This window comes from Zea mays, chromosome 7, assembly GCF_902167145.1.
Source record: "Zea mays cultivar B73 chromosome 7, Zm-B73-REFERENCE-NAM-5.0, whole genome shotgun sequence".
NCBI lineage: Eukaryota > Viridiplantae > Streptophyta > Magnoliopsida > Poales > Poaceae > Zea > Zea mays.
The window spans coordinates 178484167-178555024 of NC_050102.1; the positions used below are offsets into that span (position 1 = coordinate 178484167).

At 49.1% G+C, this 70858-nt stretch overlaps 2 protein-coding genes across 4 annotated transcripts; one reads left to right on the forward strand and one right to left on the reverse strand.

Annotated features, from left to right (window-relative positions):
* Positions 1 to 24884: 24884 nt before the first annotated feature.
* LOC100384760 (uncharacterized) lies at positions 24885 to 27459 on the reverse strand. Its single transcript, NM_001177218.1, has 9 exons — positions 26764 to 27459; positions 26581 to 26649; positions 26390 to 26472; positions 26239 to 26294; positions 26014 to 26138; positions 25881 to 25926; positions 25466 to 25765; positions 25254 to 25377; positions 24885 to 25179 (listed from the first exon to the last, which is right to left on the reverse strand). Exons 1-7 carry the CDS (start codon positions 27115 to 27117, stop codon positions 25467 to 25469), a joined length of 1032 nt encoding a protein of 343 aa, NP_001170689.1. The 5' UTR covers positions 27118 to 27459; the 3' UTR covers positions 24885 to 25179; positions 25254 to 25377; position 25466.
* Positions 27460 to 33270: 5811 nt separating this feature from the next.
* Positions 33271 to 38422, forward strand: LOC100216981 (Stomatal closure-related actin-binding protein 1). 3 transcript variants are annotated; one of them, XM_008652767.4, is made up of 13 exons: positions 33271 to 33453; positions 34426 to 34732; positions 35005 to 35133; positions 35306 to 35398; positions 35858 to 35998; positions 36491 to 36559; positions 36690 to 36773; positions 36935 to 37115; positions 37202 to 37318; positions 37414 to 37472; positions 37565 to 37699; positions 37825 to 37974; positions 38084 to 38422. In XM_008652767.4, exons 2-13 carry the CDS (start codon positions 34445 to 34447, stop codon positions 38120 to 38122), a joined length of 1485 nt encoding a protein of 494 aa, XP_008650989.1. In that variant the 5' UTR covers positions 33271 to 33453; positions 34426 to 34444; the 3' UTR covers positions 38123 to 38422. The 3 variants fall into 3 exon arrangements, with proteins under 3 accessions (XP_008650989.1, NP_001136832.1, XP_008650988.1); NM_001143360.1 differs by having other exon boundaries at positions 33355 to 33453; positions 34422 to 34732; positions 38084 to 38382; XM_008652766.4 differs by lacking the exon at positions 33271 to 33453 and adding an exon at positions 33496 to 34309 and having other exon boundaries at positions 34422 to 34732.
* Positions 38423 to 70858: the final 32436 nt, after the last annotated feature.

Genomic DNA, 70858 nt, shown 5'->3' on the forward strand with positions numbered 1-70858 from the left:
TCTAAAGACAGTGACACCTACATCAGTGAATAGACAGTTGTAGCCCATTTGACATAATTGAGATACGGAAAGCAAATTGTAATCTAATGAATCAACAAGAAAAACATTGGAAATGGAATGGTCAGGAGATATAGCAATTTTACCCAAACCTTTGACCAAACCTTGGTTTCCATCCCCGAATGTGATAGCTCGTTGGGGATCTTGGTTTTTCTCGTAGGAGGAGAACATCTTCTTCTCCCCCGTCATGTGGTTTGTGCACCCGCTGTCGATGATCCAGCTTGAGCCCCCGGATGCATAAACCTACAAAACAAGTTTAGTTCTTGATTTTAGGTACCCAAACGGTTTTGGGTCCTTTGGCATTAGACACAAGAACTTTGGGTACCCAAACACAAGTCTTAGAGCCCTTGTGTTTGCCCCCAACAAACTTGGCAACTACCTTGCCGGATTTGTTAGTTAAAACATAAGATGCATCAAAAGTTTTAAATGAAATGCTATGATCATTTGATGCATTAGGAGTTTTCTTTCTAGGCAACTTAGCACGGGTTGGTTGCCTAGAGCTAGATGTCTCACCCTTATACATAAAAGCATGGTTAGGACCAGAGTGAGACTTCCTAGAATGAATTCTCCTAATTTTGCTCTCAGGATAACCGACAGGGTACAAAATGTAACCCTCGTTATCCTGAGGCATGGGAGCCTTGCCCTTAACAAAGTTAGACAAATTTTTAGGAGGGGCATTAAGTTTGACATTGTCTTTCCTTTGGAAGCCAATGCCATCCTTGATGCCAGGGCGTCTCCCATTATAGAGCATACTTCTAGCAAATTTAAACTTTTCATTTTCTAAGTTATGCTCGGCAATTTTAGCATCTAATTTTGCTATATGATCATTTTGTTGTTTAATTAAGACCATGTGATCATGAATAGCATCAATATCAATATCTCTACATCTAGTACAAATAGAAACATGCTCAACGGTAGATGTAGAGGGTTTGCAAGATTTTAATTCTACAACCTTAGCATGTAGTATATCATTTTCATTTCTAAGGTTAGAAATAGTAACATTGCAAACATCAAAATCTTTAGCCTTAGCAATTAATCTTTCATTTTCAATCCTAAGGCTAGTGAGAGAATCATTCAATTCCTTAATCTTAGCATGCAAATCAACATTATCATTTCTAAGATTGGGAATTGAAACATCACAAACATGTGATTCAACCTTAGCAATTAATCTAGCATTATCATTTCTAAGGTTGTCAATAGTCTCATGGCAAGTGCTTAGCTCACCAGACAATTTTTCACATTTTTCAACTTGTAGAGCATACACATTTTTTACCTTAACATGCTTTTTGTTCTCCTTAATAAGGAAGTCCTCTTGAGAGTCCAAGAGATCATCCTTCTCATGAATAGCACTAATCAATTCATTTAATTTTTCCTTTTGTTGCATGTTTAGGTCGGCAAAAAGAGTACGCAAATTATCTTCCTCATCACTAGCATTATCATCACTAGAGGACTCATATTTAGTGGAGGATTTGGATTTAACCTTCTTCCTTTTGCCGTCCTTGGCCATGAGGCACTTGTGGCCGACGTTGGGGAACAGAAGACCCTTGGTGATGGCGATGTTGGCGGCGTCCTCGTCGGAGGAGGAGTCGGTGGAGCTCTCGTCGGAGTCCCACTCGCGGCACACGTGGGCATCGCCGCCCTTCTTCTTGTAGTGTCTCTTCTTCCCCTTTCTTCTCTCCTTCTTGTCGTCGCCCCTGTCACTATCACTAGATAATGGACATTTAGCAATAAAATGACCGGGCTTACCACACTTGTAGCATACTTTCTTGGAGCGGGGCTTGTAGTCTTTCCCCCTCCTTTGCTTGAGGATTTAACGGAAGCTCTTGATGATGAGCGCCATCTCCTCGTTGTCGAGCTTGGAGGCGTCGATGGGTGTTCGACTTGGAGTAGCCTCCTCCTTCTTTTCTTCTGTCGCCTTGAATGCGACCGGTTGTGCTTCGGGCGTGGAGGAGGTGCCTTGCTCGATGATTTTCTTTGAGCCTTTAATCATTAGCTCAAAGCTCACAAATTTTCCTATAACTTCCTCGGGAGACATTATCTTATATCTAGGATCACCTCGAATTAATTGAACTTGTGTAGGGTTAAGAAATACGAGGGATCTAAGAATAACCTTGACCATCTCATGGTCATCCCATTTTTTGATCCCGAGGTTGCGCACTTGGTTCACCAAGGTCTTCAAGCGGTTGTACATTGCTTGTGGATCCTCCCCTTGGTGAAGCATGAAGCGACCGAGCTCCCCCTCGATCGTCTCTCGCTTGGTGATCTTTGTCACCTCGTCTCCCTCGTGCGCGGTCTTGAGTACGTCCCAAATTTCCTTCGCACTTTTAAGCCCTTGCACCTTATTATACTCCTCTCGACTTAGAGAGGCGAGGAGTATAGTGGTGGCTTGGGAGTTAAAGTGGTGAATTTGGGCCACCTCGTCCGAGTCATAGTCTTCATCCCCTACGGATGGTACCTGTACACCAAACTCAATAACATTCCATATGCTTGTGTGGAGTGAGGTTAGATGGTGCCTCATTTTGTCACTCCACATATTATAATCTTCACCGTCAAAAACCGGTGGTTTGCCTAATGGAACAGAGAGTAAAGGAGTATGCTTTGATATGTGGGGGTAGCGTAGGGGGATCTTACTATACTTCTTGCGCTCTTGGCGCTTAGAAGTTACGGACGGCGCATCGGAGTCGGAGGTCGATGGTGATGAAGAGTCGGTCTCGTAGTAGACCACTTTCCTCATCCTCTTGTGCTTGTCGCCTCTCCGATGTGACTTGTGGGAAGAAGATTTCTTCTCCTTCCCCTTCCCTTTGTTGGAGGAGTCCTTCTTCTTCTCCTTCCTCTTGGTGCGGGACTCTTCCGATGAAGTGCTCCCGTGGCTCGTAGTGGGCTTGTCGCCGGTCTCCATCTCTCTCTTGGTGTGATCTCCCGACATCACTTCGAGCGGTTAGGCTCTAATGAAGCATCGGGCTCCGATACCAATTGAAAGTCGCCTAGAGGGGGGGTGAATAGGGCGAAACTGAAATTTACAGAATTAATCACAACTACAAGCCGGGTTAGTGTTAGAAATAATAATGAGTCCGAGAGAGAGGGCGCAAAACAAATCGCAAGCGAATGAAGAGTGTGACACGCGGATTTGTTTTACCGAGGTTCGGTTCTCGCAAACCTACTCCCCGTTGAGGAGGCCACAAAGGCCGGGTCTCTTTCAACCCTTACCCTCTCTCAAACGGTCCCTCAGACCGAGTGAGCTTCTCTTCTCAAATTAAAACCGGGAACAAAACTTCCCCGCAAGGACCACCACACAATTGGTGTCTCTTGCCTCAGTTACAATGGAGTTTTGATTACAAGAACAAGTGAGAAAGAAAGAAGCAATCCAAGCGCAAGAGCTCAAAAGAACATAACAAATCTCTCTCGCTAATCACTAAAGCCTTGTGTGGAATTGGAGAGGATTTGATCACTTGAGTGTGTCTAGAATTGAATGCCTAGCTCTTGTAAGTGGTTGAGAAGTGGAAAACTTGGATGACTTGAATGTGGGGTGGTTGGGGGTATCTATAGCCCCAACCACCAAACTAGCCGTTTGGGTGGAGGTTGTCTGTCGTATGGTGCACCGGACAGTCCGGTGCACACCGGACATGTCCGGTGTGCCAGCCACGTCACCCGAACGTTAGGGTTCCGATCGTTGAAGCTCTGACGCTGGGCCCGCCTGGATGTCTGGTGGCGCACCGGACATGAACTGTAGGGTGTCCGGTGCGCCAGCATGGGCGTGTCTGCCCTCTGCGCGCGCTGGCGCGCATTTAATGCGCTGCAGGTAGCCGTTGGCGCCTGAAGTAGCTATTGCCCCGCAGTTACACCGGACAGTCCGGTGTACACCGGACATGTCCGGTGAATTATAGCGGAGCAGCCATTACGAATTCCCGAGGCTGCCGAGTTCAGAACCGCGTCCTCTTGGAGCACCGGACACTGTCCGGTGTACACCAGACAGTCCGGTGAATTATAGCGCGCCAGCTCTGAAAATTCCCGAAGGTGAAGAGTTTGCAGTCGATCTTCCCTGGTGCACAGGACAGTGTCCGGTGGTGCACCGGACAGTCCGGTGCGCCCGACCAGGATGCCTTCGGTTGTCCCTTGCTCCTTTGTTTGAACCCTTTCTCTTGATCTTTTTATTGGCTTATTGTGAACCTTTGGTACCTGTAGATCTTATAGACTTGGGCAAACTAGTTAGTCCAATTATTTGTGTTGGGCAATTCAACCACCAAAATTAGTTTAGGAAATAGGTGTAAGCCTAATTCCCTTTCAGTCCCAACGGACGAGGGTTGCACTCAACCCCTCTCAAGCAGTCCAAAGACCCACTTCAATACCACGATGTTTTGCTTTGTTTAACTATATCCCGCTTGCGAGGAATCTCCACAACTTAGAGCCTCTCGCCCTTACAATTTGATTATCACAAAGAAGCACAGAAGTAAGGTTGGGATGAGCAACACACACAAGACACAAAATCAGAGCAACAATACACACACAAGTCTCAACACGAGCTCTCAACACAGCTCGAAGAGTTCTCTACTCAAATGGAGCTCTAGTTGCTATCATAAAGAATCAAATGCGCGAATATGACGTCTTGGTGCTTAGGAATACTCAAGGGATGCTTGGGTGTCGTCCTCCATGCGCCTAGGGGTCCCTTTTATAGCCCCAAGGCAGCTAGGAGCCGTTGAGAGCAATCCAGGAAGGCAATTCTTGCCTTCTGTCGACTGGCGTACCGGACAGTCCGGTGCACCACCGGACACTGTCCGGTGCGGATTTCTTTCCTATTCTGGCGTAGCCGATCGTTGGAGACTTGGAGCCGTTGGCGCACTGGACACTGTCCGGTGCACACCGGACAGTCCGGTGTTCCCATCCGACCGTTGGCTCGGCCACGCGTCACGCGTGGATTGCGTGGCCGATCGTTGGCGCGCCCGACCGTTGGCTCACCGGACAGTCCGGTGACTCACCGGACAGTCCGGTGAATTATAGCCGTACGCTGTTGACTTGGTTCCCGAGAGCGGCGACTTCGCTGCAGCCGACTCACCGGACACTGTCCGGTGCACCACCGGACAGTCCGGTGATTTATAACTGTACGCCGCCGTCGAGACCCGAGAGCAGCCATTTCACTAGAGCCAGCCTGGCGCACCGGACACTGTCCGGTGCACCCAGACCGAGCAGAGTCTTGGCTGCTCGAGCCAAGACATATCCAATTGTATTTTCTCTGATTCTAGCACTTAGACAAATATGTTAGTACACAAAAACCAATGTACTAAGTCTAGAATCATACCTTTGTATTGATTTGCACTTTGTCCACCATTTGGCATAGTTAAACACTTAAGCACTTGTGTTGGACACTAAATCACCAAAATACTTAGAAATGGCCCAAGGGCACATTTCCCTTTCAATCTCCCCATTTTTGGTGATTTATGCCAACACAACAAAAAGCAACTAAAAGAAGTGCAATATTAATGCAATTTCAAACAAGAAATGATTTTGATTCAAATTTGGCATATTTGGATCAGTCTTTGCCACCACTTGGTTTGTTTTTGCCAATCAAACTCAATTTCCTATCTCTAAGTCAAATTCTCTTGAAGAGACATAAAGAGAGGTATTCCGAGAGAAATTGATCAAAGATTCAAAAACTCCCCCTTTTTCCCATAATCAAACATTCTCCCCACAAGAGACAGACTTTTAGCACTAAGAGACAATAAGAGTATTTTGACAAAACAAAACTCTACTCTACTATTTTCAAAATTCTCAAGTGGTAGCTAATCCATTTCTTGCTTTGGCCTTATTTTCTCCCCCTTTGGCATCAAGCACCAAAACGGGATCAATCTTGGCCCTTAAACCCCATTGCCTCACCAAAATCTTCAACTAAGAGTAAAAAGGCAATAAGAATATGAAGACGAACTTGGAGTGAGTTACCCTCTCATCGGAGTGCAGTGGAAGTCTTACATGGTCCAAGTTCATCGTTTCCCTTTCAATCCACCTTTGAGACTAAATCAAGCAAGCTCAAACATACGGTTAGTCTCAAAAGGTCAAGTTGTAGCACATCTCCCCCTAAATATGTGCACCACTCACACATGGACTTTTGAGGTCCGGGGAGAGTTTGTACAACTTGAGCACCATAAATAAACAAAATGCATAAGGGAACATGATCAAAGCATAATACACATGTATGCTACACATCAATCCAAGTTCCGCGAATCTAAGACATTTAGCTCACTACGCAGCCTGCAAAAGGTCTTCTCATCTAAAGGCTTGGTAAAGATATCGGCTAGCTGGTTCTTGGTGCTAATATAAAACACTTTGAAAGTCGCCTAGAGGGGGGGGTGAATAGGGCGAAACTGAAATTCTCAAAAATAATCACAACTACAAGCCGGGTTAGCGTTAGAAATATAATCGAGTCCGCGAGAGAGGGCGCAAAACAAATTGCAAGCGAATAATGAAATGAGACACGCGGATTTGTTTTACCGAGGTTCGGTTCTCTCAAACCTACTCCCCGTTGAGGAGGCCACAAAGGCCGGGTCTCTTTCAACCCTTACCCTCTCTCAAACGGTCCCACGGACCGAGTGAGCTTCTCTTTCTCAAATCACTTGGGAATCAAACTTCCCGCAAGGACCACCACACGATTGGTGTCTCTTGCCACAATTACAAGTGAGTGTTTGATCACAAGAAAGAATGCCAAAGAAAAAGAAGCGATCCAAGCGCAAGAGCTCAAATGAACACTACAAATCACTCTCTCTAGTCACTAGGGCTTTGTGTGGAGTTGGGAGAGGATTTGATCTCTTTTTGGTGTGCTTTGCAATGAATGCTAGCTCTTGTATAGTGGTTGGAAGCTGGAAAACTTGGATGCAATGAATGGTGGGGTGGTTGGGGTATTTATAGCCCCAACCACCAAACTTGACCGTTGGTGGAGCTGTCTGTCGTATGGTGCACCGGACAGTCCGGTGCGACAACCACGTCACCAAATAGCCGTTGGATCGACCGTTGGGGTTCTGTCTTCGGGGCCCTCCTTGATGTCCGGTGGCGCACCGGACATGCACTGTAGAGTGTCCGGTGCGCCTGCTCCCGCGTGCCTGACGACTGCGCGCTCCTGGCGCGCATTAAATGCACCCGCAGGTGACCGTTGGCGCGAAGTAGCCGTTGCCCCGAGGTTGCACCGGACAGTCCGGTGCACACCGGACATGTCCGATGAATTATAGCGGAGCGGCTGGAGTGAAAACCCGAGGCTGGCGAGTTCCTGAGCCGCGTCTTTCTTCGGAGCACCGGACACTGTCCGGTGTACACCGGACAGTCCGGTGAATTTTAACGCGCTGACTGTGGATTTTCCCGAGGGCGACGAGTTTGAGCTGAAGTCCTCTGGTGCACCGGACACTGTCCGGTGGCACACCGGACAATCCGGTGCACCAGACCAGAGGAGCCTTTGGTTCTTCTTTTGCCCTTTTGTTGAACCCAACACTTGGTCTTTTTATTGGCTAAGTGTGAACCTTTGCACCTGTATAACTTATATACTAGAGCAAACTAGTTAGTCCAAAGATTTGTGTTGGGCAATTCAACCACCAAAATTATTTAGAAACTAGGTGTAAGCCTAATTCCCTTTCAATCTCCCCCTTTTTGGTGATTGATGCCAACACAAACCAAAGCAAATATAAACGTGCATAATTGAACTAGTTTGCATAACGTAAGTGCAAAGGTTGCTTGGAATTGAGCCAATAAATACTTACATGATGTGTATGGATTGTTTCTTTATTTTTAACATATTGGACCACATTTGCACCACATGTTTTGTTTTTGCAAATCCTTTTGTAAATTCTTTTCAAAGTCCTTTTGCAGGATAGCCAAAGGTAAATGAATAAGAATTTTGAGAAGCATTTTCAAGATTTGAAATTTTCTCCTTTTGTTTGAAATGCTTTTCCTTTGACTAAACAAAACTCCCCCTCTCAAATAAATTCTCCTCTTAGTGTTCAAGAGGGTTTTAGGACAACAATTTTGAAAATACTACTTGCTCCCCCTTTAGAACACAAAGAGATACCAATTTTGAAATTTTCCATCCAATTGAAAATCATATTTTAAAATTAGGGTGGTGGTGCGGTCCTTTTGCTTTGGGCTCATATTTTCTCCCCCTTTGGCATGAATCGCCAAAAACGGATACTTTGAGTGAGATATAAGCCCTTTTGTTGACTATTTTCTCCCCTTTGTCAAATAAAACATATGAGTGAAGATTATACCAAAGACGGAGAGTGGAGCGGAGTGACGGCGAAGGATGAGTAGTAGAGTGGAGTGGAAGCCTTGTCTTCGCCGAAGACTCCAATTCCCTTTCAATATACCTATGACTTGGTTTGAAATACACTTGAAAACACATTAGTCATAGCATATATAAAAGAGACATGATCAAAGGTATACTTATGAGCTATGTGTGCAAATTAGCAAAAGAAATTCCTAGAATCAAGAATATTGAGCTCATGCCTAAGTTTGGTAAAAGTTTGTTCATCAAGAGGCTTGGTAAAGATATCGGCTAATTGATCTTTAGTGTTAATGTATGAAATCTCGATATCCCCCTTTTGTTGGTGATCCCTAAGAAAATGATACCGAATGGCTATGTGTTTAGTGCGGCTATGCTCAACGAGATTATCCGCCATGCGGATTGCACTCTCATTATCACATAGAAGAGGAACTTTGGTTAGTTTGTAACCGTAGTCCCGCAGGGTTTGCCTCATCCAAAGCAATTGCGCGCAACAATGGCCTGCGGCAATGTACTCGGCTTCGACGGTAGAAAGAGCGACCGAATTTTGCTTCTTTGAAGCCCAAGACACCAAGGATCTTCCCAAGAACTGGCAAGTCCCCGATGTGCTCTTCCTATTAATCTTACACCCTGCCCAATCGGCATCCGAATAACCAATCAAATCAAATGTGGATCCCCGAGGGTACCAAAGCCCAAACTTAGGTGTGAAAGCCAAATATCTCAAGATTCGTTTTACGGCCGTAAGGTGTGATTCCTTAGGGTCGGCTTGGAATCTTGCACACATGCAAACGGAAAGCATAATGTCCGGTCGAGATGCACATAAATAGAGCAATGAACCAATCATCGACCGGTATACCTTTTGATCCACGGACTTACCTCCTGTGTCGAGGTCGAGATGCCCATTTGTTCCCATGGGAGTTTTGATGGGCTTGGCATCCTTCATTCCAAACTTGCTTAGAATGTCTTGAGTGTACTTTGTTTGGCTAATGAAAGTGCCCTCTTGGAGTTGCTTGACTTGAAATCCTAAGAAATATTTCAACTCCCCCATCATCGACATCTCGAATTTCTTTGTCATGATCCTACTAAATTCTTCACATGTAGATTCGTTAGTAGACCCAAATATAATATCATCAACATAAATTTGGCATACAAACAAATCATTGTCAAGAGTTTTAGTGAATAAAGTAGGATCGGCTTTGCCGACTTCGAAGCCATTAGCAATAAGGAAATCTCTAAGGCATTCATACCATGCTCTTGGGGCTTGCTTGAGCCCATAAAGCGCCTTAGAGAGCCTATAGACATGATTAGGATACTCACTGTCTTCAAAGCCGGGAGGTTGCTCAACATAGACCTCCTCCTTGATTGGTCCATTGAGGAAGTCACTCTTCACGTCCATTTGATAAAGCTTGAAGCCATGGTAAGTAGCATAGGCTAATAATATGTGAATTGACTCAAGCCTAGCTACGGGTGCATAGGTTTCACCGAAATCCAAACCTTCGACTTGTGAATACCCCTTGGCCACGAGTCGAGCTTTGTTCCTTGTCACCACACCATGCTCGTCCTGCTTGTTGCGGAAGACCCACTTGGTTCCTACAACATTTTGGTTAGGACGTGGAACTAAGTGCCATACCTCGTTCCTTGTGAAATTGTTGAGCTCCTCTTGCATCGCCATTACCCAATCCGCATCTTGGAGTGCTTCCTCTACCCTGTGTGGCTCAATAGAGGAAACAAAAGAGTAATGCTCACAAAAATGTGCAACCCGAGATCGAGTAGTTACCCCCTTATGAATGTCGCCGAGGATGGTGTCGACGGGGTGATCTCGTTGGATTGCTTGGTGGACTCTTGGGTGTGGTGGCCTTGGTTCTTCATCCTCCTTGTCTTCATCATTTGCATCTCCCCCTTGATCGTTGCCGTCATTTTGAGGTGGCTCATCTTCTTGATCTTCTTGTTCAACATCTTGAGCCTCATCCTCAATTTGAGTTGGTGGAGATGCTTGCGTGGAGGAGGATGGTTGATCTTGTGCATGTGGAGGCTCTTCGGATTCCTTAGGACACACATCCCCAATGGACATGTTCCTTAGCGCTATGCATGGAGCCTGTTCTTCACCTATCTCATCAAGATCAACTTGCTCTACTTGAGAGCCGTTAGTCTCATCAAACACAACGTCACAAGAAACTTCAACAAGTCCTGAGGACTTGTTAAAGACTCTATATGCCCTTGTGTTTGAGTCATATCCTAGTAAAAAGCCTTCCACAGTTTTAGGAGCAAATTTAGATTTTCTACCTCTCTTAACAAGAATAAAGCATTTGCTACCAAAAACTCTAAAGTATGAAATATTGGGCTTTTTACCGGTTAGGAGTTCATAGGATGTCTTCTTGAGGATTCGGTGAAGATATAACCAGTTGATGGCGTAGCAGGCGGTGTTGACCGCCTCGGCCCAAAACCGATCCGGTGTCTTGTACTCATCAAGCATGGTTCTTGCCATGTCCAATAGAGTTCGATTCTTCCTCTCCACTACACCATTTTGTTGTGGAGTGTAGGGAGAAGAGAACTCATGCTTGATGCCCTCCTCCTCAAGGAAGCCTTGTATTTGAGAGTTCTTAAACTCCGTCCCATTGTCGCTTCTAATTTTCTTGATCCTTAAGCTGAACTCATTTTGAGCCCGTCTCAAGAATCCCTTTAAGGTCTCTTGGGTATGAGATTTGTCCTGCAAAAAGAACACCCAAGTGAAGCGAGAATAATCATCCACAATAACTAGTCAGTACTTACTCCCGCCGATGCTTATGTAAGCGATCGGGCCGAATAAATCCATGTGTAGAAGCTCCAGTGGCCTGTCACTAGTCATGATATTCTTGTGTGGATGATGAGTGCCAACTTGCTTCCCGGCTTGGCATGCGCTTCAAATCCTGTCTTTCTCAAAATGAACATTGGTTAGTCCTAAAATGTGTTCTCCCTTTAGAAGCTTGTGAAGATTCTTCATTCCAACATGGGCTAGTCGGCGGTGCCAGAGCCAACCCAAGTTAGTCTTAGCAACCAAGCAAGTGTCGAGTTCAGCTCTATCAAAATCTACCAAGTATAGCTGACCCTCTAACACTCCCTTAAATGCTATTGAATCATCACTTCTTCTAAAGACAGTAACACCTATATCAGTAAATAGACAGTTGTAGCCCATTTGACATAATTGGGATACGGAAAGCAAATTGTAATCTAAAGAATCTACAAGAAAAACATTGGAAATAGTATGGTCAGGTGATATAGCAATTTTACCCAATCCTTTGACCAAACCTTGATTTCCATCCCCGAATGTGATAGCTCGTTGGGGATCTTGGTTTTTCTCATATGAGGAGAACATCTTTTTCTCCCCTGTCATGTGGTTTGTGCACCCGCTGTCGAGTATCCAACTTGAGCCCCCGGATGCATAAACCTACAAAACAATTTTAGTTCTTGACTTTAGGTACCCAAACGGTTTTGGGTCCTTTGGCATTAGAAACAAGAACTTTGGGTACCCAAACACAAGTCTTGGAGCCCTTGTGTTTGCCCCCAACAAACTTGGCAACTACCTTGCCGGATTTGTTAGTAAGCACATAAGAAGCATCAAAAGTTTTAAATGAAATAGCATGATCATTTGATGCATTAGGAATCTTCTTTCTAGGCAACTTGGCATGGGTTGATTGCCTAGAGCTAGATGTCTCACCCTTATACATAAAAGCATGATTAGGGCCAGAGTGAGACTTCCTAGAATGAATTTTCCTAATTTTGCTCTCAGGATAGCCGGCAGGGTACAAAATGTAACCCTCGTTATCCTGAGGCATGGGAGCCTTGCCCTTAACAAAGTTAGATAAGTTCTTTGGAGGGGCATTAAGTTTGACATTGTCTCCCCTTTGGAAGCCAATGCCATCCTTGATGCCAGGGCGTCTCCCATTATAGAGCATACTTCTAGCAAATTTAAACTTTTCATTTTCTAAGTTATGCTCAGCAATTTTGGCATCTAATAATGCTATATGATCATTTTGTTGTTTAATTAAAGCCATGTGATCATGAATAGCATTGGTATCAACATCTCTACATCTAGTACAAATAGAAACATGCTCAACATTAGATGTAGAGGGTTTGCAAGATTTTAATTCAACAACCTTAGCATGTAACAAATCATTTTTAGTTCTAAGGTCGGAAATAGTAGCTTTGCAAACATCAAAATCCTTAGCCTTAGCAAGCAATTTTTCATTTTCAATTTTAAGGCTAGCAAGAGAATCATTCAATTCCTTAATCTTAGCAAGCAAATCATCATTATCATTTCTAAGATTGGGAATTGAAGTATCACAAACATGAGAATCAACCTTAGCAATTAATCTAGCATTTTCATTTCTAAGGTTGTCAATAGTGTCATGGCATGTGCTTAGCTCACTAGATAATTTGTTACATTTTTCTACCTCTAGAGCATAAGCATTTTTAACCTTAACATGTTTCTTATTTTCCTTGATTAGGAAGTCCTCTTGGGAGTCCAAGAGATCATCCTTTTCATGGATGGCACTAATTAGCTCATTTAATTTTTCCTTTTGTTTCATGTTAAGGTTGGCAAAAAGGATACGCAAATTATCTTCCTCACCACTAGCATTATCATCACTGGAAGATTCATATTTAGTGGAGGAGTTAGATTTAACCTTCTTCCTTTTGCCGTCCTTTGCCATGCGGCACTTGTGGCCGACGTTGGGGAAGAGAAGTCCCTTGGTGACGGTGATGTTGGCGGCGTCCTCGTCGGAGGAGGACTCGGTGGAGCTCTCGTCGGAATCCCACTCGCGGCACACGTGGGCATCGCCGCCCCTCTTCTTGTGGTACCTCTTCTTTTCTCTTCTTTTGCCCTTCTTGTTGTTATCCCTGTCACTGTCACTCGATAATGGACATTTAGCAATAAAGTGACCGGGCTTACCACACTTGTAGCAAACCTTCTTGGAACGGGATTTGTAATCCTTCCCCTTCCGTTGCTTGAGGATTTGCCGAAAGCTTTTGATGATTAAGGCCATCTCCTCATTGTCGAGCTTGGAGGCGTCAATTGGTTGTCTACTTGGTGTAGACTCCTCCTTCTTCTCCTCCGTCGCCTTAAATGCCACCGGTTGGGCCTCGGACGTGGAGGGCTCATCAAGCTCGTTGATCTTCTTTGAGCCTTTAATCATACATTCAAAGCTCACAAAATTCCCGATAACTTCCTCGGGTGTCATTAGTGGGTATCTAGGATTGCCACGAATTAATTGAACTTGAGTGGGGTTAAGGAAAATGAGAGCTCTTAGAATAACCTTAACCACCTCGTGGTCGTCCCACTTTTTGCTCCCGAGGTTGCGCACTTGGTTCACCAAGGTTTTGAGCCGGTTGTACATATCTTGTGGCTCCTCCCCTTGGCGAAGACGGAAGCGACCGAGCTCCCCCTCGATCGTTTCCCGCTTGGTGATCTTGGTGAGTTCATCACCCTCGTGTGCGGTCTTGAGTAGGTCCCAAATCTCTTTTGCATTCTTCAACCCTTGCACTTTGTTGTATTCCTCCTTGCTTAGAGAGGCGAGGAGAATAGTTGTGGCTTGGGAGTTGAAGTGCTCGATTTGGGCTACCTCATCCTCATCATAGTCTTCATCCCCTACGGATGGTACCTGTACACCAAACTCAACAACATCCCATATACTTTTGTGGAGTGAGGTTAGATGAAATCGCATTAAATCACTCCACATAGCATAATCTTCACCATCAAACGTTGGTGGTTTGCCTAATGGGACGGAAAGTAAAGGTGTATGTTTAGGAATGCGAGGGTAGCGTAGGGGAATCTTACTATACTTCTTACGCTCTTGGCGCTTAGAAGTGACGGACGCCGCGTCGGAGCCGGAGGTGGATGTTGATGAAGAATCGGTCTCGTAGTAGACCACCTTCCTCATCCTTTTCTTCTTGTCCCCACTTCGATGCGGCTTGTGGGAAGAAGATTTTTCCTTCTTCTCTTTGTGATGTGAAGAAGACATTTTCTCCTTCCTTTTGGAGGAGTCCTTCTTCTTTTCCTTCCTCTTGGTGCGGGACTCTTCCGATGAAGTGCTCCCTTGGCTCGTAGTGGGCTTGTCGCCGGTCTCCATCTCCCTCTTGGTGTGCTCTCCCGACATCACTTCGAGCGGTTAGGCTCTAATGAAGCACCGGGTTCTGATACCAATTGAAAGTCGCCTAGAGGGGGGGTGAATAGGGCGAAACTGAAATTCTCAAAAATAATCACAACTACAAGCCGGGTTAGCGTTAGAAATATAATCGAGTCCGCGAGAGAGGGCGCAAAACAAATCGCAAGCGAATAATGAAATGAGACACGCGGATTTGTTTTACCGAGGTTCAGTTCTCTCAAACCTACTCCCCGTTGAGGAGGCCACAAAGGCCGGGTCTCTTTCAACCCTTACCCTCTCTCAAACGGTCCCACGGACCGAGTGAGCTTCTCTTTCTCAAATCACTTGGGAATCAAACTTCCCGCAAGGACCACCACACGATTGGTGTCTCTTACCACAATTACAAGTGAGTGTTTGATCACAAGAAAGAATGCCAAAGAAAAAGAAGCGATCCAAGCGCAAGAGCTCAAATGAACACTACAAATCACTCTCTCTAGTCACTAGGGCTTTGTGTGGAGTTGGGAGAGGATTTGATCTCTTTTTGGTGTGCTTTGCAATGAATGCTAGCTCTTGTATAGTGGTTGGAAGCTGGAAAACTTGGATGCAATGAATGGTGGGGTGGTTGGGGTATTTATAGCCCCAACCACCAAACTTGACCGTTGGTGGAGCTGTCTGTCGTATGGTGCACCGGACAGTCCGGTGCACACCGGACATGTCCGGTGCGACAGCCACGTCACCAAATAGCCGTTGGATCGACCGTTGGGGTTCTGTCTTCGGGGCCCTCCTTGATGTCCGGTGGCGCACCGGACATGCACTGTAGAGTGTCCGGTGCGCCTGCTCCCGCGTGCCTGACGACTGCGCGCTCCTGGCGCGCATTAAATGCACCCGCAGGTGACCGTTGGCGCGAAGTAGCCGTTGCCCCGAGGTTGCACCGGACAGTCCGGTGCACACCGGACATGTCCGGTGAATTATAGCGAAGCGGCTGGAGTGAAAACCCGAGGCTGGCGAGTTCCTGAGCCGCGTCTTTCTTCGGAGCACCGGACAGTCCGGTGAATTTTAACGCGCTGACTCTGGATTTTCCCGAGGGCGACGAGTTTGAGCTGAAGTCCTCTGGTGCACCGGACACTGTTCGGTGGCACACCGGACAGTCCGGTGCGCCAGACCAGAGGAGCCTTTGGTTCTTCTTTTGCCCTTTTGTTGAACCCAACACTTGGTCTTTTTATTGGCTAAGTGTGAACCTTTTGCACCTGTATAACTTATATACTAGAGCAAACTAGTTAGTCCAAAGATTTGTGTTGGGCAATTCAACCACCAAAATTATTTAGAAACTAGGTGTAAGCCTAATTCCCTTTCAATCTCCCCCTTTTTGGTGATTGATGCCAACACAAACCAAAGCAAATATAAACGTGCATAATTGAACTAGTTTGCATAACGTAAGTGCAAAGGTTGCTTGGAATTGAGCCAATAAATACTTACATGATGTGTATGGATTGTTTCTTTATTTTTAACATATTGGACCACATTTGCACCACATGTTTTGTTTTTGTAAATCCTTTTGTAAATTCTTTTCAAAGTCCTTTTGCAGGATAGCCAAAGGTAAATGAATAAGAATTTTGAGAAGCATTTTCAAGATTTGAAATTTTCTCCTTTTGTTTGAAATGCTTTTCCTTTGACTAAACAAAACTCCCCCTCTCAAATAAATTCTCCTCTTAGTGTTCAAGAGGGTTTTAGGACAACAATTTTGAAAATACTACTTGCTCCCCCTTTAGAACACAAAGAGATACCAATTTTGAAATTTTCCATCCAATTGAAAATCATATTTTAAAATTAGGGTGGTGGTGCGGTCCTTTTGCTTTGGGCTCATATTTTCTCCCCCTTTGGCATGAATCGCCAAAAACGGATACTTTGAGTGAGATATAAGCCCTTTTGTTGACTATTTTCTCCCCTTTGTCAAATAAAACATATGAGTGAAGATTATACCAAAGACGGAGAGTGGAGCGGAGTGACGGCGAAGGATGAGTAGTAGAGTGGAGTGGAAGCCTTGTCTTCGCCGAAGACTCCAATTCCCTTTCAATATACCTATGACTTGGTTTGAAATACACTTGAAAACACATTAGTCATAGCATATATAAAAGAGACATGATCAAAGGTATACTTATGAGCTATGTGTGCAAATTAGCAAAAGAAATTCCTAGAATCAAGAATATTGAGCTCATGCCTAAGTTTGGTAAAAGTTTGTTCATCAAGAGGCTTGGTAAAGATATCGGCTAATTGATCTTTAGTGTTAATGTATGAAATCTCGATATCCCCCTTTTGTTGGTGATCCCTAAGAAAATGATACCGAATGGCTATGTGTTTAGTGCGGCTATGCTCAACGAGATTATCCGCCATGCGGATTGCACTCTCATTATCACATAGAAGAGGAACTTTGGTTAGTTTGTAACCGTAGTCCCGCAGGGTTTGCCTCATCCAAAGCAATTACGCGCAACAATGGCCTGCGGCAATGTACTCGGCTTCGGCGGTAGAAAGAGCGACCGAATTTTGCTTCTTTGAAGCCCAAGACACCAAGGATCTTCCCAAGAGCGACCGAATTGGAGTCTTTGCGGGCTTGGCGTCCTTCATCCCAAACCGCTTGAGCAAGTCTTGCGTATACTTGGTTTGGGAGATGAAAGTGCCGTCCTTGAGTCGCTTCACTTGGAACCCAAGGAAGTAGTTCAACTCGCCTGTCAATGACATCTCAAATTTTTGAGTCATCACCCTGCTAAACTCTTCACAAGACTTTTGGTTAGTAGAACCAAATATTATGTCATCGACATAAATTTGGCACACAAATAGATCACCGTCACAAGTCTTTGTGAAAAGAGTTGGATCGGCTTTCCCAACCTTGAAAGCATTAGCAATTAAAAAGTCTCTAAGGCATTCATACCAAGCTCTTGGGGCTTGCTTAAGTCCATAGAGCGCCTTAGAGAGCTTACACACGTGGTCGGGGTACCGTTCATCCTCGAAGCCAGGGGGTTGCTCCACGTACACCTCCTCCTTGATTGGCCCATTGAGGAAGGCACTCTTAACATCCATTTGGTACAACCTGAAAGAATGGTGAGCGGCATAGGCTAACAAAATACGAATCGACTCTAGCCTAGCCACAGGAGCAAAAGTCTCCTCAAAGTCCAAACCTGCGACTTGGGCATAACCTTTTGCCACAAGTCGAGCCTTGTTCTTCGTCACCATCCCGTGCTCGTCCTGTTTGTTGCGGAACACCCACTTGGTTCCCACAACATTTTGCTTGGAACGTGGTACCAGTGTCCAAACTTCATTACGCTTGAAGTTGTTGAGCTCTTCCTGCATGGCCAACACCCAGTCCGGATCTAGCAAGGCCTCTTCTACCCTGAAAGGCTTAATAGAAGAGACAAAGGAGTAATGCTCACAGAAATTAGCTAATCTAGAGCGAGTGGTTACTCCCTTGCTAATGTCACCCAAAATCTGGTCGACGGGATGGTTCCTTTGAATTCATCGCTCGAACTTGAGTTGGAGGGGCCTGTGGTGCTTCTTCCTCTTCAACTTGGACATTCTGTGCTCCCCCTTGATCACACGCCTCCACTTGAGGTACCTGTTCATCATCTTGGGTTGGGGGGTGCACCGTTGTTGAGGAAGAAGGCTGATCTTGCTCCTTGAGTTCCTGCGGTCGCACGTCTCCAATCGCCATGGTACGAATTGCGTCCGTTGGAACATCATCCTCATCTACATCATCAAGCTCAACTTGCTCTCTTGGAGAGCCATTAGTCTCATCAAATACAACATCGCTAGAGACTTCAACCAAACCCGATGATTTGTTGAAGACTCTATACGCCTTTGTATTTGAGTCATAACCTAACAAAAACCCTTCTACAGCTTTGGGAGCAAATTTTGAATTTCTACATTTCTTCACCAGAATGTAGCATTTACTCCCAAAAACTCGAAAATAAGAAACGTTGGGTTTGTTACCGGTTAGAAACTCGTATGATGTCTTCTTGAGGAGGCGATGGAGATAGACTCGGTTTATGGCGTGGCAAGCCGTGTTCACAGCTTCCGACCAAAACCGCTCGGGCGTCTTGAATTCTCCAAGCATCGTCCTCGCCATGTCTATGAGCGTCCTGTTCTTTCTCTCTACTACGCCATTTTGCTGTGGTGTGTAGGGAGCGGAGAACTCGTGCTTGATTCCTTCCTCCTCAAGGTATTCCTCTACTTGAAGGTTCTTGAACTCGGACCCGTTGTCGCTTCTTATCTTCTTCACCTTGAGCTCAAACTTATTTTGAGCTCTCCTTAGGAAGCGCTTGACGGTCCCTTGGGTTTCAGTTTTGTCCTGCAAAAAGAATACCCAAGCGAAGCGGGAAAAATCATCAACAATTACTACACCATACTTACTTCCCCCGATGCTGAGGTAGGCGACGGGTCCGAAGAGGTCCATATGTAGCAGCTCCAGGGGTCTTGATGTAGTCATCACGTTCTTGATGTGATGAGCACTTCCCACTTATTTACCTGCTTGACAAGCTGCACAAGGTCTATCTTTTTCGAAATGCACATTTGTTAGACCTAACACATGTTCTCCCTTTAGAAGTTTGTGAAGGTTCTTCATCCCCACATGTGCTAGACGGCGATGCCACAGCCAGCCCATGCTAGTCTTAGCGATTAAGCATGCATCTAGACCGGCCTTCTCCTTTGCAAAATCAACTAAATAGAGTTTGTCGTCTAGTACACCCTTAAAAGCTAATGAACCATCACTCCTTCTAAAGACAGACACATCTACATTTGTGAATAAGCAATTATATCCCATATTACACAATTGACTAACCGACAAAAGATTATAACCTAGCGACTCTACTAAAATACTTTGGAGATAGAGTGCTCATTTGAGATGGCAATCTTGCCTAAGCCTTTAACCTTGCATTGATTCCCGTCACCGAATATGATTGAATCTTGGGAATCTTTATTCTTGACGTAGGAGGTGAACATCTTCTTCTCCCCCGTCATGTGGTTTGTGCATCCGCTGTCGATAATCCAGCTTGATCCCCCGGATGCATAAACCTGCAAGGCAAATTAGGCTTGGGTCTTAGGTACCCAACTCTTGTTGGGTCCTACAAGGTTAGTGACAATAGTCTTAGGAACCCAAATGCAAGTTTTGTCTCCCTTGCATTTTGCCCCTAATTTCCTAGCAACCACTTTCTTATCCTTTCTACAAATAGCAAAGGAAACATGGTAAATTGTAGAATGTTCATTACTCACTTTCCTAGGTACATGAACAACATTTCTTCTAGGCATATGATGAACAACATTTTTCCTAGGCAAATTTCTATCATGCATAATATAAGAACTTGAAGCAATCATGGCATGAGAATCAAAAGCATCATAACTTTTATGAATATTCCTAGTATATCTCCTATCATGGTACATGAAAGCATGGTTCTTTTGAGCACTATTAGCCATAGGGGCCTTCCCTTTCTCCTTGGCGGAGATGGGAGCCTTATGACTTGTTAAGTTCTTGGCTTCCCTCTTAAAGCCAAGTCCATCCTTAATTGAGGGGTGTCTACCAATCGTGTAGGCATCCCTTGAAAATTTTAGTTTATCAAATTCACTTTTGCTAGTCTTAAGTTGAGCATTAAGACTAGCCACTTCATCCTTTAATTTAGAAATGGAAACTAGGTGTTCACTACAAGCATCAACATTAAAATCTTTACACCTATTGCAAATCTCAACATGTTCTATACAAGAGGTTGCTTTATTAGCTATTTCTAGTTTAGCATTCAAGTCATCATTGATACTCTTTAAGCTAGAAATAGATTCATGGCATGTAGACAATTCACATGAAAGCATTTCATTTCTTTTAACTTCTAACGCAAGAGAATTTTGTGCACTTACAAATTTATCATGCTCTTCATATAAAAGATCTTCTTGCTTTTCTAGAACTCTATTTTTCTCATTCAAAGCATCAATTAATTCATTGATCTTATCAATTTTAGTTCTATCTAATCCTTTGAATAAACTAGCATAGTCTACTTCATCATCGCTAGATTCGTCATCACTTGAAGAGGCATATGTAGTAGCATTTCGAGTATTTACCTTCTTCTCCTTTGCCATGAGGCAGGTGTGATGCTCGTTGGGGAAGAGAGACGATTTGTTGAAGGCGGTGGCGTCCTTCGTCGTCGGAGTCGGACGAAGAGCAATCCGAATCCCACTCCCTTCCAAGGTGTGCCTCGCCTTTAGCCTTCTTGTAAACCTTCTTGTTCTCTCTTTCCCCATTCTTTCATTGATCCTGGTCACTATCATTATCGGGACAATTAGCAATAAAGTGACCAACCATAACGCACTTGAAGCAGGAGCGCTTTCCCTTGGTCTTGTTCCTTTTTGGATCCTCCTTGCGACCCTTTAGCGCCGTCTTGAAACGCTTGATGTTGAGGGCCATCTCTTCCTCATTGAGCCCCGCCGCCTCAACTTGCGCCACCTTGTTAGGTAGCGCCTCCTTGCTACTCGTTGCCTTGAGTGCAATGGCTTGAGGCTCATGAATTGGACCATTCAATGCCTCATCGACGTATCTTGCCTCCTTGATCATCATCCGCCCGCTTACAAACTTTCCAAGTATTTCTTCGGGCGACATCTTGGTGTACCTAGGATTTTCACGAATATTGTTTACAAGATGTGGATCAAGGACAGTGAAAGACCTTAGCATTAGGCGGACGACGTCGTGGTCCGTCCATCGCGTGCTTCCATAGCTCCTTATTTTGTTGACGAGGGTCTTGAGCCTGTTGTATGTTTGGGTTGGCTCCTCCCCCCTAATCATTGCGAACCTTCCTAGTTCGCCTTCCACTAACTCCATCTTGGTGAGCATGGTGACGTTGTTCCCCTGATGTGAGATTTTGATGGTGTCCCAAATCTACTTGGCGTTGTCCAAGCCGCTCACCTTATGGTACTCATCCCTGCTCAATGAGGCTAACAACACAGTAGTAGCTTGTGCATTTTTATGAATTTGTTCATTGATGAACATGGGACTATCCATACTATCAAAGTGCATTCCATTTTCTACTATCTCCCATATACTTGGATGGAGAGAGAACAAGTGGCTACGCATTTTGTGACTCCAAAATCCGTAGTCCTCTCCATCAAAGTGAGGGGGTTTACCGAGGGGAATGGAAAGCAAATGAGCATTGGAATTCTGCGGAATACGAGAATAATCAAAGGAAAAGTTTGAATTAACTGTCTTCCTTTTCTCGTAGTCGTTGTCGTCGTCGTCCTTTTGGGAAGAAGAAGACTCTTCGCTGTCGTCGTAGTAGACGATCTTCCTGATACGCCTCTTCTTCTTCCCGTCCTTCTTCTTTTGACTTGAGCCCGAGTCAGTGGGCTTGTCGTCTTTCGGCTCATTGATGAAGGACTCCTTCTCCTTGTCGTTGATCACTATTCCCTTTCCCTTAGGATCCATCCCTTCGGGCGATTAGTCCCTTCTTTGAAGAGAACGGCTCTGATACCAATTGAGAGCACCTAGAGGGGGGTGAATAGGTGATCCTGTAAAAACTTAAAACTTAATGCCACAAAAACTTGATTAGGAGTTAGCACAATAAAGCCAAGTGGCTAGAGAGGAGTTCTTGTGAAACCCAATAACCACAAGGAGATCAACACAGAGAGGCACAGTGGTTTATCCCGTGGTTCGGCCAAGTCCAACACTTGCCTACTCCACGTTGTGGCGTCCCAACGGACGAGGGTTGCACTCAACCCCTCTCAAGCGGTCCAAATACCCACTTGAATACCACGGTGTTTTGCTTTGTTTAACTATATCCCGCTTGCGAGGAATCTCCACAACTTGGAGCCTCTCGCCCTTACAATTTGATTATCACAAAGAAGCACAGAAGTAAGGTTGGGATGAGAAACACACACAAGACACAAAATCAGAGCAACAATACACACACAAGTCTCAACACGAGCTCTCAACACAACTCGAAGAGTTCTCTACTCAAATGGAGCTCTAGTTGCTATCACAAAGAATCAAATGCGCGAATATGACGTCTTGGTGCTTAGGAATGCTCAAGGGATGCTTGGGTGTCGTCCTCCATGCGCCTAGGGGTCCCTTTTATAGCCCCAAGGCAGCTAGGAGCCGTTGAGAGCAATCCAGGAAGGCAATTCTTGCCTTCTGTCGACTGGCGCACCGGACAGTCCGGTGCACCACCGGACACTGTCCGGTGCGGATTTCTTTCCTATTTCGGTGCAGCCGACCGTTGGAAACTTGCAGCCGTTGGCGCACCGGACACTGTCCGGTGTACACACCGGACAGTCCGGTGTTCTCATCCGACCGTTGGCTCGGCCACGCGTCACGCGTGGATTGCGCGCCCGACCGTTGGCTCACCGGACAGTCCGGTGAATTATAGTCGTACGCTGTTGACTTGGTTCACGAGAGCGGCGACTTCGCTGCAGCCGACTCACCGGACACTGTCCGGTGCGGATTTCTTTCCTATTCCGGCGCAGCCGACCGTTGGAAACTTGCAGCCGTTGGCGCACCGGACACTGTCCGGTGTACACACCGGACAGTCCGGTGTTCTCATCCGACCGTTGGCTCGGCCACGCGTCACGCGCGGATTGCGCGCCCGACCGTTGGCTCACCGGACAGTCCGGTGAATTATAGTCGTACGCTGTTGACTTGGTTCACGAGAGCGGCGACTTCGCTGCAGCCGACTCATCGGACACTGTCCGGTGCACCACCGGACAGTCCGGTGATTTATAGTCGTACGCCGCCGTCGAGACCCGAGAGCAGCCATTTCGCCAGAGCCAGCCTGGTGCACCGGACACTGTCCGGTGCACCCAGACGGAGCAGAGTCTTGGCTGCTCGAGCCAAGACTTATCCAATTGTATTTTCTCTGATTCTAGCACTTAGACAAATATGTTAGTACACAAAAACCAATGTACTAAGTCTAGAATCATACATTTGTATTGATTTGCACTTTGTCTACCATTTGGCATAGTTTAACACTTAAGCACTTGTGTTGGACACTAAATCACCAAAATACTTAGAAATGGCCCAAGGACACATTTTTCTTTCAGTTATTTCTAATCAATTTAAGGTGTTTGGTTTCTAGTGACTAATTTTTAATCTCTTTATTTTATTCTATTTTAATCCTAAGTAAGAAAACTAAAACTATATTTTAGTTTCCGTATCTAACAATTTAGGGACGGAAACGAAATAAAATGAAGGGACTAAAAATTAATTACTAAAAACTAAACACTCCCTTAGATGATATTGGTTGCGCTATTGTACCCTTTAACGTTATAGACAGAGACGGAGACATAAATCCGACGAAAAATTCTCCATTGTCGTACCTAAACCGAGGGGTCCAAAGGAGCAGGCATTTTTCGTGGAATGCCAACAAAGCACATGCCAAAAAAGGTCACGGGATATCGTCAACAAAGCACATGCCAAGTCGGGGCCGTCAAGTCGCAGCTCAGGTGCAGAGTAGCAGTGTACGGGGGGGGGGGGGTCCTAGTGCACACCGGGGTCCGGGCCGTAGGGCACACAAGAAACGTGCACCATGGACACGCGTGTCCTCTACGCCGACTGATGGCTGCTGCCTGACAAGGACAGCGGGACGCGTGCCAGGTGCCAGTGCCACGACCACAAATAATGTTTTGGACCTCCAGGCCCCTGCCCCTCTACAGGACACGTATCCCACTCCGCATCCGCATCCGCATTTTTGCACGGTCTGAGGCACTATTGCGCGCTCCAGCTATCCAGCAGGCTCCGCATCCCTCTCCGCAAAATGGACGCCGTGTCCCTGCGCTCCCCATTTCCACACTTTCTCTCTCCTCTCCGCAGCTCTCTGCGTGCGCGCGCGCCTGCTGGCGGGCCCCAGGTGTCATAGACTGCATGCGGAGTGGGATGGGGAGTGTTGCTGGAAACGGAGACGGATACGGAGAGGAGAGAGAATGTGTTGGCCGCGCGTTTTAGGGATACGGAGAGGCAGACTGCTGGAGTTGGTCTAACGTGACGTGACGAGTACGAACCAGCCGGCCAGGGGAACCACGGATAGGATAGAAACAGCTGCGTCGGCCTCCGTTTCGTTCGCCGCACCCGCACCGCATTACCGCTGGGGCTGGGCGCCGTCTTCCAACCGCCTCCCTCCCCCCGGTCAGGTCTCCACCGACCACCGTTTCGAGCTTTGAAGCCAATGTTTGTGCATTCCCTCCATATTTAAACGCGCCTCGGGCGGGGGGACACGATTGACCGGCGGGGACAGGTGCCCAACATCGTCTGCGGACCCACTTGTCGGGGAGAGAAGGTGTCTGGGTAGCAGTACGCGGGGGCGGGAAAAAAAAGAACAGACGCCAGCGCCGCACTGCAAGTCAAAATGGTGTTCACACGAAAGAATCCTGTTGCCTGGAAGCTGCAAAGCCACAGAGGACACAGGCACACAGCACAAGCAGATTGACGAGCTCTCAAACAAGTTCGTCAAAATTGACCAGAACTTTCAATAGACTTTCGAAACTAGCCTTATTGCTGTTTTCTGTACTCGCATGGTCTAAAAAAAATCTTTAGTAGCCGATCAAGAACCAAAGGAAGAAAGAGGGAGGAGGGGATTTGAAGTCTATGATCCCTGGTGGCGCTCAAAAGGAATTGGAACTGCTACCAATTCCTGCTGCTGCCATTCCTTGGCTTGCCGCTAGGTTGGAAATTCCGGGTGCCGTTTGCTTGCTTGGGCAGGTTCTGGGGATCAACCATCTGTATGCTTCTCTGCTTCTTTGCTGCAGGCAGATAAATCCATGATCAACAGCGAGCAAGATACTACCTATTATCCAGGAGGAACAGCACGCATTACCGTTATCAAACTCTTGGTAGCCTTCCTGGAGCTTCCTCTTGGCCGCCTCGAGCTTGGCGTTCTTGGCGAGCTCGAGCTTCGCTCGCACAGAGTTCGCGTCAGGTTGCTCCTGCGCCACCGGTTTCTACCAGACAGATCAACAAAGCGGAGTTCAGTTCAGAGCGAAGCTCGCTTTGCGGCGGGCGGTCAGATCAGGCATGGAAAACGCTCACATCAGAAGCAGCCGACAGACTGCGGCCTGCTGCCTTGAGCTGGGGAGGAGGCGTCCTCCTGACGCTGCTGCCTGGGCCTCGCCTGCTGCGGTCTCCCGGGGCCCGACCCCGCCGCACTCGAGGGCCTAGCGAGCATCTCCGCGACGAACTGCTCCTTCGTCTGCCCGCTGCTCGGTTCTTGCCTCCAGCACGGCCCTGGATCGTACCGCTGCTGGCCCATCGGCGGAGGCCTTCTAGCTGGCCCCCCTTGGTTCGATGGGTACCGCTCGCCGCAATCCCTGCTGGTGTTGTTCACCATGCCTGCATCGAATCCACGAAACAATCGAGATCGTCGTAAATACGAATCCCCAACCGAGAATAGTCATAGGGATCAGGGACGGGAACGGGACTGATGAGCATCCATCCGATCACTCACCTCCATCCCCCTCCGTTGCGTCGGAGAACTTGGAACCTGGGTTTTCCTGAGGAAAGACGAGATGGGGAGCAGTATCAGATCACACCACGGACACATATAACACTCGGTTGATTTGTGTGTGTGAATCACGTACCTCGGACAGCCGAATCGTAGTGCTTGGCGTTGCGAAGAGGTCGCCTTCATCCATGTGGGTGAAAGCTGCCCCTCGATCCTCCTGATCCTCCAGGCTGGACGGACCCATGGACTGGGGCGTTTGATCTGCGGGTTGTTGCGGAACCAACCAACCGTCGATCAGCTAGCTAGTCGAACGTAGCACTGCTAAACGGGAGCTAGTTTTTTTTTGCGTGTTGTTGCCTACCTACGACGGCCTCTCTGCGCCGAGCGATCCACATGTCAACCGTGCGTTTCCAGCCTCTGTGATTCATGGCATACCAAACATGTCAGCATACAGAAACACAGCAAGAGATGGAGAATGTTTTCTTTCTGGATGGTACCACATGGAAACGTACTCGATGAGCGATCTCACGAGTGTCCGGATCTGCTTCGAGCTGTGCTTCCGGAAGTTGGACACCGCTTTGCCGATCGCAGTGACCTATCGAGCATAACGAGTGGATTGAATTGAACACGGGTTAGATAGAGATGGTGATGAGTTACGTACTTATAAGGTTAGAGAAGTTGGTATATGGCGGCGGCGGCTCACATCCAAGGTGTCGAACGCGAGGTCCAGCTCCTGCAGCCGCCGGAGTAGCTCCAGCAACTCGGACTCCGACTGCGACGTGAGAGCAGACAAGACGTCAGTCAGCGCGAGTTACCAGTACGGAGCGGCGATACAAACAACGGCGGCAGAGCGGGTGCGTAGGGGGGGTGAAGAGAGGTGAGGTACCTTGTCATGGCCGCCGAGGAGGACGGCCTTGATGCGCTCCGTCTCGGCGAGGACGGGATCGTCTCCGCGCGGCGCGCCGTCGTCGGTGACGGCCTCGGCGCGGTCGGAGCTGCAGAGGCTGGGCACGGGGGTTCTCCCCGCGGACCCTCCCTGGCCCGCCGCCGCCCCCGCCCCCGCGGCGCCGGTCACCAGGAGCGCGGTGAAGAGGCGCTCGGCGATGCCGTCGCGGCGCTCCCGGAGGGCGGCCGGGTGGTCGGACGCGGCGACCGTGATGGCCGCGTCGATGGCGTCGAACACGTTGTCCCCTGCGCCGCGGAAGAAGCCCAGCCAGTAGTCCCTCGACGGCGGCGCCATCGCCGATCGATCGGCCGGCCGGCCGGGCCGCCTTGTCACGAACGAAGGAACGCACGCACGCAAGCACGCTCGCGCTTCCCCCTTCCCTAGTAGCAGATTGAATACACGGTCTGTTTCGATCCGATTCGATTGATTGGGCTCTTCGGTTAGACGGGGATACAGGGGTGAGCGAGAGAGGGAGACAGAGATATGTGGATTGCCACGCTTGGACGCGAGAACTCGGCCGGCGGGTCGAGACCACGAGAGAGCCCCAACAAGACGCGACCGGGGAAGGAGAAGGCGGCAGCGAGGGCGAAGGGTTTCCTTCTCCCGTCGTCCCTCTGCTGGTGACTAGTAATTCTGATGCTTGTCCTGTCTACCAGTGGCTATCTGCCTATCCCCTGCCCCCATAAGTCCACAAGAGGGAGACGAAATGAGAGGGCAGGGAGGAGAGAGAAGGCGGGGCCAGGGTGGTTGTGTGTGGCCCGGTGGTGATGGGCCGCTGTTGCGGTGGGTGTTGGCCGTTGCGATTGCTCGCGGATTTCGCGAGCGCCGCGCCGCAATCCGGGTGCGTGGGCGTGCGCTGCCATGCGTGGTTGCGGGTATTCTGTTTTGCTTCCACACAACACGAGCTGCGCGGGAGATCGCAGTCGCCGCGCCCGCGCGATAGTAAAAACAATCTACGCGCGCGCCGTGGTGGCAGTGGCAGCCGCCAAAATTCCAAAGCCAGGTAGGAGTAGGCTCGGCCGGGTGCTCTTTGCCTGCGTGGCTTCTCCAGATTCCGCATCTCTAGAAACAAGTTTGCTGTTGAAGTAACACTAGATTTAGGTCTTCTTGAAACTCTAGATTTAGGTCTTCTTGAAACGTGCTAACGGGAGCAAAGCAGCTACTAGTAGCTAGAAACCTCCAAAGCTGATTTTAACAACTACTAGCTGCTAGCATCTAAACATGCATTAATCGTGTCTATGTTGACCTTTTGAAGTGCGCATTGACCAGAGAACGAAAGATCAGGTTGCATGCTGGGGATAACGTACGCCCTCGAGAATTGGATATGTTCGCATGCTTTAATATGTAGGAAAAAAACAATGTAGAAACAGTAACAACACGTAAGAATTAATTAAAACCAAGCAACGCGTGAGATCTTGCTTCGCCTCCCATTATATAGGCAATACATGCAAAACGATACGTGGGTGGAGTTTAGTTTATAAATAAATAATCTCTCTCATTACATATGAAATGCTGATTTTTTTATAATTTGTACTAGTACGAAATAGTGGTCCGAGCTTTGTATCTATTGCTGTAGATAGCGTGTCACTGATCCAAATCAACTTTCTTTAACTAGTAGGCGAGTGATAGTTTATAGTCAAAATGGATGGGCATCTCCACTAACAACCTGTTCATAGTGGCAGATAGGCCTGGGCATAAAAACCGAAAACCGAACACCGAAACCGAAAAAACCGGAACCGAAACCGAAAAAACCGGAACCGATCAAACCGTTATATTTTTCGGTTACCATTCTTCAGAAACCGAAATTTAGTTCGGTTTTCGGTTTTTAGTTCGGTTTAAACCGAAAAACCGAACTGTTAGCCCATCAGCCTATAATCCCATTTCAGCCCAAGTCTTCAGAAACGCGGCTTGCTGTCTTGGGCCTTCTCCGGCTCTCAGCCCCTCACGCTGCCTGGGCCCAGGTGCAGGCACCCTTGCTCAATCCCGTCGGCATGCAGAATAGCAATTCAGAATTCCTTGTATTATTCTATGTAGGCATGCAGCACTGGCAATCGGTCAGTAGCAATAGCACTGGCATAGCAAATTAGCAATAGCAGGCGATCAGGCCTTGGAGTCGTCCGAGTGCTGGGACGGAAGCTGTGTAGGCGTGTACTATGCAGCACATAGCTATTTGTTTTTTTCGGACTACACAGCCAACTAGCCGGCGGACAGGGTACTGAAAGTCTGAAACACAGCACAGCCTAGTTCGGTTTTTTCGGTTAAACCGAAAACCGAACCGAACTATACGGTTAACCGGAGGTCCGGTTTTTCCTTTTCTAAAGATAATTTCGGTTGGTATTTTTCAAAAACCGAACTTTAAAAAAAACCGAAAAACCGAACCGAAAAATTTCGGTTAACCGAGTGCCCAGTCCTAGTGGCAGAGCTCCGTAAAAATAACGTCTCTGCCCACTCTACAAATACAATGTTGTATTACTCATCATTTAAATTTTCGCACTTTAGGGTAATAATATTTAAAACAATTTAGTGGAACTATAGCAGATAGAGAAAGCGAATCAGATATTTGAAAACAATTACTCACAATAGAGGAGAATCACGGGCACATGGCAGCAGGCAGTCAACAATCAGCACACAGCGCTCGTCGCTCAGGTGGTCGCTGCCCATTGGCCAGGGAGGCGCTCCACCCTCGCCTATGAATAAGAAAAGAAAGAGAATCAGGTTGAGAAAGTTGTATAGTTTGGGAGAAGATGTAATGGCAGGGGCAGATTTGGGCGGTGGCGCGGCGCCAGTGCAAGCCGCGCGTGTCATTGCTATATGGTCACAGGGACGCTGGAGGCAGACTGGCGGAGGTGGAGGTCAAACTGGCGGTGGTGGATGCCTGAGACAGAGCCCGTCCGCCCGCCTCGGAGGTTGCTGCCTTGTGCCCTTGCCGAATTCGTAGAGTCTGAAGGCGTGGAGAGCGATAGAGGACTGAATGAAGGCGGTCGCGCCGCTGGCAACATAGGAAACGCAGCCGCGTAAGTTTGCGAAATAATTGGAAGAGCCTATGTTCTAGTGACTTGAGCGACTGAGGGAGGCCGCCGGCGCTAGGCTCAATCGGTGCAAATAGGAGGTCTTTTGGGCCATATTTTTAGACTGAAATGTATTTTGCGTTAGATTTTTTTGTTGAAAAAAGACCTATATACAAAAAGATTTTTGGGCTACACACCGGGCCACGACCTAGATAGTCCGAGCCCCAAATCCGCCCCTGCCTGTTCAGATCCTAGGACCTAAAGCAAAAGTAACTAAACTTTAGCCACACTTGCTTTAGTTCCTGACAGACCCTAAAAGTATTCATGCTGCCCCCATCCATCATTTGTGGTTTCCATCGTTTTATTGGATATTCCTATGCTGTCCCGTTGAAATATGTTTCTTTTCTTTGAGTCCACATCTTTTATTTCTGCTAGATAGCCTTTAGAAAAACTAGAAACTAGAGGTGATCAGTTGCATGCTCATATATCAGGAAAGCACTGCGTAGAAAGGGAGGTAGGCTATGCACGGCCACTAGATTTCTGTTTTTTTTTCTTCCTATTTCGATTTGTGCGTATAAAAAATGGCCATTTGGTTCTGGCGCTCGTTTTTGTTTTTTCAGGATGCTACCACATCTATGATTTATCCATCAATGCAAGACTATCTTTATAAACTCAGATAAAAACGGAGAAGTTAAGCTTAGAGGCCATTTGGAATGGCTCTTTGATCTCGATGGGACGGAGCCCTGCCATTTTCATCAACGGTGACAGCACCGGCTTCTACGCCTAGCTAGCTTTGTATCGCTGTTCTCTCTTCTCGATCACAGTGTCACCTCTAACTCAGCATAGTCCACACCACGTAAGCCACATCCTACCTCGACGTCAAGATTTATGACGTTAGCTAGGTGTCACATCGGTTGCCAACTCGACCCGTCTAGCGGAGCAGGCACCTCGGTGCCATGGCTTATGGCGCCGAGTAAAGGTCTAAATCTAGAATTAGTTTTTCCGAAGGTTTAAAACGATAATTTTTTAATAAAAATGGTTAAAATGTAAAAAATTCAGCTCAGCCTCCCACACTCACGCAGCCAACCGCCGTTCTTCAAGGTTGCGTTCCTGGAGCCCGAGCGCACGCGCAAACTTGCCTTCCGCATGCGTTCACCCAACCATGGAATGTGTTGCAGGAGAATCTTTTGCAAGTGCGCGCTTCAAGCTTTATGTGTAGAAGTTTGTCCAAGCCGTTCGTGTGATCTGATAAGGATGTGATGCAAATGCAATTCTCTTCGGGCTTGAGATGGTTGCAGTGTTGAAATTTATTTGTTTCAGTCAGCATCATAGTTTCAGGCACAGGGTTTGCAAGCCTCTTGGATTTTTTTTTTTCTCCATGTACCATCAAATAAAAAGTATAGAGGAGTTGTTTTACCAAACCATTTTGATTTTGTAAAAGACAATGCGTCTATTGAAGAGATACTTCTTTGAAGGAGTTGAAGCCGGAGCCATTTTTCAGAGGAGCCTACAACCTACGAGATTTGAGAACGGATGTAGCGTAGTTTAGCGAGTTGTTCGCTTGGTTTTAATCCGAAATAGATTCTATTATTTTTACAGTATTTTGTCTCTATATATTAGAGCAGTAATAGCAGTACGAATAGCTAGATTTAATATGAAGCGAATTGCCGGTAGAGTTCTTCTACGTCTGAGAGGGAGAGACCGAGAGAGAGTGTGTGTCTAAACATTATTCATCTGAACCGTTGGACGCTTGGAAGTGCTGTAGCTACAGCTCATGTGCCACAGCAGCGATGTTGTAGCGTGCGAGAGAGGCATTGGGGACCAGTAGCAGCAGTACAAGTACGAACGCTGCACCTAAACGGCGGCGGGCAACTTTTTCTTTTTTGGTCTGATGGCCGCACGCGCAGGCGCACCCATGGACAGGGCGGCGTCAGCTCCGCCGTGCTCAGGTCAGCTGAGAGGCGGTGAGGGAAGTAGGGAACAGAACAGCGGAGAGGGCCGGTCGAGGATATGTGTCATAGGGGATGTGCTCTGCAGTACTAGAATATAATAATATAAGTTAATTATCTATTTCTTTCAATCAGCTTAATCTTTTAAGTTGAACTTATTATTATATACAACTTAATATGATATCATAATTAGAAGTCGTAAGTTTGAATCAATTAAAATAGAATAATTATTACTCGCTTCTTTTTTCATGAGGGATAATGTTAAAATATAATATAAGTAATTTATCCATATCTTTTTAGTAGTATAAGATTTTGAATTGAATTAGCTGGTGCATAGTGCATGTAAATTAATATTCGCCGTAAATTGGATTATCCAACGCCAATGCGATAGAAAGAGTCGGATACGCATAAGTACATACATGGAGATCTCCGACGCGACACCGACCGCAACGACCGTGACTCCAGCCAGTATCGGCGGTGGCTGGGCGTGCAGGAGACCGCAAGACACATTGTCGCCCACAAGTTTCCGGACCGCACTTGGGCGGCGCTCGTGGACTCCAACGACTTCCTGCTCTGCGCTCTTTGCTTGCTTGACAGCTGCGCGCCAGCGCCCCTTGTTGCGTCTGAGAAGTCGAGTGCTCCCGGATTTTCATTTCCCCCCACCCCGCCGCGCTCACCGGTCCGTGCCGTGCCGTCCAACCGGATCAGGCCATCCTGTTTGGATCACGATTCCCCCCTCCTCCTGCGGCTCTGTTCCTTGTTCCAACTCTTCTCTTCTCACACGTGTCGTGTTTGGACAATGGGTTCTGGCTTCTGGGACAGCTGCATGCCACGGTAGTATAGCAGCAGCAGCAGAAGCAGTTCGAGTGGCGGCTGCATGCAGGGGTAGGATTCAAAGGAAAATCACTAGGAAGTAGTACAGTACTCCCGAGCATCAGAACCGTCTCTTTTTATGTTACCGTTGTCCCATCCCTGAACCAGTGAACCAAAACAGATCATTTTGACATCAGTTCTAGCCCCATCCATGGTCCATGGACGTTGAATGGGTTCATGTTCATGATGGCCGGGCTAGCCAACGGTAGTGGCTGTTGTTTAAGGATAATCGGTGACCTTGTGACCCAACCCAACCTTGTGCATAGGAATAGGATAGGTCTACTCTTCCCATCCCAATCCATCCATACAGAAAAAGTTTCAGAGCAGGCCGGTGGTGGCCGCCAGTCGCCAGCGTCTCGGGCCCACGCCACGTTGACGCCCGCCATCTCCGGGCACCGCACCGCTCCACAGACGCTCCCCTACCCCGAATCCACTCCGTCCGATCGGGATCCGACGCTCCGCGGAGGGAGGATCCCGAATCCCTCGGCGCAACGTGCTGGGTGGTCCGCTTTGCTTTGCGGGCCGTGGGAGTAGGTGGGGGCCCACTCCGGTCAGGTCGGGCGCATCTGTCCCGTTCCGGTCCGGATCGCACCCTCGCCTCGCCTGCCTGACTTCAGTACTGGCTGGCTCACTGGCTCCGCCGGATCTTCTACTCCAGCCTGCCCGCTCCTCCTCCTCCTCCTCCTCGGTATCCATCCGCTCCCGCCTTCTCATTCCAAAGCTCGCCCCGCGTCGCCGCCCCTCCGCGGATCCTCCCTCCCCTTCCCTCGTGTGCTCCGGCGGCATTCTCCTTCCCGCTGGTAAGGAAACGCACGCCTCGTTCTCTCTGATGGGTTCCACATTTCCGCTTGTTCCGATGCAACCTCGTCCGTATCCACCACTGCCCTCCGCGCCGCCACCGGGAGAAGCTAAGCTGCTCGCATTCTCAGTCCTCACGGGGTTTCAGGTGCCAACTTCCTGTATCTACCAAGTACCAACGCGGCTTATGCGGAAGGAAAATGGCCGGAAACGGTGGGTGCCGTACGGCTGTACCTCATCGTCCGGTGTTGGTTGCCTCTGAGCTGAGGTACCACTTCGAGGTCAAGTTTCGTGTGAAGTGAAGCTGTGGATCGACTAGGTGCCGGTGCCGCCACTCGAGTACTACATATTTGCTAGGCCAATGCGTTTCAGCATGGCCTTTTTGCCTCCCCTAAGAACTGCATTGTTCTTTTTTTAAATTTTTTTTACACTTCGTTCGGGAATTCCAACGCGTGCCTGTTCGCTGCTGTATGTATGCCAAAATTTCGCTTTCGACCATCCTAGTAGTTCGTCCGGTAGTCCCTTTTCTGGTTGATTAACACTGCAGGGCCGTACATGGAAGTCCTCCCAACTCGGTGGACAAGCTTGCACTGGCTAGTCCTGCTGTCTAACTGTCCCGTTGAGTGGAGTTCAAGGCACTCATGTTAGTAGCGCTGCTCGGTTCTCCTGAACTAGCTATTGCTTCCGCGGTGGATTTGGATTCCTGTTCAGTGGACTAGTGCTGGGCAGTACTCCATTGTCATGTGATCCTTTGCGCATCGCATCTCATAAGGGTCGCAGTTTTTATCTGCTAGCACAAGCATTCACCTATGCGTTGTAATTGCTCTTCTGGCTTCCCCGCCTTTTGTCTTCTCTCAGGTTCTGCATTGCAGCTTTATTTTGCTGTTAATTTTAGCTATCCCTTGAATGGCACTTTTAGCTGGGTCCAATTGCTATTTTTTGGTGCACTAATTCTCTCACTTTTGTGCAGCCAGGGTCGAGGATTTCTTGTAGATGACTCGAGCTTCGACTATCGATTTCGGACGGCGGAAGCAGAGCGAGCTCTTCGGCTCAGGGCCACTGCGTCCAGCAAACATCATCAGAAATAAATTCCCCACCTACAAGAATGGTTCGAATGGGATTGTTATCAAATTGGCCGATGGCCCAGAAATGCCATCTCTCAAGGAGGCCGTTGCCAAGGAGGCAACAGATCTGCTTGATAGGTGTCAGCGCCCTTCAGTCCGAGAGCTCACCATGAAATTCGAGAAGGGCTTTAACACAGCTACCTTGCTGTCTAATGAGGTCTGGACACTAGCCGTTTAGTTCCTTGATACCTGTTTAAAATTTGGTCAAGTTGACTTCCCTATTTTTAGATCTGTTTACCGGGCTAGGCCTCCATGTTGTACACATACAAACTCTTTAGCTGTAGTAGCAGACTATATGGTTCTATTAGTACCCCTTCTGTTGTTAGTGTAGTAGCAGACTAGCAGCGTAACTATAAACTGGAGTATTAACACAAGGTGGAAAAATATTCAATTATTGTATATTCCATTTTAATTGCTTTTAACACACAGGCTAAATGGAGACATGCGGCTTTATTGGAGCGGGACATCCTTCTAAAGGATCTTAAAAGTGTGTTGGAATCGCTGAGAGGTCGAGTAGGGGGCAAAAATAAAGATGAAATCGTGGAGTCTCTATCTATGGTTGGTTTCTCGCTTTAAACATAACCAGATCTTGCAACAATGTTGTTATTTTGGTCAATGTTTATTACTTTTGAATTTGACGGCTTGTTTACCTCCTATCATATGTATATATTTAGCTATGTGCTAAATTTATCACTTTTGTAGACACTTTAATAGTTTCAAACTTTCATAGGTGGATATTTTAGCCATTGAGCTATCCAAAAGAGAAGATGAGTTGCTCCGGCAAAAAACAGAGGTCACAAAAATTGCAGACACGCTGAAACTGGTCAGTTCAAATTTCTAGCACCAACTTCATACCTTCATGCTATGATGATCTGAGATAGATGATCATGATCTAATATATGCACCTGATATGTTCCCTTTTTCTTGATATGAGATGTGACCATTAGGATACCAGTACATGTGAGAAGCTAATTTTAGTATCACGGGACATTTAATGTTGATTGTCTGTATATTTTCTTGAGGTAACAGGAGGGATCGGGTCTCTACTGATTAACTATATATTAAAAAGAGGGTAAAAGTTACAAGAACTAAAAAAGAAAGAACAAATTACAACAGGGATTGCGGCCATTCCTAAGGGGCAGTACTTAGATAGATGTCTCCATGTTTTTTGTCCTGTGATATTATTTTCTTATATAGAAGCACACTCAAGCTCTATCCGTTTGATGTTGCATTCTGTTCATTCTTCTCAAGCACTATTATCTTTTTCCGGTCTTGCAAATAGGCTTCTACAGATGCCAAGAGAATTATTGACGAAGAAAGAGCCAATGCTCGGTTGGAGATAGAAAGTGCTAAAGCTTCTGTACAAAAAATTCAATCAGCACTTAAAGAGCAGGAACTTTTTTCTCAAAGAACTGGGAAGCAGGTTAGTGATTTCTAGAGATTGAATAGAGCTCCGCCCCTCTGGTTTCTTCAAAACTATTGCGGCGCCTTCATACTATTCCTAGATCACTTTGAATACATGGGCTAAGATACGAAACCACATCCTCCCTATTTACTTATTTGTGCTAATGTCTTTATTGCCCTCTGATTCTTAGTATTTCTTCTCAACTATCTGTAGACATGTCTTATTATGGAAATTTAAAGTTGCTAGTGAGTATCAACAAAATGCAAATGGTAACCTACAGCATTGATTGTTTACTTATTATCTTAACCATCTACCTGCCCAACTGTGACATCTTACTTTTATCATTTTAGTTCATTTAACTGAAGTTGCTAGCCTTAAACTCTAGATATTAGCTGTTCATATATTTTAAGTGTTGGTGCACTTCATTCAGTCTCCAGATGTTTGTTCTAAGATTTTTTTCCATCTGAGATGTGAATACATGATAACCACTTGCTGCTATTACCTCTTTAGGATGTCGATGAACTGAAGGAAGAAGTTCAAGAAGCACGAAGAGTGAAAATGCTGCATTGCCCAAGCAAGGTAGAATCCAAATATTCGTGTGAAAGTTGAAAATTGCAAGCTGTATTTTAAATAGTTAGCACATTTGTTTGATTACTTATGGAGTTTATGGGGACCAAATATATTTCAAGTCATCTGAATACATGTCTAGGCAATGGACATTGAGAACGAGATCCAAGTTCTGCGTGATCAACTGGCTGAAAAATCTTCAGATTCTCTTCGCCTTTTGAAAGAGGTATGCGTCTCAAATCCATTTGAACCAAATTGTTCATGTTATTTTTGTGTTCCTTGTTAAACTTATGAAGTTCCACAGTTTTCATTTCAATTTTCAGATATTACCTAGTGGTATTAAGAGTTAACTGATTTGTAGTTACACTTGTACTGTTATATTTTCAGTTGGAGCTGCATCGAAGTTACGGGGAAAATGACATGCCCTTGTATGAATTAAAGGGTCTAGAAACCTTAGGCTCAACGTTGCGCATAGTTGTTCACGAGTGTGCCTCTGTAGATTTCTCGAACAGTTCAATCCAGTGGTTTCGCATACAGCCTGAAGGAAGCAAGAAAGAAATTATTTCAGGTTGAACAATTCTCATCCTACAAAGCACTAATATTTTCTGGAGATGAAGATATATCTCTAACATTTGCTGCTACTAAAACTTTTAGGCGCCACAAAACCAGTATATGCTCCAGAACCACATGATGTGGGGCGGTACATCCAAGCTGAAGTCAAATCTGGTGGCCAAATCTCAGTCGCAAAAACTGCCGGTTCAATAGATCCTGGTATGTTTTCTTGATGGATGGATTATCCAACACATATAGCTGTTGTTTAACAATTTTGGATTTGTGTCTTGGCTAACAGTACTTCAATTTCTCAGCTGCAGGATTGGTTGAATATGTAGAAACTCTCGTGAGGAATCCTGAAACTGATTATAATGTATGATGATGTGGCATTTCTTTCTGTTACCATATTTTTTTAAAGAAGGCACACCTTTCAACACTTTCATTACCATTTCCCCCTTGCTGTAGGTAGTCATTATTCAAGTAAATGGAGTTGCTCAGGCTGCAGACTCCGTTCACGTTCTTTGCATCGGGAGATTGCGGATGAGACTTGCTAAAGAAAAGACGGTCGTTGCGAAGGAGTTCTATTCCTCGTCAATGCAGGTATCATGTAGAAAACATTTTGAGCGCTGTAAGACGGCATCATAGTAACATTCCTCGTTGATGCTTGGTTCCGCGTCATTGGCTACGATGAGAAAAAAAATTGTGACTAATACCACCCATTCTAGTTGTGTGGCGTTAGAGGAGGTGGAGACGCCGCTCCCCAATCGATCTTCTGGCAACCCAGAAAGGGCCTCAGCTTTGTGCTGGCATTTGAGACAACCAGAGAACGCAACTCGGCGCTCATGCTCGCCCGGAGGTTCGCCATCGACTGCAATGTAAGCCACTGACTGAGCTCAAGGGCGACTGCACCGGTGCACCCTCTCCGTATTGTGGACTAGCAGTTGCCAGACTCCTGACCAGTTTTTGCTTTCTGGATGTGCGCAGATCATCCTTGGTGGTCCGGGGGACAAAACGTCATGGTGAAGTGAAACAACCAGCGCACTCTGGAACCTGAAGCCTGACCGATTCTTGAATTGCACATACTGTAGTTCGATTGTCGCATCTGATCACTGAGAGTAGCTGAGCTCAGTTTAGCGTTGTACGTACGTAGTGCCAACTGCCAAGTGTTGGCTCCGATTCATTTTTTTTAAGTTTAGGACTCGTTGCGTGTACTCGCCGGTTGTGTAGTGTAGTAGTTATGTATACTTGTGTTCCTGATGAAGAGCTGAACTACGAGTGCCTAGATGTCATGATGCATCCATGATGGCATATCGGGTACCTGTCCGGTATGTCGGGTATAGCAGCTTGGTCAGCGGACGCACAACAAAATTCTAGGTGAGGTTGACAACATAAGAGACATTATTAAACTAGACCACTAGATAATTATAGATTAATGATAATAACATTAATGTTAAATGATAATATATAGTGTTTTTATAATGATATAAATACCAACAAAACCTTTTTGGATACCTAAAGGAGAGCTGGAGAGAGAAAATAGGTGGACTGGCTGAGGATGGGGCATTGGGACCTTAGAGCAACTCCAATAGTTCTCTAAATAACTCTCTAAATCTTAAATTTAAGAAGTGAACAGAAAAATGCTTCTCCAACGGTTCTCTAAATAGACTTGCTAAATTTACTTAGTTGCTATTCAACTCTATTTACTCTCCACATTTAGCAACTCGGTAGAAACTCCCTAAATACAGTTGACGTCAATTTCTTCACACTAGCGTGATTATTTTTACCTTTCCCATACAGTGAGATAGCCAGGTATAACACACTCTTTTTTATTTTCTAGCATAATGAGGTAGCTAGGTCAAACACGTATGACACAAGTTTCTCCTTCACCGTCGAACCTAACTTTCTCATAGGTTGCGTCACCGGACCACCACTCATCCATAATTCATATCGACCGACCTTTTTTCTTCCGCCCTCATATCCTCTGCTCTCAACCTTATTATCAGGCAGATCTCATAGGGACAGGGCCGCTAAAGCTAGATTCAAAATCGAACTACTTCCTAAATATGAACAACTATTGGAGACTAAGTTATTTTTTACTTCTAATAGCTATTTAGCAACTTGCTAAACATGATTTTAGCAAGCTATTTTTTAGAGAACTACTGGAGTTGCTCTTAGTGAGTTAACGAGGGATAGGTGATGCCACGGTCCCATCAACAGCTTGTCCATCTGCTGGTGCTGAGAGCATCTAAAGGGGGTGAATATGTGTTCCTGTAAAATTAAACACTAAATAGTCATAAACTTGATTGTTAAGGAGTTAGTGTAATCAAGTGGCTATGAAACACGCTCGTCCGAACAAAGCAATCACAAGAAGCAACACATGAGACACGCGATTTTTATCCCGTGGTTCGGCCAAGTAACACTTGCCTACTTCCACGTTGTGGCGTCCCAATGGACGAGGGTTGCACTCAACCCTTTTCAAGTGATCCAATGATCAACTTGAATACCACAACTTTCTTCCTTATAGTGTTTCTCCCGTTTGCGAGGAATCTCCACAAATTGGAGTCTCTGGCCATTACAGTGATGATCACAAAAGAAACACAGAAGTAAGGGAGGGAAAAGCAACACATACAAGATTCAATCCGCAGCACACACGCACACAAGTAAAGACTTGAGCTCAAATGACAACACGGGGAGTTCACAACTCGAATGGAGCTCAAATCACTAACACGACGAATCAAATGCGTGGGAGCAGAGTCTGGATGTCTTAGTATGCTTAGAGAATGCTTGGGTGCCTGCTCCATGCGCCTAAGGGTCCCTTTTATAGCCCCAAGGCAACTAGGAGCCGTTGGAGATCAACATGGAAGGCTACCCTTGCCTTCTGTCGAGTGACGCATCGGACAGTCCGGTGCGCCACCGGACAACCACTGTAGCATGTCTGGTGCGCGATTTCCTTCCAAATCGGGCATAGCTGACCGTTGCTCATGCGGGTTAGATGGCGCACCGGACAATGTCCGGTGCACAACGGATAGTCCGGTGCACCCAGCCGACCGTTGGAGCAGCCACGTGTCACGCATTGATCGCGCGGACGACCATTGGAGCGGGCGCCGTTGGCCCACCGGACAGTCCGGTGCACCGCCGGACAGTCCGGTGCACCGCCGGACAGTCCGGTGAATTATAGCCACGTCGCCCTGTTCCTTTTCCCGAGAGCGACGAGTTCGCCACGGATGTCTCACCGTACAGTCCGGTGCACCACCAGACAGTCCGGTGAATTATAGTCGTACGCCTCCATCGATTCCCAAGAGCGGCTACTTCACCGTTGACCAGCCTGGCGCACCGGACTCTGTCCAGTGCACCACCGGACAGTCCGGTGTGCCAGGCCGAGCTGGAGTTTGGCTGCACATAGCCAAGTCTTTTCCATTTTATTTCTTCTCTCCTCGGCACTGTTTCTAGCACTTAGATAACCATGTTAGTACTAAAAAACAATTCACCAAGTCTAGAAACTGAAAGTCGCCTAGAGGGGGGGTGAATAGGGCGAAACTGAAATTCTCAAAAATAATCACAACTACAAGCCGGGTTAGCGTTAGAAATATAATAGAGTCCGCGAGAGAGGGTGCAAAACAAATCGCAAGCGAATGAAGAGTGAGACACGTGGATTTGTTTTACCGAGGTTCGATTCTCGCAAACCTACTCCCCGTTGAGGAGGCCACAAAGGCCGGGTCTCTTTCAACCCTTACCCTCTCTCAAACGGTCCCTCGGACCGAGTGAGCTTTCTCTTCTTAATCACTTGGAACACAAAGTTCCCACAAGGACCACCACAAGATTGGTGTCTCTTGCCTCAATTACAAGTGAGTTTGATCGCAAGAAAGAATCAAGAAAGAAGAAAGCAATCCAAGCACAAGAGCTCGAAAGAACACACGCAAATCTCTCTCACTAATCACTAGGGCGTTGTGTGGAGTTTGGAGAGGATTTGATCTCTTTGGTGTGTCTAGAATTGAATGCTAGAGCTCTTGTAAGTGGTTGGAAGTATGAAAACTTGGATGACTTGAATGTGGGGTGGTTGGGGTTATTTATAGCCCCAACCACCAAACTAGCCGTTTGGTGCAGGCTGGCTGTCGTATGGTGCACCAGACAGTCCGGTGCGCCAGCCACGTCACCAAAGCCGTTGGGTTCCGACCGTTGGAGCTCTGACTCCTGGGCCCGCCTTGATGACCGGTGGCGCACCGGACATGTACTGTTGATTGTCCGGTGCGCCAGCATGGGCGTGCCTGACCTCTGCGCGCGCTGGCGCGCATTTAATGCGTCGCAGGTAGCCGTTGGCGCCAGAAGTAGCCGTTGCCCCGCTGTTACACCGGACAGTCCGGTGTACACCGGACAGTCCGGTGAATTTTAGTGGAGCAGCTGAAATGAATTCCCGAGGCTAGCGAGTTCCGGAGGTCGCTCTTCCTTGGAGCACCGGACAGTCCGGTGAATTATAGCGGAGTTGCCTCTGGAATTTCCCAAAGGTGACGAGTTTGAGTCGGAGTCCTCTTGGTGCACCGGACATGTCCGGTGCGCCAGACCAGAGGTGCCTTCGGTTGTCCCTTTGCTCTTTTGTCGAACCCAATACTTGGTCTTTTTATTGGCTAAGTGTGAACCTTTGACACCTGTATAACTTATACACTAGAGCAAACTAGTTAGTCCAATATTTGTGTTGGGCAATTCAACCACCAAAATTAATTAGGGACTAGGTGTAAGTCTAATTCCCTTTCAGAAACTTACCTTGTCTTTGATTTGCACCTTTTGCTTGTTTAGCACATAAGAGTTCAAAACATTTGTGTTGGACACTTAATCACCAAAACAATTATAGAAATGGCCCAAGGGCACATTTCCCTTTCAATCTCCCCCTTTTTGGTGATTTATGCCAACACATCAAAAGCAACAAAAAGAGTGCAACATCAATGCAATTGAAGACCAAATTAATTTTTGCTTATGATTTGGCATATTTGGATCACTCTTTGCCACCACTTGGTTTGTTTTTGTAAATCAAATTCATTTTCCTATCTCTAAGTCAAACACGCTTGTTTGGGCGCAAAAAGAGATATTCCAAGAGTGAAGTTGATCAAGTGCCAAAAACTCCCCCTTTTCTCATAATAAAAATCTCCCCCATAAGAGACCGAATTTTGCAATAAGAGCATTTTGGGAAAAATGCAAATTCTAGCTCTACTATTTTTGAAATTCACAAGTAGTAGCTGATCCATTTGCTTTGGCCTTAATTTCTTCCCCTTTGGCATGAAGCACCAAAACGGGATCATTTTTGGCCCTTTAACCCCATTGCCTCACCAAAAATGTCAATTAAGAGCAAAAAGGCAATGAGAGCATAAGAATGAACTTGGAATTGAATACACTAATACCAGAGTGTAGTGAAAGTCTTTGCATCGTTCAAGTCCATTTTCCCTTTCAATGTACCTTCGAGACTACAACAAGTGTACTCAACCAACAAATTAGTCTCAAAGGGTCAAGTTGTAGCACATCTCCCCCTTAATATGTGCACCATTTGCATATGGACTTGTGAGGTCCGAGGAGTGGCTTGTACAACTTGAGCACCATAAATAAATAATAATGGATTTGAATGCAGAAAGTGACATGATCAAAGGCATAGAACACATGTATGCTGTAGATCAATCCAAGTTACGCGAATCTAAGACATTTAGCTCACTATGCAACCTGCAAAACCTTTTCTCATCTAAAGGCTTAGTGAAGATATCGGCTAGCTAGTTCTCGGTGCTAATATGGTACACCTCGATATCTCCCTTTTGCTAGTAGTCACTCAGGAAGTGATGACGGATGTCTATGTGCTTAGTGCGACTGTGTTCAACAGGATTATCCGTCATGCGGATTGCACTCTCATTGTCACATATGAGTGGGACTTTGCTCAGATTGTAGCCAAAGTCCCAGAGGGTTTGCCTCATCCAAAGTAGTTGCACGCAATACTGTCCTGTGGTAACATACTCGACCTCAGCGGTGGATAGGGCAACAGATGTTTGTTTCTTTGAACTCCAGGACACCAGGGACCTTCCTAGAAATTGGCACGTCTCTGATGTGCTCTTCCTATCAACCTTGCACCCGGCATAATCGGAGTCTGAGTATCCAATTAAGTCAAAGGTAGACCCCTTTGGATACCAGATCCCAAAGCAAGGCGTAGAAACTAAATACCTAAGAATTCGCTTAACGACCACAAGGTGACATTCCTTGCGGTTGGATTGATATCTAGCACACATGCATACACTAAGCATGATGTCCGGTCTACTAGCACATAAATAAAGCAATGAACCTATCATGGACCGGTATGCCTTTTGATCAACGGACTTACCTCCTTTGTTGAGGTTTACATGCCCATCAGTTCCCATCGGTCTCTTTGCGGGCTTGGCATCCTTCATCCCAAATCTCTTGAGAAGATCTTGAGTATACTTCGTTTGGGAGATGAAGGTGCCATCCTTGAGTTGCTTCACTTGGAACCTGTCGGAGAGAGATTTCTCCGGCCGGGTGGCGGAATGCACCCGCCCTAATCCTAAGATGAGGAGAGGGCCTAAGCGGTTGCTTGTTTAGTGAATTCGGGATGAACACAAGAGCACTCGAGGGTTTATAGTGGTTCAGGCCGCAGAAGCGTAATACCCTACCTCCACTGTCTGTGAGTTGTATTGAGCGTGTGTTGAGCGTGTCCCTTGTAATGACGTGTCCCTTCCCATTTATAGTTTAAGGGAGGTACATACAAGGATGTTGAGCTCCGACATGCGGGCCCAGGAGGATAATGGTAGGAATACATTATGTGAATAGTAAATGCTGATAGCACACAAAGATCCTCCGTCTTAGTAACGCATGAGTAATCAGCGGGAGTCATGATGACCGCAGTCCATGCGGCATTGATAGTCAGTAACCCTTTTCTTGGAAACATGCGAGTAATGGTGAGTAACAGCACGGCCCACACAATGTGGACTGGGCATGCCGCCTGTCACTGGAATGGACAGGCGCACGTCTTATCCGTAATAAATGCAAAGACGCGCGTAGCCCAGAGGCTTTATGCCAGGTTCCGCTCGTTGGCTTACGCCACGCGCAGTAAGTCACGTGGCAGCATCGGGCCTCCGCCTGGGCAGGGAGCAGGAGTGTATGCGGATAGGTCCGGATCCCACAAGACCAGGTCTGGACATGTGTCGGCACCAGACCCCTACCTGGGCCCTGATTAAGGCCAGGGTATGTTCTGTCCTAGAACCCTAGGACCCCACCATGGGCATCCCGGACCCCATAAAGGGAGGTCCGGACCCATTCCAGGGGTCCGGTTCGCACACGTGGAGGTCCTGGACCAAACTTGGAGGCCCGGACCATATATACAGGAGTCTGGCACCTTCCCATGGGGGTCTGGACACGTGGCGGCACCGGACCCGCCCATGTGGTCAGGTCAGGTGCTGTTGCTGGCCCAGAGTAGTCGCCCGAGGCTGGGGCGAGTCATGGCCTGGTCCCACATACAGCTCTTTTACCACGTGGCTAAAAATAGCCACGTGGGTACTACGTCTTTATACAGTAGTAAGGGGTACCCTAGTTTCAGGGTACCGACAGTGGCCCTCGGGCCCACCTCAGGGGAGGATGAGAGCCTGCTGGTGGGGCCAAAGCTTGTACTTTGCCTTAATATGGCCTGATCGGTGATTGGCGCGCTGATTTAGCACGTCTGCTAACGCGCCCACTGTCAATCCGCCTTAGGTCATGTCAACTGCCATATCTGTCCCCGCGGCTGACTGACCCATGGCCCCCACGCCTGGTGGTTTCGTCGGGCCACGCGCGGGGCGCCTCGTTGCACTGCGTTGATTTTAAAAATAACCTTTTGCCTCCTACGACGGCCCTAAGGAGGCGCGCTACCGCGTGCGGTGGTTCCCGCACCCAAAATCTAGCACCCAAGCTGTATGACTCGTGGACCCGGGCCCCCCGTGTCATAGACTGGGCTACCTGGGTCCTCGGTGCCCGTCGAGCGGGATTTCCTGCGGCGATTCAGGGGCACGCGGAAGGGTTTCCCTAAACAAGGACTCAGGTTTCCTTGAAAAAGGATTCACCCCACGTGCAGCAGTTACCTTTTCACATTCTCTCCCAAGCGGTTGCGCCCCTTTGCCTTCGTGCTCTTCTGCTCTACGCCCGCGCCGCCGCACACGCCATGGCTTCGCCTGGTCATCCTGACCGCTTTCAGTCTGAGGGAGCGCTTAATCTGGTGTGTGGCCTGCTTGGGTGGAGCGCGCCAGGGCTCGACGGAAGAATCTGTGCGGGCGCTGCCCCCCTTGGCTATCTTGTCGCCGGGGAGTTCGTGCTGTTCACCTCCTACATCTCTTGTTGGCTGGCGCTGCCGGTTTCGCCCTTCTTCCTGCTGCTGCTAGAGGAGTTCGGGCTTCAGCTTCAACACCTCACGCCCCACTCCATCCTCCAGACAGCCATCTTCGTCCACCTCTGCGAGATGTTCGTAGGTGTGCCCCTCTGCACTTCCCTGTTCCGTTACTTCTTCGTGTTGGTCAAGTCTGGGAAGACTAGGGACCACATCAGTGCCTACTACTTCCAGACGAGGCCAGATCCGGCCGTAGTCTACATCCCCACCTTTGGCGGTGCAAGGTGGGAAAACTGGCGCAGCGACTGGGTGATTGCCAGCACCAAGCCCAACAACCACCTCGTCCTGCCATCCAATGGGCCAGCACTCGACCGCAAGCAATGGAGGACCAAGCCGTCCCTCTCACCAGAGTTCCTGCCCGTTTTGGACAGGATCAAGGCCTTGGTCACGGGCGGCCTAACATCAATGCACGTGGTCGACGACTTCCTGAAGCGCCGGATCATGCCACCGCATAGGAGGCCACGCCTGTGCGCTGGTTCACCGGCCCGAACGACATCGACAGGATCCAACGCGGGCCAGGCACTGATCTGTCTTGGGACGAGCTGGAACTCCTGGTGGGGGGATTAATGTGCAGACTTTTGTCCCTAAATCCCTGATACTCCCCCAGGCCGTCTCGGTGCTCTATGATGACCCGGGCCTGAGGACGACGATCATGGCCACGTTGCCGACCCTCGACGACAGCGGCGTGGTGGTTCGCCAGACCGGTAGCTGGGACCCCTCCACGGGATCCGGATCTCCGATGCACCGGCTGGAGGTCCCTAGCCTGCCGGTGTGGCTCCCAATGCTAATCCCGTTGTGGCCCCTAGCCCCTTGGACAAGGGCAAAGGGGCTACAAGCAGTGCCTCCGCCCCAGGTAACTCCGGGGGGTCGGAGGAGGAGAGGCGATGCAGGTTGCGTCGCGCTGACGGGTCGCTCATTTCGGAGCCCCCCAGAAGCGCCAGAGGACTGCAGGTGGGGCCGAGGAGGCCAGCTCCCAGGCCCACGGCGCGCAGAGGCACGTCAGTCCTCCGGTCCTGTCGCCACCGCCACCATCTGGGGGTGATCACCCCCAGGGGCACCAGCAACAGCAGCAGCAGGAGCGACGATCGCCCCACTTCTAGGGTCACTGGAAAGTCCAGGGCCCCAAGTAAGTGTAGCCCCTTTTTCCATGATTCTAATCATCATGCCGACAAGTCTTAACCCACCATCTGTTCATCAGGGCTTCTTCCTCCGCCGCTCCCAAGGCCATGCCTCCTCCGCTAGATATTAGGCCCGTCGACGTGTCTGGCTCTCAGCAGCAGGAATCTGCTGAGGGTGGTGCCGGCGGTCCGCCTCCAGCTACTGCTCGGACAGCGCCAGCGGCTTCCCATGCTCCAGCCGGGGTCCGGCGACAGCGGCGCCAGCGTCAGGCAGCATCGCAGTGGCAGAGGAGGTCCCAGCTGGGGGATTCGTGCCCACTCCCGACACTGGGGGTGATACAGGAGGCGCGTACATCTCCAACCCCCGCCTGCTCTAGAGGAGATGAAGGTGGTGTTTGGGCGTCGACTTCGGTCGGGTGCCGAGCAAGAAGCGGCGCCAGTCCCCCTCCCTCGCATGTTGTCTCATGCCCACCAGGTCCTTAGTTAAACTGAGGCAGCAATTTTGGGAGAGCGGGAGGCGCTTGAGGCTGAGCACCAGTGTCCCAGTGACTAGCGCACCCAACTAGAGGAGCGCACCAAGTCGGTGTCCCAACAGTTCACCTTCGAGCGGTCCCAACTCGAACGGGGCCGCAAGGAGTACAAGAAGGACCTCCAGAAGGTGTGTGCCAGGGAGCTGGAGGCGCACCAGAGGGAAAAGAAAGTGGCTAGGAGGGAGGAGGCCGTGACCCAGAGGGAGGCCCTCACGACAGAGTACCAGGCCAAGCTGAGTGCTCTGGACCAGACTCTGGAAGCCCAGCGGGCCTAGCAGGTCAAGGCTGTGGAAAGGCTGCAGAAATGGTAGCAAGAGCTCGAGGACAAGGCCAGCGATGCCTCCCTCGCTGAGGAAAATATTAAGGCGAAGGAACAGTCCTTGGATAGGCGAGAGACGGACCTCGCCAGGCGAGAGACGGATCTCGCCTTCAAGGAAGAAATGCTCACCCGGCGAGGCGAGTTGCTGGCCGAGCACGAGCTCGAAGCGGAGGAGAAAGAGAGGAAGCTGGAGGAGCAGATCCACCAATTTAATGCAGCGCAGGTGGCGCCAGGCCCCCAGGCCACCATAAAGGCCCTCGAGGATCTCCAGGCAGAACACCGTGCCAGGGTCCAGCGCATCGCCGAGTGGGCCGTCGAGGCGAGCACGATACTGGTGCCACTAGGGATGAGCCCCATCCCAGTGTCAGAGCTACCGGTGTCGATCTCCGATGCCCTCCCGGTGCTGGACTCCGCCGCCGATCGCCTCCGGCGCCTGGACCAGATCCTCAAGGCCCGCTGGAGGCAGAGAGCAGTAAGCTCTGCCAGGCGGTGGTTGAATATGTGTTGACGTGCTTCCGAAGTCACGACCCCGCCATATCCTTGGCGCCGATGATCGCTGGTCCGGTAGCCGCTACAGAAGATGCCGCCCGGGAGAGTGTACAAGACGTTGTGGAGATGGAGGCCGAGCGCTTCCAGCGTGATCCTTTCGACGCCGAGTAGCTAAACCTATAGAGATAAGGGAAGGGTTCCGCTGGGGAGCGACTGTAATAACTTTTGGCCTTGTAACATACTTTGAGAACCGTTAATCAAGTAAAACTAGAACTTATCTTGAATGTTATTTGTCCTTACTGTATGTAGCGTCATCAACTTCCCCCTGGTACTTGGCCCCCTTGGGAGGTAGGCTCGACGTGCGAGGCTGGATACCAGTATACCAAAGAGAAAATTGGTTGCCCGGTCCCTAGGAGGTAGTCTCCACGGTTTGAGACTACCTACCTCTGGACTGGGACCTGGACCTGCACACAGCTTTGGCTTTGAAGTGTTAGGAGCACACCCATAGGACCCATCGTCTGGTATCTGTCATCCTTTGATTCATGCTATAGGACCTGCAGGGTTTAGCCTGGGAAGCCAAGCCGTATGCCCGGACCCACAGGATCACAGTTCCAAATACTAAGGTACCCGTTGCAGAGTGGTGGATCGTGTAGGCTTAGGGTACGGAACCATGCTAAGCGGCTACACAGCTCCAGACAACTCCAGGAAACGAGCTGCCCATTCTCTAGAACTGGTCCGCAGGTTGCCGGACCCCCTGTAGCAGTAGAGGGGTCCGGAACTGCAAGCCTGGCTACTCAATTCGGATGTCATCATACCAGCAAGGGTGGGAAACTGTATGGGTGGGTTAGATAAAAATAATGTTCATAAATTGAAGTAGAATGAAACCATCACAAAAGCACATCTGGGGGGGGGGTAAATCCTTTCCTTATTACTTGATATACATGGGTGCAGACCAATAAGCCGGGCTTACGAGGACGGACCTCACCGGATTAACGTACACATATGCGCAATCTAGTTACAAAGGAAGAAAACTCAACCCCCAGTTTTGCTTTTATGGATAAAACTTACGGAGATGCTCTATATTCCAGGGATTGGGAAGAGGTACTCCTTCTGTTGTGGCAAGGTGAACACACCCGGGTCGGTATATTTTCGTCACCTTGAAGGGTCCTTCCTAACTGGGGGAGAGTTTGTGTAGCCATTCATGGTTCAGTACTTACCTTAGGACTAGGTCCCCGACCCTGAGCTCCCTACTATGCACAAACTATTGGTGGTAGCGCCTGAGCGCTTGGTTGTACCGTGCATTTCGGATCGCCGCTTGCCGTCTGCGTTCGTCGATGAAGTCCACGTCCTCACGCCGTAGCTGTTCCTGCATAGATTCATCAAAAGACTGGACCCGTGGCGAGCCCATAATGATTTTCGGGGGAAGACAGGCTTTAGCTCCGTAGAACAGGAAGAACGGGGTCTCCCCGGTAGCTCAGCTGGGTGTGGTCCGGTTCCCCCATAGTACGCACGGAAGCTCGTTGACCCAATTTGCACCATGCTTTTTTAAGCAGTCATAGGTGCGTGTCTTGAGTCCCCCTGAGGATTTCTGCGTTTGCCCTCTCCGCCTGGCCATTGCTCCTGGGATGCGCCACAGACGCAAAGCAGAGCTGGGTGCCGATGCCCTTGCAATACTCCTGGAAGAGCCGACTTGTAAACTGGGTCTCGTTGTCCGTAATGATATGGTTTGGGACCCCAAATCTATAGACAATCGACTTGAGGAAGGCAACAACAGCACCCTAGGTGATACTGACCACAGGGGTGGCCTCGAGCCACTTTGTGAATTTGTCGATAGCGATGAAGAGGAAACGGTACCACCGATGGCCCTAGGGAATGGTCCCAAGATATCCACCCCCATACGGCGAATGGCCAGGAAGGTGGAATCATTTGCAGAGCCTGAGCCGGTGTGTGTATCTGATTTGCATGGAACTGACATGCTTTGCAGGACTTTACCAACTCAGCTGCATCCTGGAGAGCGGTTGGCCAATAGAAGCCGTGCTGAAAGGCCTTACAAACTAGTGTGCGGGATGACGAATGACTTCCGCACTCACCTCCATGGATCTCCGTGAGCAACTCACGGCCCTCCTCCTGGGTGATGCACCGCATGAGAATGCCGTTGGCGCCACGACGGTATGGATTCCCTTCTACCACCGCATATCATTTAGCCAATCGCACTACACGCTCTGCGGACACATGATCTTCAGGAAGGATATTTTCCTTCAGATAGTCCTGAATCTCGGAGATCCATGCATTGGGACCACTCTGAGCTACTGGTTGTGGTGCTAAGAGGTTGGCAGGACCCCCTGTAGTACACACAATCCTTGGTGGGTTCTGTAGATGGAACGCCACCGGGCTGCTAGCTTCGAGGTGCTAGGCTCACCCCCTTCGCCCGACTCGGCAGGCTGGGTGGTAGGTCTCAGCAGCCGTCTTTCGAATACGCCCTCGGGCACGGGTGCCCAAGTTGATGCCCTCGTGGAGAGTTCATCTGCTACTGAGTTGTTAGCCTGTCACACCCGGCTTTAGGAAACAAAGCCAGGTGCATCTCATACATGCGCCAAGAAGACAACATATATAATAACAGAGTGTATAGAGATAAATGTCACAATAACATCAGAGTATTTATTACATAGCGGAAGACTTATTACAAAATAATAAAACGAACTAAGGATCGTCGGCGCCAATGTCAACTGAGAAACGCCACCTAGATCAGATCATACTCCTCGCCTTGTGGCTCCTCCTGAACCACCTGTTCTTCTCCTGTGGGGGGGTGTGAGACAGCAAGGGTGAGCTCACACATGATCATAGCTCAACAAGTTGTGGGGAACCAGTGGACATGAACTCACAAAGGTGGGAGTTCATGTGATGTGTAAGGCTAATCAATGACAGGGGTTAAAGCTGAGCATTGCTTTTAAGTGGTTGGTCAAAATTTTATTAGCAATTACTAAGTGTAAGTAAATACCAAACCTTAAATAAAGTAATTGAACAAAATTAATAATAAACCCATGCAATGCAAATGACAAAATTGAAGTTAAGTTCCATAATTTAAACATCAGAGAGTCTTGAGCTGCTCATGACCGCGAGCTCGGCTAGTATACCAGTTTTACACTCTATAGAGGTTGTACCCTTTACCCACAAGTCATGTTACCCATCTGCCAAGGGTCGCGACTCCCATACACCTCTACCTAGGAAGCGCGGCAGGGCAACACTACGAGGCCTTTACAAAGTTCCACTAGCTTCCGAAAACCCGCTACAGTTTATGGGAAGAGCACCTGCAAGAATCCCCCGTCTGACCGCCATCGCAGCTAAATCAACCCGAGAACCTCCTTGCATGCAACTCCCCTACTGCCGTTGCCCCTTTCGGGTAAGGTAGTCTTCCACTAGCTTTTCTAATTAGTCAGCCAAGGGCGTCCCATTAAACCCTTGTGGTGGCACGTGTTTCTCAAGTTAAGCTCTATGTTCCAATTAACATTAATGAACTTGACATGAACATAAATAGAATAACAAGAATAATTGGAACATAGATATAATAAATGATTATCCCAAAACCATGTAAAGCAATAGCAAACTACCCAAGTGATTCAGGGGTAAACAAGGTAATGAGATAAACAATCTAGGGTGACCTATTGGGTCCCATCAAAATTAACCTATGCATGGATAAATGATATTAAAGAACATTATTGGGTAAAAAGTGGTCAAGGGCACAACTTACCTTCAATGAGCTCCTGCTCAGCTACTTCAACCTGCTGCTCACCAGGATCCTCGGTCACGGGCTCTTCTACTCGCCACAATACAAACAAGCACAATGCATATAGAGAAATTAACATTACACCAAACATATATACAAAATACACAGTAATAATCTACACATTAAAATAAAATTCTAGGAACATGAATCATAATTTTTGGAGTTATAGAATTTAAGTTATGAATTTCCAAAGGTTTTATGTGTTTAAAATAGGATTAAGTGTGGGATTAATTTTCTTGCTGTTGTCATGATAAAACAAAGACACTAAGTGATAGATAATAAAATTACAAAATTTTAGGAACTGGAATGGAGTAATTTGGAGTTCATATGCATTTTCTATGAATTATTGAAGTTCTAGCAATTATTTTCCTGTTAAAAATCTATTTTCTATTTCATTTATTCAATTTAAATGATCTCTGGACTGGGCCTCAAATTAATAAAAGGCCAGGGGTCTCGGTGCAGTTCTTCCTAAGACTCAGATCTCAGCCGCCAGGACGGCGGGTTTATTCTAAGAAATCTCAGGGGCTCATTTGTAAGATACGCGGCCGAAGCGGTATCACGAGAATCTGGCCGTCCGATCAGCGAGGGACGCGCCAGATTAGTTCTAGGTTAAAATGAAGCGGTACGCAGCGCGCGCCTTCGGATGAAAGATCTACGGCCCAGATTTTAATGCGACAGGATTCGATCGCATCCGACCGATCAGCGATCTACAGCTAGGGTTCCCTCGGTCGAAGGGTTATTTACAGCACAGATCACGGCCGCACCCAGGCTATCCAACAGCCGAGACCTGTCCTACCTCCCCAGGATCGAGCCGAGCAACAGCGGCGAGCTCGGCGGTGGCGCACCCACCGGCGAACATCGGTTTGCGGCACCAGGGCTCCTATAGCTAAATGGTGTGCATCTACACGATCCCCAGAGAATGGTGAATGCGATGGGGTAGCTCATACCACCAATTATGCCGCGGAGATACCTGTCCACGGTAGAAGGCGGTCGACGGTGATGCCTCCTCGCTCCGACGAGCAATTCCACTCCCACCGGCGACACAACGTCCAATTGCTTGCTCGAGTCCAAACCACGGCTGCAGACGAACCTCCACGCGCACCTTCCTGAATCCGTAGCGCTGCCAGAGCCCGCGGCACCCGTGGCTCTCTCTCTCCCTTCTCACTGCGATGGCGACGCTAGGTTTTCCTGGAGGGGCCATGGAGGGCTCCGGTTTTATACCCATGGGGAGAATGGAGTCCGTGCAGGCGAGGATCACGCGGTCGAGGAACCAGGGTGGTCATGACCGGGGATCTCGCGTCGAGCGCCGGCCACCCGCGCGACGCGGACGATTCTGTTGAGGAAGGGGCATCTGACCGCATGGGCCCGCACGACAGTGATCTGCAGAGCGCGAGCGCGAGCGAGAGACCGCCAGGCGGGTCCCGTGCGACAGCGCGCGTAGCGAAGGGGCAGAATTGGGCTGGCCGCGTGGATTAGGTTTGGGCCGACGCGGTGGATTAGGCCCACTCCGCGTTTTCTATTTCCTTTCCCCTTTTTCTTTCCTATTTTCTTTTCTTCTCACCTCTCTTTTCTTTTTAAATTTGAATTTCAACTTTGAACCCATGTGTGTGAGGTTCAAATTCAGGCTAAATGTCTAAAACAATATGAACTAAATTTTAGTTCATTTATTTTTATTTTATCCTATTTGTTTAGTGTTTTCTCCTCTCTTTTTCCAATTCTAGGATTTTCTTTAGGATTTAAATTCTATATGTTTTTTGAAATTTAATATATTTCTTCTTCAGATTATTTTATGTTGTCACAAAATGCACACAAATAGAAAACTCAGCATGATGCAATGATTTTAATGGCATATATTTATTTATTTTTAATTAATTATTTGTTTCTAGATATGGTGTTCACATGAAATGATAAACATGAGTAACACATACACATATCGAGCCATAAACTTTCTCATTTTAGACACTGCTTACAAGGTGGGTGTTACATAGCCCGAGGGACATGTTGCAGTTTCAGGGCAATGAAGTCCTTTTCCAGCTTCCTTACATGGAGGAGGTAAGCTGTGAGCCTGGGCTCGTTGTAGCTACATTCTCCACGGACCTGCTTGATAATCATCTGGGAGTCCCCCTTCACGAGGAGCTAGCGGATCCCTAGGAATAAGGCCGCAGACAAGCCGAAGATCAGTGCTTCATACTCTACCATGTTGTTGGTGGCCTTGAACTCAAGGTGCACCATGTACTTCACTTGATCTCTGCTTGGGTCGACGAGGACCATCCTAGCACCGCCACCCTGCTGGCGGGCGGACCTGTCGAAGAAGAGCGTCCAGTGGGGCTCGGTGAAGACCGGAGCCCTGGGCTCCGCAGGTGTGGGGTTCGAATCGAGATCCGGACCCCCAGGAGTGCTCGGGGGATGGGTCCATTCCACGATGAAGTCAGCCAGAACCTGGCTCTTGACAGAGTGGCGAGGCTGGAAGTCCAGTTGGAACTCAGCAAGCTCCGCGACCCACTTGGCGATGTTGCCTGTGGCGTTAGAGTTGTGGAGGATAGCCCTTAACGGGAAGAAGGTCACCACCACGACCCTGTGTGCCTGAAAATAGCGGCGCAACTTCCTGGACGCAACGAGTATAGCATAGATATGCTTGTGCGTCTCAAGGTACCTGTCGGAGAGGAAATTCTCTGGCCAGGTGGCGGAATGCTCCCGCCCTAATCCTAAGATGAGGAGGGGGCCTTAGCGGTTTGCCTGTTACGTGGATTGTAGATGAACACACGAGGACACGAGGGTTTAGAGTGGTTCAGGCCACCGGAGCGTAAAACCCTACCTCCACTCTGTGTACGCTGTATTAAGAGAGCGTATGAGCTTAGCAGACTTGAGAGCTTGTCCCTGTAATGTTGTATGCCTTCCCTTTTATAGTTTAAGGGAGGCACATACAAGGATGCTGAGCCTCGACATGTGGGCCCAGGAGCATAATGGATGAAATACATTATGTGGATAATTAATACTAATAACACCTAAGTAATCACCGGGCGCCATGAGGGACGCAATCCACGCAGTATTGATAGGCGGTGACCGTTTCCTTGGTAACGTGCAAGTAATGATGAGTAATAGCGCAGCCCACGCGGTATTGAAAAGGGCAAAGGGGCTGCAAGCAGCACCTTCGCCCTAGCTAGTTCTAGGGGCTCGGAGGAGGAGAGGCAACGCCGGTTGCATCGCGCCGACGGGTCGCTCATCTCGGACCCCCCCAAAAGCGCTAGAGGACTGCTGGCGGGGCCAAGGAGGCCAGCTCCCAGGCCAACGGCGTGCAGAGGCGCGCTAGTTCTCTGATGCCGCCGCCACCACCACCATAGCAACAACAGCAGCAGCCACAATAGCAAGAGCGGCGGTCATCCCGCTTCCAGGGTCACTGGAAAGTCCAGGGCCCCAAGTAAAGTATAGTCCTCTTTTTTTCCACGAGTCTAGTTATTATGCCGACGGGTCTTAACCCATCCTTTGTTTGCCAGGACTTCCTCCCCTCTGCCCCCAAGGTCGCACCTCCTCCGCCGGATATCAGGTCCGCCGGTGGGTCTGGCTCTCAGCAGCAGGAGTCTGCTGAGAGTGGTGTCGACGGAGCGCACCCAGCTGCCACCGGGACAACGCCAGTGGCCCCCGATGTCCCAAGTGGGGGTCCAGCTGCGGCGGCGCGAGCGTCAAGCGGCGCCACAATGGCGGAGGAGGTCCCAGCTGGGGGACCTACGCCCGCTCCCGACACCAGGGGTGACCTAGGAAGCGCGTCTAGCTCCATCCCTCCACCTGCTCCGGAGGAGGTGGAGGTGATTTTAGGCGGCGGCTCCGGTCAGGCGCTGAGCCGGACGTGGCGCCAATCCCCCTTCCTCGGGTGCTATCTCGCGCCCACCAAGCCCTCAATGAAACCGAGGCAGCTATTCGGCGGGAATGGGAGGCGCTGGAATCTGAGCACCAGTGCCTCAGCGACTGGCGCACCCAGCTGGAGGAGCGCACCAAGGCAGCGTCCCACCAGTTCGCCTCTAAGCAGTCTGAACTCGCGCGGGATCGCAAAGATTACAAAAGGGACCTCCAGAAGGTGTTCGCCAGGGAGCTGGAGGCGTCGCGACGGAAGAAGAGGCTGGCCAAGAGGGAGGAGGCCCTAAGCGAGAGGGAGGCCCTCACAATAGAGCTCCAGGCCAAGCTGAAGGCCCTAGACCAGACCCTGGAGGCCCAGCGAGTCCAGCAAGTGGAGGCCATAGGATGAAAAAATGGCAGCTGGAGCTGGAGGACAAGGCCAGTAACATTGCCCTCACCGAGGAGAATCTCAAGGAGAAGGATACGTCCCTGGACAGGCGGGAGACGGACCTCGCCAGGCAGGAGAAGGATCTCACCTTCAGGGAGGAAATGCTTGAAAGGCGGGGCATGTTGCTGGCTGAGCACGAGCTGGAGGCAGAGGAGAAGGAGCGCAAGCTAGAGGAGCGGATCCGCCGGTTCGAAGCGGCGCAGGCGGCGCCGGGTCCCCAGGCGACGGAGGCCACCAAGAAGGCCCTGGAAGACCTCCAGGCAGAACACCGCGCTGGGGTCCAGCGGATAGCTGAGTGGGCCGACGAGGCGAGCACGGTGCTGGTGCCACTGGGGATAAGTCCTATCCCAGTGTCGGAGCCGCCAGCATCAATCTATGACGCCCTCCCGGTGCTGGACTCGGTCGCCGAACGCCTTCGTCGCCTAGACTAGATCCTCGGTGCCTGCCTGGAGGCAGAGGGCAGCAGGCTCTGCCAGGCGGTGGTGGATTACGTGCTGACGTGCTTTCGGAGCCACGACCCGGCCATGTCCTTGGCGCCGGTGCTCGATGGTCCGGTGGCCGCCATAGAGGATGCCGCCCGGGAGAGCATCCAAGACACCGTGGAGACGGTGGCCGCGTGCTTCCAGCGCGACCCTGCCGATGCCGAGTAGCTCGTACCTGCATAGATAAGGCTAGGGCTCCGCTTGAAGGCGGATGTAACAAATTTTTTGGTTTTGTAAGATACTGAGAACTATTAATCAATCAGCACTTATCTATATACTATTTGCCTTTGCTGTGTGTAGCGATGCCAACTTCTCCCTGGTACTTGGCCCCCCTAGAATGTAGGCTCGACGTGTCGAGGCTGGATACCAGTATACCTAAGAAAGAATTGGTAACTCGGCCCCCAGGAGTTAGTTTCGACTGGAACCTGGACCTGCACACATCTTGGGCTAGGAAGTTTTGGTAGCACACCCATAGGACCCACCAACTGGTATCTTCTATCCTTTGATTCATGCAACAGGACCTGCAGGATCTAGCCTAGGAAGCCAAGCCATATGCCCGGACCCCCTGGATCATAGCTCCAAATACTAGGACACCCATCGCAGAGTGGTGCAGCATGTAGGCTTAGGGTACGGAACTAGGCTAAGCGGCTACACAGCTCTGGACCACCCTAGGAGATAAGTGTCCATTCTCTAGAACCGGACCCAGGTTGCTGAACCCACAGGACTACAGTTCCAAATACTAGGACACCCGTCACAGAGTGGTGGAGCGTGCAGGCTTAGGGTACGGAACCAAGCTAAGCGGCCTGTAGAGGGGTCCAAAACTGCAAGCCTGGCTACTCAATTTGAACGTCATCATACCAGCAAGGGTGGGAAACTGTATGGGTGGGTTAGATAAAAATAATGTTCGTAAATTGAAGTAGAACGAACCATCACAAAAACAAATCTAGGGGGTGAATCTTTTCCTTATAACTTGATATACATGAGTGTAGGCCAACAGACCGGGTTTATGAGGGCGGACCTCACTGGGTTGACGTACATATATGTGCAACCTAGTTACAAAGGAAGAAAATTGAATTCCCCAGCTTTGCTTTTATGGGTAAAACTTACGGAGATGCTCTATGTTCCAGGGATTGGGAAGAGGCACTCCTTCAGTTGTGGCAAGGCGGACACATCCGGGTCGGCATATTTTCGTCACCTTGAAGGGTCCCTCCCAGCTGGGGGAGAGTTTGTGGAGCCCTTCTCGGTTCAGTACTCGCCTTAGGACCAGGTCCCCGACCCTGAGCTCCCTACTATGCACGAACCGTTGGTGGTAGCGCCTGAGCGCCTGGTTGTACCATGCATTTCGGATCGCCGCTTGCCATCTGCGCTCATCGATGAAGTCCACGTTCTCACGTCGTAGCTGTTCCTGCATAGACTCATCAAAAGCCTGGACCCGTGGGGAGCCCATAATAATTTCCGGGGGAAGGCAGGCTTCGGCCCCGTAGACCAGGAAGAATGGGGTCTCCCCGATAGCTCGGCTGGGTGTGGTCTGGTTCCCCCACAGTACAGACGGAAGCTCGTTGACCCAATTTGCATCATGCTTTTTCAAGCAGTCGTAGGTGCGTGTCTTAAGTCCCCTGAGGATATCTGCGTTTGCCCTCTCCGCCTGGCTGTTGCTCCTAGGATGAGCCACAGACGCAAAACAGAGCTGGGTGCCGATGCCCTCGCAATACTCCTGGAAAAGCCGACTTGTAAACTGGGTCCCGTTGTCCGTAATGATATGGCTTGGGACCCCAAATCTACAGACAATCGACCTGAGGAAAGCAACAGCTGCACCCTAGGTGATGTTGACCACAGGGGTGGCCTCTGGCCACTTTGTGAACTTGTCGATGGCGACGAAGAGGAAGCGGTACCCGCCGACAGCCCTGGGAAATGGTCCCAGGATATCCACCTCCCCATACGGCGAATGGCCAGGAGGGTGGAATCATCTACAGAGCCTGAGCTGGTGTGTGTATCTGCTTTACATGGAACTGACACGCCTTGCAGGACTTTACCATCTCAGTTGCATCCTGGAGGGCGGTTGGCCAGTAGAAGCCGTGCCGGAAGGCCTTACTGACTAGCGTGTGGGATGAGGAATGACATCCGCACTCACCTCCATGGATCTCCGTGAGCAACTCACGACCCTCCTCCTGGGAAATGCACCGCATGAGAATGCCATTGGCGCCACGACGGTAGAGATCCCCTTCTACCACCGCGTATCACTTAGCTAACCGCACTATGCGCTCTGCGGACACATGATCTTCAAGAAGGATATTTTCCTTCAGGTAGTCACGGATCTCGGAGATCCATGCATCGGGACCACTCTGAGATATTGGCTGTGGCGCTAAGGGATAGGCAGGACCCCATGTAGCACACACAATCCTTGGTTAGTTCTGCTGATGATATGCCACCGGGACCGCTAGCTTTGAGGTGCTAATCTCACCCCTTCGTCCAGTTCGGCAGGCTGGGCGGTAGGTCTCAGCAACCGTCTTTCGAAGACGCCCTCGGGCACGGGTGCCCAAGTTGATGCCCTCGTAGAGAGTTCATCTGCAGCTGAGTTGTTAGCCCGAGGAACATGTTGTAGTTCCAGGGCCGTGAAGTCCTTTTCCAGCTTCCTCACATGGAGGAGATAAGCTGCGAGCCTGGGCTCGTTGCAGCTACACTCCCCACAAACCTGCTTGAAGATCAACTGGGAGTCCCCCTTCACGAGGAGCTGGCGGATCCCTAGGGATAGGGCCGCAGACAAACCGAAGATCAGCGCCTCGTACTCTGCCATATTGTTGGTGGCCTTGAACTCGAGGTGCACCATATACTTGACTTGATCTCCGCTCGGGTCGATGAGGACCACCCGAGCACCACCACCTTGCTGGCGGGCAGACCCGTCGAAGAAGAGCGTCTAGTGGGGCTCAGTGAAGACCGGGACCCTGGGCTCCATATGTGTGGGGTCCGAATCGGGATCCGGACCCCCAGGAGCGTTCGGAGGTGGGGTCCACTCCACGATGAAGTCGGTCAGAACCTGACTCTTGATAGTGTGGCGAGGCTGGAAGTCTAGTTGGAACTCTGCAAGCTCCGCTGCCCACTTGGCGATGTTGCTAGTGGCGTTAGAGTTGTGGAGGATGGCCCTTAACGGAAAAGAGGTCACCACCACGACCCTGTGTGTCTGGAAATAGTGGAGCAGCTTCCTAGACGCAACAAGCACAACATAGAGAAGCTTGTGCGTCTCAAGGTACCTGGCCTTTGCTTCATGGAGGACCTCGCTGACATAGTAGACCGACCTCTGTATGGTCCGGACCCCTACGGTTGGTCCGGGGCCTCAAGGTCCGTGGTGGTCGGACAACCACCTTCTCTTAGGGTGTCACACCCGGTTTTGGAAGGCAAACCGAATGCGAACTATGTACGTGCCAGGATCAGAACTCACGTACACAGTGATTACATAAATGAACATCATCGCACAATGCTCGAATAATAACATAAAAGAGTATTAACTTATTACATCACAGAGTCATAGACATCCACATAGTCATTGTCTTAACAGGTAAATCAAAGTACTAGCGAAACGCAGTAAAGATAAGGCCTCCACAAGCAGCTGACTGGGGGTTGCCGCCAACCCACACCTAGAATTCGTCGTAGTCTTGGAACTCCTGGAAGTCTCCTTCCACGGCTTCGCCTTCTCCTGAGCAGTGGCTACAATGCGGACAACCTGGTGTTTTGTGGTAAAGCAAGGATGAGTACACATCAACGTACTCAGCAAATGTCCCGTCTGGCTGAAGTGGACTAGCTTTATGTGGGGCTAGGCTCAAGCAGTTGCTTTTAGTTGGTCAAATATTTATCATTAGTAGAAGCCAGATTTTAGCATTAACCAACCCGTAGACCATTTCCTCCTCGAGGAACAACATCATCATAGTCGAACCAAATCCATAACATAATCCTTGTATCCCGAACCATCTGTATCTCTAATCAAAGAGGATCCCAAGGCTGCTCTTAACCGTGAGCACGGCTGATATACCAGTTTCACTACCCTCTGCAGAGGTTGCACACTTTACCCATGAGTCATGATTCCCTTTCTACCCGGGGAGAGCTAATCCCCATTGACCACTACCTAGGTGGTCCGGCAGGGCATCACTACGTAGCTTTTACAAAGATTCCCTAGAGATCATAGCTGCCCGTTAGGTTTCTCCAGTTTGATAAACACAGTACCCCTCCCCGCAGGAGAGTGACTAACAAAGAGCAAAACGAAAGAACCTCGGCACTCAGCCTCGGCAGAGCAAGCACTGTGCCTGGACCCCATTGACGGCACGACGGCTAAGCAACTACACCTCTAGTTCATCCAATTAATCAGCTAAGGGCATCCCATTTCACCCTCATGGTTGCACTGTTATCCCGGGTGGTCTCTCAACGAACAAGTCCTTACGGAGAGGTACTCAGGAAACAGCCTGAGCCCCCTAGAGTATCACAAGATCATCAACATCATCAGGATAACAGTATCATAAATAGTCACATCATGTTCGTTGATTAAGTTAAGGCAATAGCAGAGTGCTAACCATAACAGCCCATAAGGTCATCAAGGATAAAGTAAAGTGTAAAGCTAGTCAATCCTTAGGTTTCAAGTAAGTAATGCGGGGTAGTAAGTTATAAATGAATAGGACATAATGGGACAGAGGACACTTGCCTTCACCAAACTGCTGATCAGGGACTTCCTCTACAACTTCCTCGGGAAACACAGACTGCTCGTTGTCTACGTAAAGTAATCATTCACACTATGCACTTGGGAAAATAACAAACAGAAAGCAACATACCAACCATATGCAGCAGAGAGAGATCACAAGTTCATAGCAGAAAAGGATGGGCACTCTGGTGTTCCCTAGGTCTGGGGTAGAGGACTATACAAAGTAATTCATCATCCACTAATCAGGTTTAAGTCGGGGGTGGGATTAAATCATTACATGGTTTTAAGTTCCTAAACCTAAGTGTTTAAGTCCATAAACTTAAATACTCTAACTTTTATTAAAGTCTACCAACTTCTAATTATCTCAAATAGGGTTCCAATAACCTTAATCCTATCCTAATGATTAACCATTAATTGGTACATGGAAACAGCAGGGAAACATTGTTTAAATAGATAGACAAAAACATCATGAGCATTTTGCAATTTGAAGCACCTAATTTGGAGTTCATATGACAAAGTTATGAATTTTACAAGTTTGAGGATTAAAAATATACCCTAAATACCTATTTTGAATTAAATAAAAGGCCCAGGGACCTAACTGAGAGAAACCAGGGACGGCGGGTTCAAATTCCAGAAAACCGGGGGTCTCTTTAAGAAAACGCGCGGGCGAAGGGGTATCGGGCTACTACGGTCGTCAGATCTAAAGCGAACGGCCAGGATTAGATCCTGCGGGCGGGCGCGCGAGCGCGCGGCGGCCTGGGCGGGCAGCGCGGGGCGCGGGCAGGCTGACAGGCGGGGCCGGCGGGCAGAGCGAGCGCGCGGGCGGGCTGACAGGCGGGGCCGGCGGGCAGAGCGAGCGCGCGGGCGGGCTGACAGGCGGGGCCGGCGGGCAGAGCGAGCGCGCGGGCGGGCTGACAGGCGGGGCCCAAACGGCAGGGAGACGGGGTGTGGGGGAAGCGGGCCTGGGCCGCTGGATCTCCGGCGGACGGCCAGGATTAGGCTTGACCTAATTAAAACGGGACCGCCCGATCTGGGACGGACGGTGGGGATCGGGTGGCCGGCCTGGGCTTCTCCTACGTCTAGCTGGGGCGGCGGCGCTCGTCCCCGCGGCGGAGGACTCGCCGGAGACGAGGGGCGCGGGCATTTGGCGGGCCTCCGAGGCGACCTGAGCGGCCGGGAAGGTTGGGGAGGGCACGGGGAGTCCTCTGGTGGGGTCTGGGTCGGGGCAGGGGCACCGGAGGGGGGCGGTCCACGGCGGAGCAGCTCGGCGGCGGCATAAACCTACTCCGGCGAGGAATTACACACGGCAGAAGGCAATACATGGGTCGATAGGGGCGGGAGAGGTTCTTTACCTCAAGGCGGGCTCCGGGGACTCCTCGGCGGCGGCAATGGCGCGACGGTGGCCCGGGGCGACGGTGGCGGACCTCCGCGGCTGCACGGAGGACGGCGGGTGAGCACGGGCAGAGAGAAACAGGGAGGGGGAGGGGAAATTGGGGCGCGTCCCGGGTTGCGGATGTCGAGGCGAAGCTTACCGTGGCAACGGACACGGCGGAGCTCCAACGGCGGCCGGGAAACGAGCTCGGGACGGCGGGGATTTACGGCGGCGGCTCTCGGGCGTGCGTGCAGCGAGGGGGAGGTGGAGGAGGGGTCTGCTGGTGCGCAAATGAGGGAGGGGGAGAGGGCGAGTGGGGCTCTGGGCTCAAGTGGCCAGGGGCGGGGCGGTTGCGAGCTCCACGCGCGACGTGGGCGCGGAGAAGGCGGCCGCGCGCAGCTCGGGCGGCGGTTACGCGAGGACGACGGGGCTGACAACCCGGGCCCGCGAGCAGAGAGAGAGGGGAAAGCGGGGGCGGGCGCGCGGAAGGCGGCTGCGTTGACGGGCGGGCCCGCCAGGGCAGAGAGAGAGCGGGGGGGGGGGGGGGGGGGGGGGGAGAGGCGCGCGCGCGGGATGGGCTTAGTGGGCCGAAAGGCCGAGGGGGTGGCGGGGTTGGGCTTCTTTCCTTTTCTTTTTATTCTGAAATTTGTTTTCTCTTTTCTTTTTATTTTCTCTATTTGACTCAAATCCAAATAAGCCACCAATTCAAATTAGACTTTCCAAGAATTATGCACCAAGCAAAAGTGAAATCTAGGGTTCAACATGATGCAACAATTCATACTCCCTTAGGGTTTAACCTATTAAACTATAATTACAAATAAAATAAGCACTTTTCTCCTATAGAAATGAGAAAGAAAAGAATGAGGAAGGATGAGAAAAGGGAAGTAACACCTGAATTTGTGAATATGAGCAAAGAAATTTTATACCCCCAAATTCAGGGTGTTACAAACCTATCCCCCTTAAAAGAATCTCGCCCCGAGATTCAAGGTTGGTCAGCAAAGAGTTCAGGGTATTTGGCCTTCAGGTCATCTTCTCGTTCCCAGGTTGCTTCTTCCTCCGAGTGGTGACCCCATCTGACTTTGCACATTCTGATGGTATTCCTCCGGGTCACTCTGTCTGCAAACTCCAGGATCTGCGTTGGCTTCTCTATGTATGTCAGATCCTCCTGGACTTCCAAACCCTCCACTGGCAACTGTTCTTCTGGTACTCGCAGACACTTCTTCAATTGCGACACGTGGAACACATTGTGCACTGCCGACAAACTTTCTGGTAGGTTGAGCTGGTAGGCCACTTCTCCACGCTTGGCTTGGATCTGATATGGTCCAACGTACCGGGGTGCTAACTTGCCTTTAACTCCGAACCTTCTAACTCCCCTGATAGGTGACACCTTCGGATAGACATAGTCTCCCACTTCAAAACTCAGTTCTCTTCTCCTTCTGTCCGCGTAGCTTCGCTGCCTTGATTGTGCTATCTTCAGATTCTCCCGAACCATTTTGATATTCTCTTCGGCTTCAAGCAAGATGTCGGGGCCAAACACCTGTCTCTCTCCAGGCTGGTTCCAATGCAGCGGAGTCCTACAACTCCGTCCATAGAGCGCCTGAAATGGTGACATCTTCAAGCTGGCCTGGTAACTATTGTTGTAGGAGAATTCTGCATAAGGTAACCTTTTGTCCCATCCTGACTTGTCTTGCAACGCACAAGCTCTCAACATATCTTCTAGGATCTGATTAGTTCTTTCAGTCTGACCGTCTGTCTGTGGGTGATAAGCTGAGCTGAAGTTCAGATGTGTGCCCAAAGCTTCTTGTAGCTGCTGCCAAAAATGAGATGTGAACTGCGTTCCTCGATCTGACACTATCTTCTTCGGCACACCATGAAGGCAGACTATCCGTGACATGTATAACTCAGCTAACGTTGCTCCGGTGTATGTTGTCTTCACAGGTATGAAATGGGCCACCTTTGTTAAGCGATCCACAACCACCCAGATGGAATCATAGCCGGCCCGGGTACGAGGTAGGCCAACTATAAAATCCATCCCGATCTCATCCCACTTCCACTGAGGAATCCGCAAAGGCTGCAACAATCCGGCGGGCCTTTGATGCTCTGCTTTGGTTCTCTGACAGCTATCACAGATGGCGACATATTCTGTGATCTCTCTTTTCATGCCATACCACCAAAACCTCCTTTTTAAATCCTGGTACATCTTCTCACTCCCTGGGTGTATGGAGTAGGCTGTCTCATGAGCTTCCTTGAGGATCAGTTCCCGAATGGGTTTGAGGTCGGGAACACACAATCGGTCCTTGAACCATATTACTCCCTCCTCATCCTCTCGAAAGTCTTTGCCTCTTCCTTCTAAGATCAGCTGCCAGATCTTGTTGATGTTTTCATCATCCTTCTGCCCTTCTTTGATCTCCCGCTCTAGGGTGGGCTCTAACTCCACTGTTACTCCTTGCGTACTGTTCAGGAAACCGAGGCTCAGTCTGTCGAACTCTTTGGCTAACTCATACGGCATCGGGTACGAGGCCAACATATTAACTTGACTCTTCCTGCTCAGAGCATCTGCAACAACATTGGCTTTGCCTGGATGGTAATGTATCTCTAACTCATAGTCTTTGATCAATTCCAACCATCTTCGCTGCCTCATGTTTAACTCTGACTGGGTGAATATGTACTTCAGACTTTTATGATCTGTGTAGATGTCGCACTTCTGCCCATACAGGTAATGTCTCCAGGTCTTTAAAGCATGAACCACTGCTGCCAACTCCAGGTCATGTGTGGGATAATTTTTCTCATGGATCTTCAGCTGCCGAGATGAGTATGCTACCACTCTTCCTTCTTGCATTAGCACACATCCCAATCCGGTGTACGAAGCGTCGCAATACACTGAGAATGACTTGTGAACATCAGGCAGAACTAACACAGGAGCTGTAGTCAATCTATTTTTCAGTTCTTCAAATGCTTCCTGACACTTTTGGGTCCACTTAAACTCAACTTTCTTCGCTAGCAACGCTGTCATTGGTCTAGCAATCTTTGAGAAGCCTTCGATGAAACGCCTGTAATACCCAGCCATTCCAATGAAGCTCTTGATCCCACGAACATCCTTCGGTGCTTTCCAGTTCAGGATATCTGCTACCTTCTTTGGATCCACTGCTAACCCATCTTGATTTATGATGTGACCCAGAAATAAGACTTCATGAATCCAGAACTCGCATTTGCCCAGCTTGGCATACAACTGATGCTCTCGAAGTCTTTGCAATACCATCTTCAAATGTTCTACATGATCTTCCTCACTTTGAGAGTATATGAGGATATCATCGATGAACACTACCACAAACTTGTCTAGATAGTCCATGAACACGCTGTTCATCAGGTACATAAAGAAGGTTGGCGCATTTGTCAAACCAAAGGACATAACTGTGAACTCATATAACCCATACTTGGTGATGAATGCCGTCTTCGGTATGTCCGAGGGTCGGATTCTGAGTTGATGGTAGCCTGACCTCAAATCTATCTTCGAGAATACGCTGGCACCTCTGAGCTGGTCAAACAGATCTTCTATCCTTGGCAGGGGGTACTTGTTCTTGACAGTAACTTCATTCAAGGCTCTGTAGTCTATGCACATCCTTTTGGTACCATCTTTCTTCTCTACAAACAACACTGGGGCGGCCCAAGGCGAGGTGCTTGGCCTGATGTAACCCTTCTCTAACATCTCATCTATCTGCTTCTTGAGTTCCACCAATTCTGGTCCAGACACTCGATAGGCTCTTTTGGAAATGGGGGCGGTACCAGGGATAAGCTCTATGGCAAATTCAACTTTTCTCTCGGGTGGCATGCCCGTCAGCTCCTCGGGAAACACATCCGGAAAGTCTGACACAACCTTGATAGCCTTGAGCGGGTTGGGCTCCTTGCTATCCACTGAAATCTGGTGACAGACTCCCTCCGCTGACTTAGGCATCCTTAGTTCAGCCACTACCTCTTCTCCTGACGGGGACTTCAATGTTACGGTCCTCTTGTCACAACTAACATTTGCTTCATACTTCATTAACCAATTCATCCCTAGAATAACATCTATCCCAGGGGTGTCTATTACTATTAAGTCACTGGGGAATCCTATCCCCCTTATTTCCACCATTACATTTGAGCATATTTTATCTGTTTGCACCTTGCCACCAACCGAATTAATCCTCATGGGCGGCATCATTGCCTCTACTGAGATGTTATGCAATTCTACCCATGTTGCAGTGACAAATGAATGAGTTGCACCAGTATCAAATAGCACTTTTGCGGGATGATATTCGACTGAGAACATACCTACTGCCACATCTGGTGCATCCTGGATTGCTTCGGCCTCCAAGTGGTTCACCTTCCCACGGTTGTACGCTTGGCCACGATTGCCTGCTGCCGGCTGCAGTACACCTTGCCTTGTTGGAGCATTGGGGTTGGTCTGCTGCTGCGCCATCTTCTTCGGGCACTGCATCGCCCAGTGTCCTTGTTCTCCACAGTGGAAACATCCTCTGCCTCCTCCTTGTGCTGGGGCTGCTTGGTTGTTCTGATTCGCTGCTGGGGCAGGAAGACGAGGTGCCTGGTTGTTCTGCTTCTGATACTGATTACCTCCCTGCTGGCTGTGCTGACGATACTGCTGCTGCTGCTGCGGGTACTGCCTCTGAAACTGCTGCTGATGCGGACGCTGATTCTGATTCTGGTATCCCTGTGGGTGACCAGGCCTGCCTTGCTGAGACGAACTGCCTGAGAAACGTGGACGGCTGATGCCTCCGGACTGGGGTCCACTCATCTTGCGCTTCCGATCTTCCATATCCTTACGCTTCTTCTCAGTCATAACTGCCCTGTCGATCAGGTGCTGGAAGGTGGGGAAGGTGTGATTCATCAGTTGGTAATGCAGGGGATCCACCAAACCTCTCATGAACCTGTACTGCCTTTTGGCATCAGTGTTGACATCCTCAGGTGCATAACGGGATAGCTGCAGAAACTTGTCTCTGTATTCACTAACAGACAGGGGTCCCTGCTTCAGAGCCAGAAACTCCTCCTTCTTCACGATCATCAGTCCCTCTGGCACATGGTACCTGCGGAAACTCTCGCTGAATTCTTCCCAGGTGATGGCTTCGGGGTCAGCATGTGTGGCGAGGTAGGACTCCCACCAGGACTGGGCTGCTCCCCTCAGCTGGCGGGGACCATACAGAACCTTCTCCCTGTCGTCACATTGGGCGGTGCGCAGTTCCCTTTCCACCGCGCGCAACCAGTCTTCTGCATCCATGGGGTCAGCAGAATGGGCGAAGGTAGGAGGGTGCCCTCTCATGAACTCACCACGCTTATCTCGTGGCATCTGGGGCATCTGCACTTGCAATTGGGGTTGGGGTTGCTGTTGAGCCTGCTGCATGGCTGCCAGAGTCTGCCCAATAGCCTGCACTGCCTGAGTCTGCATCAAGAACATCTGCTCCACTGTCATTGGGGGTGGTGGGGGAGGCTGCCTCTGTTGTTCCTCCTGCTGGTCATGCTGCTTTTGCTGAGCACGCCTGTTGCATCGGCGCCTGTTGTCAGACATCTGTGGAAGACATTCATACATCAGCATTGATCTTACAACCCTTCAGCATAAGAAAAGAGAATACAGAATTCTTCATGACACTGAGTGAACAAAGAGCTCCACTGATCCTCATTATGATTCAACACAGCCTCTCAGATAAGAAGGAAAGTAGAAGTAAATGGTTTCCCAACTAAGCAACTGACTTCATTAACATTACTAGCTTAGCCAAACTGCAGGGGAAACCCACATGTTGGCTACAGTCATTACAAAGATTCAAATCCAGCACAAGTTCATCATAACAAGCATGAAAGCAACTGATAAGCAAACTAAACTAAATGGAAGCAACTGATAAGCAAACTAAACTGACTACCTAAGACTGAGACATCTGACTTAAGAATTATTACAAACTCCGACGCTAACGATCTAAGGATCCAGATCTATCCTGGTCTTACAGACAGGGGAACCATAAGTGTGGTGACCACGTGGCGGTGAGCGGTATGGGTGCTGAGTCCCAACAGGAGCGGGGGAACCACCCTCCTGGTGATGGCGCTCTGCCAGCTCAGCACGCAACTCCGCAATCTCCGTTCGAGCCCTGCTTAGCTCGTCCAGAGAGTGATCCAGCTCAGTGTTAAGCACCGCGACTAGGTTGACTGTGCCGCTCAACCTAGGGTTACCCTCACCAACAGGTGAGACAACCACACTCTCGGTGCTGCCAGTAGGGCGGCGGGGGTAGTACCGAAGGTTAAGACCGTCGGCCACGCCACCGAACAAAGAACAGTACTGGGAGAGTGCACGTCGTGCTGCATCCTGCATAGCCGCCTCTGCAGTGTCCCTCTCGGAGATAGAGTAGTGCTCCGAAACGGCCTCTGCACCCCGGAGATCATCCTCCGGACGGCGAACTAGGCAGGTAGCCTCCCAGCGGTCCGGGTACCTCCCGCGACTGTGCTGGTAGACTACACAACGATACTCGATCGACCAGGTGTGCCGGTCGAAAGCCTGGCGCAGCAAGGTGTCGAGTGCGTCGTGGAAGTGGCAACCGCGAGCGGCGTCACGGGTGATGGGTCGGGCGACCCATCCTTCCGCCTCCTGCGGCTCAGAGGACTCCGTGCTGTGGTCTGAGTTGTCGTCGTCGGGGTCTCCTCCAGGATCTCCTCCAGTAGCTCCTCCAACAGCCGGGGCGTCCCGCGGTGGTGCAGGGGGCGCCTCCAGCTGGGCCACAGAGGAACGGGGCCTCACGGACTCCACCTCTCGCTGGGGTGGGGAGGAAGAGCCCTGCTGCTCTCTGTGCTGGCGCCGGCGTTCCTGCTCCTCACGCAGGCGGTGGTGCAGTCTCTCCAGGTGACTCGACTGACCGGACACGGTGCGGTGCAGAGGACGCTCCGCAAGTCGAGACGGCAGGAAAGGAATCACCGACTTACGTGCAGTGTGTCTAAGACGAGCCATCTACAAAAGACACCGTAAGCATAAGAGTAAGAGCAGAACTAATATGACAAGTGAGTAAACCATAGACAGAATAAGATAAAAATTTTTAACAAGGTATAATATAGTGTATATATGTAGTAAAACATAGGGTTGGTCGAGGTGACCGACTTTTGAAGTAACATCAGAGGTCAAGGTGAGAGGGAAGGTCAATAGTCCTTAATACGACCAGTGCTACTCTAGGTCAGCGGTCCTACAGTCAGCCTGGCTTTGATACCACTTATGTCACACCCGGTTTTGGAAGGCAAACCGAATGCGAACTATGTACGTGCCAGGATCAGAACTCACGTACACAGCGATTACATAAATGAACATCATCGCACAATGCTCGAATAATAACATAAAAGAGTATTAACTTATTACATCACAAAGTCATAGACATCCACATAGTCATTGTCTTAACAGGTAAATCAAAGTACTAGCGAAACGCAGTAAAGATAAGGCCTCCATAAGCAGCTGACTGGGGGTTGCCGCCAACCCACACCTAGAATTCGTCGTAGTCTTGGAACTCCTGGAAGTCTCCTTCCACGGCTTCGCCTTCTCCTGAGCAGTGGCTACAATGCGGACAACCTGGTGTTTTGTGGTAAAGCAAGGATGAGTACACATCAACGTACTCAGCAAATGTCCCGTCTGGCTGAAGTGGACTAGCTTTATGTGGGGCTAGGCTCAAGCAGTTGCTTTTAGTTGGTCAAATATTTATCATTAGTAGAAGCCAGATTTTAGCATTAACCAACCCGTAGACCATTTCCTCCTCGAGGAACAACATCATCATAGTCGAACCAAATCCATAACATAATCCTTGTATCCCGAACCATCTGTATCTCTAATCAAAGAGGATCCCAAGGCTGCTCTTAACCGTGAGCACGGCTGATATACCAGTTTCACTACCCTCTGCAGAGGTTGCACACTTTACCCATGAGTCATGATTCCCTTTCTACCCGGGGAGAGCTAATCCCCATTGACCACTACCTAGGTGGTCCGACAGGGCATCACTACGTAGCTTTTACAAAGATTCCCTAGAGATCATAGCTGCCCGTTAGGTTTCTCCAGTTTGATAAACACAGTACCCCTCCCCGCAGGAGAGTGACTAACAAAGAGCAAAACGAAAGAACCTCGGCACTTGTAACACCCTGAATTTGGGGGTATAAAATTTCTTTGCTCATATTCACAAATTCAGGTGTTACTTCCTTTTCTCACCCTTCCTAATTCTTTTCTCTCTCATTTCAATAGGAGCTAAGTACTTATTTTACTTGTAATTATAGTCTATTATGTTAAACCCTAGTGGAGTA

Bases quoted from the DNA above. Each gene is read 5' to 3' on its own strand.
- LOC100384760 (NM_001177218.1), bottom strand. From the start codon at position 27,117: ATGGCGCCGCCGTCGAGGGACTACTGGCTGGGCTTCTTCCGCGGCGCA. The intron at 26,295-26,389 runs GTACGTTTCCAT...CATGAATCACAG, and splicing joins CTCGTGAGATCGCTCATCGA to AGGCTGGAAACGCACGGTTG. The intron at 26,139-26,238 runs GTAGGCAACAAC...AACAACCCGCAG, and splicing joins GCGCAGAGAGGCCGTCGTAG to ATCAAACGCCCCAGTCCATG.
- LOC100216981 (XM_008652767.4), top strand. From the start codon at position 34,445: ATGACTCGAGCTTCGACTATCGATTTCGGACGGCGGAAGCAGAGCGAG. The intron at 35,999-36,490 runs GTTAGTGATTTC...TTACCTCTTTAG, and splicing joins CTCAAAGAACTGGGAAGCAG to GATGTCGATGAACTGAAGGA. The intron at 37,975-38,083 runs GTAAGCCACTGA...GGATGTGCGCAG, and splicing joins GGTTCGCCATCGACTGCAAT to ATCATCCTTGGTGGTCCGGG.